We start from the raw sequence: 72,089 nt of genomic DNA, 5'->3' as shown, positions 1-72,089 counted from the left end.
AATATATAAAAAAGTTGATATTTCTTATATGTTTGACAGTGAAAAACAGCCTGGGGTCAAATTGACCCCAAAGAACACCGACGTTAAACATTGAATGGGGTCAAATTGACCCTAAAGGTAACAGGAGGGTTAAACACCCAGACAATGTCGGTGAGAACACACACATGGAAATATGACGATAGCAACATGTAGTGAACACCAGATTGTGCTGCAAATGTTAAAAAATACAACTTGGATATGTATTGACAACCCAAGTCAAGTGTTACAGAACAATGCCTTTATTTACGCTTTCACTTCCAGAAACTTCCACCCACGAACACTAACACACACACAATACAGTAGACAACGTCGTGTTTTTTTAACAGTTTTAATTGGGTTATGAATTATACATCTGATGTTTGTCATTTAAAAAAAAAAATTTTGCAAGTCAAGAAAGTTGCAGTTTGTCGTAAAATGTTAAAGTATAAGTAGACTACTGTGAAAATGCGCCGTTGGAAAGACTACGACTCTCTTAATCTACGATGCCTGTGTATTTCATGCCGGGATATAAACTCACAAACAACAGGTCTTGCTCAATCTTTTGCTTCCCGACGAACAATAAAACCCATTTGATAAAGTAGCGTTACATTTGAGCGTGGAACACATAAGTGACCGAGATAGCAAGTGTCAGTGACGTAGATTAAGCGTGACGATTGATGTCGTTTCTCCGAGTGGTCTCAGAACAAACGATATGATGCGACGATAAAGCAACTTTTTTGACTTGGAAATCTTTTGAATTGACAAATCGGTCACTTTTATTCCCAAATAAAGTCTAATTAGATTAGATTTAACTTTATTGTCATTACACATGTACAAGTACAGAGCAATGAAATGCAGTTTGGCATCTAACCAGAAGAGCAACAGAAAGTATCATAATAAATACAGGATATACAGATTATAGTAAATAAAGCGCTCTACAAGAGGGCGGCTTGAGGCTGACCTGCAACTATTGGTAATAAATTTAGACTAAACAGTAGACAGATGAAATTAACATTTAAATAATGCAGAGATATAAACATAAGCTATCTGGGGTTGCTAAACTAGTCCAAATATTCAGTGCATATGAACTTGAGAGTGCAACAAATGGGAGACACGGTAAGAGGAGGGACTGTGTCTCTCTATTCTTTGGGAGTTGGTTTTAACTGTGGTTGCACTCTGTTGTCTGTTGACACCGAGTCATCTCAAATTGCAAATTGTAGTTTACAGAGAAACCATCAAGATATTGAGAGCACTGCTCAACACAGAGCCACAGTTTACTGGTGGGCCTCTTCTAGCTTAAACAGCACCACTGTGCTGACCTCTCAGCTAATGATGCACCGCTTAATGTTTGGGCGCCTGGTACAGCGCATTGTGACGGTACATAAATGCCCATTTGACTCTCTCTTAATGATTACTAATTATCCCAAAGGAAGCAATTAAACCGGGGAAAAAAAATAGGTGCAAGGGCTTATCTCTACCAGAGTGGGTAATTGCCATACTTAATTCTTTTCCCCAATATCAGACACAGTTAGCAGCACAACCCCAAAGGCAGACTGGAGCGGTACTCCCACAATAAAATATCACAATGCCGAGCCTATCTATTTTGTGCTGAGCTATCATTTCATGAAAGAAGCATCTCCAGACACATTGAAGGCAATAAGGGGAACGGCTGTATTTTCTCCTTATTACCTTAATTTAGAACCTCTGCATTGTGCCTCGTTTTAGTTATCCCTCTCAGCATTGCCCATTTACAATGGAGGCAACTATGGAAAGAGATTTGATGAGCTCTGAGAAACCCTCTTGGACTACTACAATATATACCTCTGAATCTCAGATTACTTTACTTTTGCCTCCTCTCAATTCCTGAATTAAAGTAAAGTTCTTATTCATTTAGCCTACAGGATGATATGTATGTGATTCCAACCTGCTTAGGGACTTTAAAGGACACTTTTCATGCAAACAACTTACTCTTTTCGTTGTTCAAAGTGAGCATCACAACAGTGTCCATTAGGACCACCTATGAAGATTCAAAATTCACTGCCCCTTGTTCCTGAGCCTCCTGAGCTCTTGAGCTCAGCTCCTAGCCCTCTTTCCACTCCCTCTCTCTCAACAGCATCATGCAACCTTATAGTTATCCCTCTCCCTTGATCTCCAGCTCAACCCTACTAATGATAAATTATTTTACCTTTGCTATCTTTAGCGAGTCAAGGTGATGCATGTCAGGCGGGGTATGATAGTGACTTAGCCTCTTAGCATTAGTTTAGCCCGCCCTGTGGGCAGCTCCCAGCGCATATCAGTGTTAACGACAGCCCTAGGCCAAGGCGTGTTCGTGTGGGTCAGGGTAAGTTAGCTGAAGCCGTAGTCCCCGCCAGCGCAGCCCGCTGCTGGGCCATCAACTTTTCGCTTCAACGCTTTTCCAGCCAGCGACACACCCGCTGCACCAACCACTGCGTTATGCGGGCGACTAATAGTGTATGGCGTGAAAATAGGGCCAGACACACGTACAGTGTCGGGGCAGTGAAGCTGGCGAAAGCGGCTCCCTTAGACTGCTGGCTTAAGCGGGCGGAGATGGCCAATGTGTGCAGCCGCCAGTGGTAGTGGCTAATGGCGGCAGCGTCGGAATGCGTCGTGTGTGACCGTGTAATGGTGCTTGTGCTCCGCCATGGAATGGACAACTAATTGCGGTCGTATGCTTGTCAGCCCTCCAGTGACGGCGAGAGTTCCTGCGGTATGCGTGGTAGACTCTTCAATTTTGCTGGCTCTCCCTGGTGCAAGGGCGAATATGTGGCGGACAGACTGGACGAAGACTTTCTGACGGCGAAGTTTCTCTCTGACCAGGGCTGGAATATCCATCAAGAGACGCTTTCTACTGTCAGAGTTTAAGTTGGCGTTCAGATTTGGGAGAGGAATCTATGACAACCAGGGTTCTTAGATCAGAACCGGGAGCAGGAACCCAGTTTAACACTTCTCTCTGCTCTTCATTTCCCCTACCTTCCCACCGTTGAAACTTAGAGACTGTGTGACCATCCCACAGCCCAACCACCCAACAAATTAAAATCAAAAGTAAGTCAGAAATAACAATAACCTTTATAACCATTAACAAAGCAACATTACAAAAGCACAATAACCTTCAGTAATGTAAATACATTATATCTAATATCTGATCTCTGTCATCTAAAGCTAAGTTACTGAATGATTTAACGATCTCATGTTGCCAATATTATTTGTTATATTGATGAAACCTGGCATAACTCCATGCCTGAATGTAGCCACTCCGAAAGTCCCGCCTGATTAATAACACTCCCTCGAGCAGAATATCGACCTTGAATGAATCCTCAATAATCTTCAACTTCAGCCCATTAATTAATCCTCAACCATCTTATTTTTTCATCTCCCCTATTTGAAAGTTTTGTTCTTAGTCTTATCACATATCCTTCGGATTGGATCACATTCATGCGATTCTTAGTCCAATTTCAGGTTATATTTGGAATCCGATATATGATATTGTTGTTGATTATAATTTATTTTCTGTTTGCGTTTAATCATTTATTATTGTGGGATTTTCTAATTAATATCTTTGTTGGGTTTTCAAACCCTGTTGGAGATATTAATATCCATGTCTGACTCTTGTGGCTTCTGTCAGGCTTCTCAAGTTACCTTTACTGGCCTTGTTGGGTTCAGACTTCTTTGGTCAGTTTGGCGGAAGGGTGCTGAGGGCAGTGGGTGCAAGGGTGAGCCCTGCAACCTACTTGTGAGGGTGAAGTGCCCTACCGCATTACAGTGTGCCCTTCAAATTTCTCTTGTTGCACTGAACCCCCAGTTAGCTTAATTTCCTTGGGGACAGCCCACTGCACCTTAATAAAATTGAGGGACTAAAAGCAGAATAAATATTATTGGGTCCTTAAAAAGATGATCCTTGGCTTTTGCTGATTCCAATTGTGACATTGAGCATTCGCTTCTTCACACCTCAACCTTTTTGAATTTATACCCTATATGTCTACTCTTTTATATAGTAGCTAATAACTTTTATACTGAATGTTCAACTGATGATTGACATAATTAATAACTCTGATGTTTCACATAAGATTCGATTCTTCTGTATTTGATAAGATACGGTGACTCTCGGTCTTTAGTCCTGATGTCGTCTCTCTGAACGAGTGATTGATCAAAGAATTGACAGTGCCTGAATTTCTCTGGAGAATGACACTGGACTCAGACCTGAGGGAGGTTCTGAGCTCGAACTAAGTGAGGAAGCCAGGCAAGCTGACGAAGCGTCCTTGGCTTGAAGCTATTTCCAGCGCTAATGAAGATGAATCCTCAGCTAATCTGGAATAAGAGTCGCGTAAATAGGCGCATAGTATTTAAACATATAAGAGATAAAATCAAATAAATAAAACCCAGAGGCCATCATCAGTCCCAGAGCAACTAAAGAATAAGAACAACTTATAGAAAAAGATCAGCTTCGCAACAACAGACATCCTATAAACCTAGCTATCCGTGAATTACAACTAATCTTTTGAATGACTTTTGTAATAAGGATATTAATTTTTAACTTTTGGGACAAGATTAATAATCTCTGCCAGTCAAATAGTGCCAATCTGTTCTATGTGCCTGGTGTATATTTGGAGCTGTTTTCTCCTGTCAATATTTTTTATTTTTTTCTTTTATCAACCTCCTACCTTATTTGGTCTTTCTCCTATCACCGTCGGCCTACCTGTCTCTTGGACTTTTGTTTTTAATTGGCTGCTCTCTATTTTTAGTTCTATCAACTCCTCCTTAAGTGTGTCTCTCACACTCCTCCTTGTGTAACAACCTCCTTAAACTCCACTCTATTCCCCCTCTGGACTTTGAGTAATGGCTCTTCTAGAACTATCATCCTCTCCTCCCCCTCTTTATCCTCCCAGTGATTCAAATACCAATTCCTCTCCCCTCCTTCCAAGAAAGTATCTCTGATTGCCGTGCAAATTTCAAATCAAGTTTTCATAGAAACACCACTTATTTGAGAAAATCAAGTGAAGAAAACAAACACGCACGAACCTGGCTGCATAATGTGTCAAATGACCTCTTAATGGCAGCAGATGCTTGAACACCCTCTCTTACCACCTCTTGTTGGCAGTCGACATGCAGCATCGCATGGCATTGCAGAACATTGGTATTTCTTTAAGATTATCTCGATTGATCATTCTCAGTTATTTTGTGCATTGGTAATCCATCCTTTCCACCAATCGATCACCAGTTTGTACCAACCGGCGATGATAGCCACCATTTTTTTGTTCTTTAACTTTCTTCCTTTATTTTGTATTATCAGGCCTTTGGGCAATATATTTTGGAACCTTCCTTTGGCAATCATTGTTATTATAGCATTAACTCAGCATTTTAAGCAGACAAACCAAAATTCAAGCATGTCTTAAAAACCATGGCATAACTCTCAAAAAAAATCTTAATGGATTAAAACAACCAAAACAAAAATAACCTGAACTGCCCTGCCAAATCATCAAATCTGAGCACTGGAGAGATCAATGGCCCTTTGGGATGCCCTGGCATCCAACACATTCTGGCAGATGCTTGCCTATCTTTAAAGAACTGTAAATATCTTTTGATCCAATCTTCAAGGGACTTGTCCTTTAACTCTCACGTCGTCATAATCTCAAATCTCGGCTCATCTTGTCAAAAAAATTGCAATCAAATCTATCAAGAAAAAGCAGAACTTGGTTTGTTGTTAGACTGGATTACTGCAACTAGGCTGCTCTAATATTCTCATTATCTCCTCCAGTTCTCAGCTCTTCCATCCCTCTCAGAGAATGCTGCTGCTCGTGTTCTCACTAAAACACTATCACTCTGCAACATCCTCACTGCACAAACTGCTCTGGCTGAATCCAGTAAAAATCTCTTTAACTTTTAAAATTCTCTCTTAACATCAAATCTCTGATCTGGTGATGCTCCATCATATTGTAAGCTTGTGCTCAACTCTGCCCTATCTAGAGAACTACACCTATCACTAAAACTACTTCTTAAAATAGAATCCTAGAGTCTTAGTTTAGTTATCAAGCCTTTCTTTATCAGCTCAGCTTTCATTTTTATGGAGCCAGCTTCCAGTCCACGGCGAGGCACACAGTCTTTGAGAGACCTCTTAGAGAGAAGAGACCTTAGGGCTGGGCTGTTGACAGTTAGGTGCAGCCTGGTTTTTCCTATGCTGCCTTGATATGCTGCTAGGGGCTTATTATTTGTAATTGGACGTTTACCCTATCTCTCTTTTTCTCCCCTTTTTTTGAATCTCTCAATCTCAATCAATCGTTACTAACTCTGCTTTCTCCCCCGGAAGTCCTTTGAGTCCTTGGTCATGGGGTCATGGGGGTCATGGACCCGGCCTGCCTGATGGATGGATCCTGATGGATGGTTCCCCTGGGTGGATTTCGCCACTGTCCTGTTGAGACTCTGTCCTCGACCCCTCCCTCCTCCCCGCCCCCCTGATGATGGATCCTGATGGTCTCCATCGTGGAGGATATGAATGAACTATAATCATAACTCTGTCATCTGTCATATATATTATTTATTTTTAACTCTTAATCTGTCCTACATTACATCTATTGCATCTGTCCATCCTAGGAGAGGATCCTCCTCTCCTCTCTCCTCTCCTCTTCTTTTCCTTTCTTTTCCCCCTGAAGGGTTATTTGGGAGTTTTTCCGATGGTTTTTTTTGGGGCAGGATAGGATGTCTATGATTGTAAAGCACTCCGAGACAAATTTGTAATTTGTGAAATTGGGCTATACAAATAAACTGAATTGAATTGAATTGAAATATTAAATTTTTTTTTTTTTTTAAACACACGTTCACTTCATGTTCATTCGTGGAAAAATAAATACACATCATATATCATATTCATAAAATGAAAATGACAACATTTTGAAACTAGGTTCTTGTAGTGAAATGAGGAGGTGTCGTTAGATAAATCCTTGTTTTAAGAAATCTCACAAATCAGCCGTTCCTTTCCCACTGCAGCGCTTTCAAAGTGGGAACAGGGATGAAACAAAACAGACACGAGTGTATGTCATAGCTAGTTGGGACACTGTCGTGGACATTATGCGAATAAATTGATATTTGAATGGTTCAATCTTTAGATTTTTTGTGTGAATATTCCAAAGTCATTTTTGACCTATTTTGAGAGCCCTAGTGCACATTCATGTGTACATTGTACAGAAGTCAGGTTGAATAGTTGATATGTGAAAAGCAGTGTTGATGTAGTGTGAAACTACTGTGTGTTGTTTTCCATGAAAAACAAACACCATTCTGCCTGCCAGATATGCAGACGTGATGACAAAAGCTGTACTTGATAAATTAGTCAGGCGGAAAGAGGAAGACAAGATGAGTCGAGGCATAAAAGGTCGCGAGTAATAAATGTCAGATTAGAGAGAACAGAATGATCCCACCAATCCATTTATTTTTCTCCCTTTTTGCATGTTTACGGCGAGCCCTTTCATGAAATGGCTTTAAAATACCATCTACCACCCATCTGCTACATCAACATGCACAGGACAGTGCCAACATATCACAGGTACGTCCGCATTTCACAAAATAATGAACAACACAGTACTTCATGATAGTACTGCATGGAATGAGATCAGAGCTATCCACGAAAGACGAATAAGACGGACATGAAGACACAATCACGAAGGACAATGTGAAGTCTCAATTTTCAAAGAGTACATGTTCCTATTAAGCTCACCAAATATGCTTTTCAATAAATAGCACAATTTAAGTGGGAACATTTTAGGTCAAATTTAAGTTTCATATCAAATTTCAAGTGTCAGGAATTAATTAATACAAATTTCTTTGTTTAATTTGTCAAAACATATGAAAAGTTTGACATGCATTAACTCTCTTTGTTCTCAATAGATATTTTTTCTCCACTCCTATTTTCTGTAAGTGGCATGTCTTTCAGGAATGTAACCATAACTTTTGACAGACCAAATCAAAACTATTGTAGAAAATGTTCTTTAACTCGTAATTTTTAAATGTAATGTGTCCGTATCAGATATCTAAAGTTGCGCTGTTGGTATTCAGAATTAATTGGCAAAAACAGAGTCAGTTTCATGATTCCAAGTTCAACGATATCTTCATTTGATTTTCAACTGTTATTAACAGATACAATACATGAATACAAATATTAGGAAGTATCAATTCACTACTGTTGAAATAGAACAAGTGTATCCTAAATAAATGGACCTATGCATTGTCACTGATATTTAAATATGATTATTAATAATCTGAACTATGTAGCAGATTCATCAGGTGAGGATAACATAAAGGAGGCAAATGGTTCAAATGTCAAAAAGAAGAGAAAAAAGGAAATAGTCAATAAAACACAGACAAGTGGGTTTAATGGGAGCGGGGGGCCGTAATTAAAAGGAAAATCACTGGATTTATGGTTAAAAAAAGCAGAATATTTTATTCTACACTTAAAAAAAACAATTTATGAAAAATGTTGCATTTCCTTTAAACCCACCAGGTGAAATGGTAATTAAACAACGACGTAAAAATACACATTGTCTATTTAACAGTGTGTAACAAGGACGACAGTCTTTACACTCGTATTCATTCATAGTCTTTTTTGTCTTGTATCGATTACATCATCAGCTGAAGATGAATGAACCAATCGGAGTCAGCGCAGTTCTGTAAGCCAATCACAGCGTTGTTGGCAATCTTTTAAAACACGTTCTCCTCTCTGCTGCTGTCAGTTGTCGTTTCAGCTCAAACCGACGCGACCCTCCTCCACCCCAGGCTCCTCCAATCAGTGTTAGAGCAACTCTTCTTCTACACCACCACCAGGAATAGGGTTAGTGAAGCAAATTACTGAACAGCTGATTGGTGAAGTTGAGCGAGTTTGTTGTAATTGTAGTTCCAACAGCAGTATAAGCAGCTGTAGCAGCAGTAAAGGTAGCATACCATAAATAGAGGCAAAGTACTCAAAATTCTTTTGGAACTACCCAAAGCTGTCTCCCATTTTATCTAAAATCATGCTGTGCAGAACCAAAACCCATGAAAAACCCCCCAAAAATGATGAAAATGCCACACTACCCCCTGGAGGTGTCACATTTATGAAAAGTTGTTCCACTGTCCTATAATCCAGCTGCAGAGGAAGAGCACACAGAGATACACACACAAGGATACATTGTGAGTTTGGGTTCAGCAGCAAGAGAGGAGCATTAGAAATGAGAAATATTATTCAAAGTAAGAGCAATTCCCAGTAGTTTCATCTTCCAGTACCTTAACTAAGGCTTTGAAGTCACACAGAAAGGAACTAGTTTCAGAGGTTGCTAGTCTTCATGTAGGTCATTTCATGAAGAGGGTTACAAGCAGTGGCGGTGCGTCCATAGAGGGCGCTAGGGCGCCGCCTCTCTTAAAATTTTGAGATGAAAAGAAAAAAGAAGAAAAAGAAAAAAATACATCCTGTCAAAAAACATTAAATGCCAAATCATTTAAATAGTAAATATACCGTGTTGACGCGCTAAATGTGTGTGGGAGACCGTCAGCCTGTCAACAACCACTTAAGTTAATGTGAAAAAATATAATATATCGCCACTCATTATCACGGAGAGAAGCCCCGCCCCATTTTCGGGGCACTGGCCCAATGTGTGTATGGCATCGAGCAAACATTTCAGTCGTTTCGGCAAGGACGGCTTCTCTTTGGCGGATGAAACGTGAATCTTGGGGCGCAAAAATGTGCGCTCTGGCCAATGACATCGTTTTATTATTTCACGTGATGGACTATTCGGCAGATCAGAGACGGATCGTTCCCTCAGCCAGAGAGCTCCACGGAGCTACGGGAGCAGGTAGCTAACGGAGCTGTCAGCTGGAGGCTCAGTGAGTAATGCGCTGTTTAGTTTCCCCTGTCTGTTGTTCCAAAGGGACTGAAACTCTCTGGACTACAACGGGGGGAGGGATCTAAAGAGCTGCAGACAAGTGTAAAGCACGAATCTTGCCGCAGTTATCTAGCTAAGAGCATGGAGCTAACTCTCTAACAGCATGAAGCTAACCCTGTTTGCAGAGCAGAGCAGCAGAAGGAGACCGAACTGGCATCGCAAACACAACGAAGAAGTTCTGAAAAACACACACATTCCCTCCAGAATAATGGAAACAGGCTGGTTACAGACATGATTGACTTTAACCAGAGAGTTATTGAGAAGTTTGCCAACTTTAAAGAGAGGAGGCTACTTTTCTTTACACATAGTGGGTCAACTCTGTCACCCAATGTAACATGTGATCTCTTTCTGACTCTATTCTGCTCTGAACCTCTTTCATGTGAGGGTGAAACTCTTTTATTTTGTAAACCTCTGAAACCCAACCCATTGTTTCTTAAAGCTGCTCTGAACCTCTCATGCCCAAAGTCACAGTGTGTTGATAGTTGTTACTGGACAGTGTTGAGCACGCTGTGTTCTTGAAATAAAGCTTTGTGTTCTACTATATTCTACTCAAAACCTCTTTTCTTCTCATTGTTGAGTGCTATTTAAACCGCGTCGCCCAACTGCGCCCCCCCCCAAAATTCACCAGCCGCCACTGGTTACAAGAGATTACAAAGGCTTTCTTGTCAAAGCACAGCTGTGTGCCTGTTGTTAATTCTGGACTGAGATTTACAGTATATGGGCCTCCATGTGTGTGTGTGTGTTGAATCATGCATGAAGAAGAGAGAAGCTGTCCTTAAAAATCCATCCAGAGCCATGTGACTGCCGGTTCACTTCTTGAATTATGAAATATGAAACATAATTGTCTTTTAATTGGAGATTCATTTCCGTGAACAGACTCCGTTGTGTACTTCTACCTTTTTTTCCTCCTGGCTGATTATGATCTACTTGGAAAGAATCACAATCAATTATTTAGCGTGGTGGAAACGTCTCTGTGTTCTCAGGGGTGCCCTTTTGCCATTCTGGATATGTTTCATGCTGGCTTGTGATTGTTTATTGGGTCGGCACCACAGTGGTAACTGGCATCGTGAGCACTATCCTCAGATAAATGAAGCTATAGTGGTTTGTTCTCATTATGTATATGGCCAAATGCATTTGAATATGTTTTATGGCAGTTGGACCAAACTGCAGATCTTTAGCTAAATGACAGAGTGGAGTTGGTTTGGCTGCTGTTCAACCCAGATGTTAAACGGATATATTTTCTCCCAGGTGCAGTTGAAAGATGAACATTTTTGGGCATGGGAAATGGAAAGAGTCGGAAAATAAGTAGTTTTCTATCTCAAACCAGCTGCTGGTGGGGCGGGGCTTACAAAGAAAATTAAAGTACTGGACGGTATACTGCAAGTGCACAACTTTTACCCCGGGCATAATATTCAAGCTCCTTGCTCTGATGGCCAAAGTGACACATAGATTAGTCCAACCTGCATTCAACGAGCATTAAGGATGATGCATTTACTTTTACTATCATTCTTTTTGGTTTAAAAAACCTTCAATTCTATTGGTGTACTAATTATAAGCCACATGTGCAAATTGCAAATGTAAAAAAAAGCCAATAGTCAGTACAATCAAACCCAATCAAGAATGGGGTACAATGTCAATCACAATCAGCCTTTACTGTGAGAAAAGAAGCATTATTGCACTTTTCTCTCGGCAAACTGTGGAAGAAGGTCATAAAGATCTCCAGCTGGGATTGCAGATGTTGAAATCATGTTGATTGCATGATGTGTCAGGAGCCAGCTGCAGAACAGAAGAAGACAAGACGATGTCACATGCTAATCTCTGAATGCCATACTGCCTTTCCAGAAGAGAATACAATATCTATGCCCTGAACGTGCTTTAAGATTTAATTAGAATTGTTAGAGTATATTTTTAACTCATATTGCCCGACATATATGTGGACTATGCTGCATTATGCCCTATGCAATATAGGCCATTTGAGATTGTATTTGGGATTACATTCTATTCTCAATGAGGAAGACTGGAAGGCTATTGACGGTATGTTCCTGGATAGATTGAATTATGGGCTTAATAGATGGGATTGTCATCTGGGCCCCAGCATGATCATTGTTACCTTCGCATTGAAAATGCGGAAGGTTATGTTTTGATCGCCGTGTATTTATTTATTTATTTGTATGCATGTTATTCGCATAAGTAAAAAAGTATTAAACCGAATCGCATGAAATTTGGTGGGATGATTGGTTATTATCCGGGGACCATTTGATTAGATTTTGGGATCGATCGGGTCAAAGGTCAAGGTCAAGGTCATGAAAAGGTCAAAATCTTCTTCAATCGCATGAAATTTGGTGGGAAAAGAGGTTATTATCCGGGGACCATTTGATTAGATTTTGGGATCGATCGGGTCAAAAGTCATGGTCAAGGTCATGAAAAGGTCAACATCAATTTTTATCCAATTGGCATGCAACTAATGCCAACATGTTCATAACTCAATGCCCAATCTTGTGATATGCGAAGGTATGCGCTCTACCGAGTGCCCGTTCTAGTTTTCAACTGAAAAGGTCACTTTTCCATCATGCCCGTGGCTGGAGTGGATGTGAACTACTGCTTCAGTGTCACTAATGTCGGTACACGCTCTCGCACTTTGTGATGACCATGTGTTTCATCCTCACCAATCACTAGAGGACAGACCTATAGAGCCTCTTGGGCTGGGGAGGGTCTAGTGGTAACCTGTCCACTGCCACCAGCAAGGTGAGAACAAAAACAGACCAGGTGCCTCCCGTAGGAGGCAAGAGCAGAATGACACTTTCATCACGGTTGCTCCGGTCCAGACCTCCTAATATCAGTGTTTTATTGTAGAGAGCATTTTTCTTATTCTGTCACATTATTTTTTCTCTACTTGTTGTATTGTGTAGGACTCTACACAATACTCAGGCACAATGGAAACATGATTAATTAAAATCATATCTTTGTCTCTCTCATCCCCCACTAGTCTCAGCTCTTGGGTCTCCAGACCCAGAAAGAGTGCTCACAAAAAATAAAGAAGCTGTTGTGAGATAACAGACCATAACCACTTCTTATACAATACAGTGCCTCCGTGATATTACGCGAGTGCTTTTCATGCTTAACAGCTTAGCTCCAAACTACTATTCACTACAAATGATTTTAATCTATATGCATACATATACATCGAGTTTTCTGAGCAAGAGGCGTGAGATTACAAAGTATGACATATGTGTCACTAAAAGATTAATGACATAATAAATATGTCTTTTATAAGACCATTCACTCAAAAAATTTAATTCATGGATACAAAAGAGACAAGTGAAATCTTTACATTCACAAAGTTGATGGAAATATGAGCAAAAGGGAGAATATTGGACCTCAAGACAGAAACATTCAGAGCCGGGAATGTGACATTGTGCTGTGAGGTTACAAGGCTATCCACTTTAATAGGTACTATAATAGATATGGTGTGTTTGTTCATGTTGTCCACGCTCTGCACTATTCTCTTCCATTTTCATTTCCCAAAGCAAGATAAAAGATGAAAATATCACTTTTATTCTTGACAACTAACTTTTACAACTTGTGGTACACTTATTCTCTTCTCTCTGCCTTTTCTTCAGTGGTTTTTTTCTCAAGGTGAGGCCACTTAACCCTTGTGTTGCCTTAGGGTCAATTTGACCCTACAACATCCCACACTCCCTTTAGGGTCATTTTGACCCGATTTAATCCCAACCCTCTACTTTTTACTTTTATATTTTTTAATTTTACCTTTAAATTAAAAATTTCGCCAAAAATAAAAACTTAATAACTTATAGGATGGGGTTAAATTAGAGAGAAATTTCCCCTCATGGGGATTAATAATAATATATCTTATATTATCTTTTATCTAAAACCAAAAAATTATTAGAATTAATATTGTTTTTTTGTTTTTAAGTGTGAGCTTTTTGTGTTTTGTTTGTTGACTAAAGAGAACCGACATTAAACATTGAATTATAAACCTAGCGGCGGTGGAGGGTGTATATTGATTTGTCAAATTTTGACCTAAGGCAACACAAGGGTTAAACATGTAGAGGCCTTACAGACATGAGATAAAAGGATCATAGCATCAGTTAGAAGCAATCCCACATCAAATGGCATTTTATATATTAAACCATCTCAAAAATTTGCCAGATATTTCTCCAGTAACACACATTAGTTCCAGGTCAAGGTCAGGATTTCTGCACTTACAATGTGGCATTTTCCTCCGGCAACTTTTTGTTTTTGCCAGTTTAGTGTTTTGTTGACCTGCTGTGAACTTGACCGAGACTTAACGAGAGAAGAAGTGTGGCGTGGAATGTGTTAGTAGCAATCAAGTAGTGCAGAGCAGTTTTGTAGTGAAGAATAATTGGAATGTGTGGTTGTTTCACCCGCCTGCACAGACCACATCAAAGGTGCATTGCACACGACACACGAGGGAGCGGTTGTGCTGTGTGCATGAGAAGCTTTTATTCAGAAAACAGTTTGTTGGCTTATTTGACTTTGAAATAGGTCCCTTGTCATAAATCAAATCACATCTCCTTTTTAATGATACACCTGTGAAGGATTGTCATCTCAAACCCAGAGACCACAGGAGAAATCATCACCGGACCCTCTGGTTTTTGACAACCAGCCTCCATGCTCCAGAGAGCTCACTCGTGGATTGAACTAGGTGCACTGTGAGAGTCACATTGTTTAATGTCTCCTGTATGTTTATCAATATATCATATCATATACATATAAATATATATATATATATATATATATTGAAAGACGGACCTGCTACCCACTGACCCAGTCGCATATATATATTTATTTATTTATTTATATATATATATATTCATTTATTCATTTATATATATATATACATTTATTTATTTATATATATATATAAAATATATATATTCATTTATTTATTTATATATATATATATAATAGATTGACAGCTACTTAGAGAGGAGCAGCAATGAGGGGAGACAGGCATGTCCACCATCTCCCAGACTACCTGACAGACAGACTGCATTTTTGGTGCAAAATGTTGTGGGCCTGAAGAAATCCTCTGACTCAGTGCCAGGACGGGGGAGATAGTGCTCTATCGCAGAAGGAAGAGACGCCTTCACAACCTGTGTGTTGTCTGAGAGAGGATGTTGACAAAGAGTGATACATGGACCTGGGCATCCACAGAGAGAACAGACTGAACTGGAAGACCAATACTGAGGGTGTGTATAAGAAGGGATGAGGAGAATGTGTTTCCTCACAAGGCTGAGGTCCTTCAATGTACTTGGCAGCAAACTAACTTAATAAAGCCCACCGAGGCAAATTCGTAAATTATGATATTGGGCTGTATAAAATAAACTGAACTGAATTGAATAATATTTAAAAATCAACATGCCGAGTGGGCTGTCTCCAAAAAAAAAAAAAGATCATGATATTTTAAGAAATTTTAGTTGGTGTTTGAGTTGTGTTGAAATGGCTGACTAATTCTCGGAGCCTAGATTCTGTTGTTTAATTTAAATGATATATTTGCTTAGGATTATTTTAATGTTTTACACATGTGTCATAATGTGTCAATATAAACTGATGAAGAAGGCTGGCTGCGTAATTAAATGCAAACCGATGTGAATATGCACATTCCAATACTCTGACTCTACTGCATTTAATACAAACTACATTTTAAAAAATGAGTAGTTTGGTATTTTTACAGTGTATTCTAATTGATCTTTTTACTTTGTGTTTGCTAAAGATATTGATATATATATATAGTTTTATATATAGTTATATTTATATATATAGATATATATATAGTTATATATATAGATAGTCATATATATATATAGTAATATATTATATATATATATGTCTGCCAATCTATCAATCTATGAAGAAATAAGAAGTAAGAAGACAGCCACTGGTTCATGAAAATAAATCCCTATGTGTCAAGAATACGTATTACTATGTAACCTCCTCTTCCCATCCTCTGGGTAAAAATCAATGGTTGAGTCAATAATCTCCAAAGTCATTTTTAAGAAACATGTCTGTTCTCTACTTCCTCTTAACCAGCTGTAGGTACGTTGAGGAGGAAAGATCAAATCTCCAGAAGTCAAACTGACACATGGAACGACAGGCCTCCCCTAATAGCTCCAACTACCTGTGCAATTGCTCGGCTGTGATTGACAGGGAAAGTTTCCAACTTCTCCCGACTGTTCACTTTAATTTCACATGACAAAAGAGTCAATAAAACAGTTTGGAGTGACAGCTGTGTCTCAGATAGACCTTGGAGCTGTTAAAACTGGTGTTTATGTGTTTTATCATTGCCATCATGAACTCAAACCTGGAAACAGTTTTCCTTCGAGATAAACGTTGCTGTGTTGTGCATGTGTGTGGGGCGTCTTTTGTCCATTATCAATACAAACTGCGTGTACACTACCGTTCAAAAGTTTGGGGTCACTTAGAAATGTCTTTATTTTTCAAATAAAAGCACTGTTTTTTCAATAAAGATAAAATTAATCAAAAATACACACTATACATTGTTAATGTGGTAAATGACTATTCTAGGTGGAAACGTCTGGTTTCTAATGAAATATCTCCAGAGGTGTATAGAGGCCCATTTCCATCAACTATCACTCCAGTGTTCTAATGGTACATTGTGTTTGCTAATCGCCTTAGAAGACTAATGTCTGATTAGAAAACCCGTGCAATTATGTTAGCACAGCTGAAAACAGTTATGCTGGTGATATAAGCTATACAACTGGCCTTCCTTTGAGCTTGAAGTTTGTAGAACAAAATTAATGCTTCAAATATTAATCATTATTTCTAACCTTGTCAATGTCTTGACTGTATGTTCTATGAAATGTTCAATTCATTTGATAAATAAGAGTGTGAGTTTTCATGGAAGACACGAAATTGTCTGGGTGACCCCAAACTTTTGAACGGTAGTGTACATTTGAAAATAATTAAATCCAAAACGATGAGCACCAAAATATAACAAGTATACGCCCATAACGAGACCTCTTGCTATCGAACATATTGTGGATTTAAGACTAAGATGTAGATTTCCTGGACGTAAAGCTATAGGTTCTGTCTTCAGGTGGCACTGGAGGAAAGATTATCCCAAATCAATGGCAGCAAATACATTCAATGTATTGCCGGTGTTCACATTGTTTGTCAGTTCATTTTTCAGACTACTTCTGAGTGTATAATGCATATGTGTCACGTGGAAAAGAAAAAGAAAAGAGAGAACACATTTGACTGGTATATGGCCAGTGTGCCGTCTCAAGGTCAGTCAATTTAACTCACAAGGTGACTAATAAAAGTAACATTTTAGTGTTACCTTTCAAAGTGAACTTTCTTGTGCCATAAATACACATATTTCCTGACTTTCACATAACCGATTAGAAAATGAGTATGAAATGCAGATAATTTCCAGAGCAATGTTTAACACGAAGGTCTAATCTGCCCCGGAGATTTTAGCAAACAGTCATTTACCTCCATGGATCACACGATGTCATGCTAAGCAGCACCAAAACAACATAAAACATTTAAATCCACCATATATTTCCTTTCACTTCACTACTAAATCAGAATATGCTCACTGAGGAGATGGAGAGACGTTGAAGGCCACTTTTCATTATGTAATTTATGCAGATGAATTGGCTGATTAAATGATGTTATACTGCTGGATTTCCAGACAGACATGTTTTATGGGAAAAGCTGACATGAATATTTCCACTTGAAACAAATGAGTTGTGGTTTTAATATGAAATTAATTATTGTGTGACAGCCAGTGACTGGAGAGACAAGGTGAAGGGAGTGTTGCTCAGCATGTCGGTTGGACGATGACACCTTTGATGAAAACACAACTGGTGGTTGCTGGTGATCCAAAAATAAAATATGAAATACATATGAGGCATTTCCAGTTTATTTGCAACCATGGCATTGTGGTTTCAATATTCTACTGTCTAGTCTTACAGTATACTTTTAATTAAATCCAAATAAAATATAAATGTTGCACTAAGGAGCATGTGAATGTTTTCCAAAAGAAAAATCTATATTGATGTGTGTTTCTAGCCAAGCTAACCTTCTTTTTGTATATATATATATATATATATATATGTACATATATATATATACATATATATATATATGTATAGGTATGTATATATATATATATATATAGCACACAGCACAAATAGATATAGGTATATATATATATATATATATACAGTATATAGTTTGCCACAGTGATTTTGGTATAGCTTGTCAATTTAAGGTGAACTCATGAATTAAAAGCTGTCTCTGAGACCTGACAAATAAACTTGTTAAAACTAACCTTCACCAACAGTTGACCATCTTTCTTTTTTTCAATTATGTTTCCATGGCAACGGTCATTGAGTTGCTTCACTCGGAATAATTGGCTTAAAAAGATGACCTTAACATGTTCATGCTGTGAGCAGCGTGATGTCAGACACAAGACAGTTGACATTTTCTTTTATTGTCTCTTGTTTGTACCACAACCCCTGCACACCCAACACACACACACACACACACTCATGTACAGCACACACACGCTCATGTACAGCACTCACGTAAGCTGCCCAGTTTGACATAATGTCATTACGGAGAGAGTCAAGTGAACGTGGGAGGAGGGGGAGAGATAAACAGGACGGCACAAGTAAAATTGGACCTTTGTTTTTGAATAAGAAAGAAATCTTTCACGCCATTTATTTGTCGGGAAAACCAAGACAATAAAGATGATAGCAGAGAAACATACTGCTGGTGGCTGAAGCTGTACTGTCTTTAAATCCTTTAACCCTCATTACAAAACATATTTACATACAAGGACTACTGTTGTATATTTTATGTCCCTGTTCGGACATCAAGTGGGTTGTCTCTTCTTGTTGATCAGCAAACAGTGACGAGATGATGATGGAGAAGAAGTTTCGAGCGACTCAGTACTTGATAAGAATACAAAGTTTATTCTACAAGATATAAGTCAAAACAGACGCCTATAGAACGACTGGAGACTTTCAGGATCCGAATTGAGAAAGTCCAATGATCTAAGCATTTTGTTACGGGTTATATAGATTTATGAGAAAAGAGGAGGCGTTCATCTTATGGGCTGGCAATGGTTTTCGAGCGGGCCTCCTCCTAATGTAAACCATCTGGTCCAACTCTAAAAACCTTGTGGGCCTCTGGGCCCATAACTACATTTATGTCTTTATCTTTAATAGCTGTAATGCAAAATACACGACACTACCAACTGGAAGAATAAAATACTGGAACAATCAAGATATGAAACGGTTCAGATTATAATTTTTTTAGGAAAGTTACAGATAATTTGCCATATTTGCATGCTGGTTCTTTCAGGTGGGAGAAATGGGGAAACAACTTCTGTGCAATTCAAAACAGTAAGTTACAGAGATAACCCTAATGACGTGAGGGGGGATTTACCATCTGCCCTGAAGAGATCTGACAGCATTCCTGTTAAAGTTGCCTCCTATTGCAACAATTATTTTTTATAGAGTGAGGAGAGAGACACATTAATTGAAGGGCAGTTCCTCTTTTGCGAGCCAGTGCTCAATGTTCATTTAGATTTTTACTGCACTATAAGAACCATCAACAATCTGTCATCTGCCTGTTCACAGCAGCAGAGATGGCACCGGGCCTGCTGGGCCAAGTTTCATTGAACATGCATCTCTACATGTGGTGTGTCTGTTTGACATGCTATTCTTAGAAAGGCAATCTTGTTTTATAAAAGTGATTGTGTGTTCAGTAGGGAGCCCCTCAGCCAATGTTTCACATGTCATCGGACACAGCATGCTGAATATCATTGTCTGGGTCTGAAACAAGAAAAGGAAAGAGGCCGTTGCAGGTTAAACTAGTTTGATTTCATGCTGGGTGAGGATGCTGATTGGTCAGATGAATAAGCACAACTTGAATGTTGTGGCACGCAGAATGGTGTTAGAAGGTCTATAAATAGTCCTGTTGTTTGAGTTGGATGTGGTTGTTGGATGTTTCTGACAAATTAAATATATATTTTGCCGTGGTCAATGTAACCAGATGACCTAAGAATGTGCTTTCATATTATTATTTGATGATAACTATTATACATTCACATAGTATCTGCCTGATGGATCATCGAGGTCTGGATCGTGGAATATGACTACGACCAACTATGCCATGGCCCTGTTGAGACTCCGCCCACTGTTGAGACTCCGCCCACTCCTCCTCTCTACCTCCATCTGCCTGATGGATCGTGGAGGTCTCCATCGTGGAATATGCCGACGACCAACTATTCATACACTCCGTCATATTCATTGATTGTGTTGTTCCTGTGTTTTAATTAGTGTGTAATGATTCCTTCTGGTCACATGACATCTATTACACCTGTCCATCCTGGAGAGGGATCCTCCTCTGTTCTCTCCTGAAAGGTTCTTACCTTTTTCCCCCTGAAGGGTTGTTTGGGAGTTGTTCCTGATCCGATGTGAGGTCAAAGGTCAGGGATGTCTATGTGTACAGATTGTAAAGCACTCTGAGACAAATTTGTAATTTGTGAAAATGGGCTCTACAAATAAACTGAATCGAATTGAAAAGTAATTTTTAAGAGCAAATGCTAGCAATTACGACAGTGACCGCAAATGCCACTTTCATCACTAATTTGCGGCTCATGTTTCTCGTGTTTTGTCTCAGGTACGCCCCTTCTCATCACCTTTTTTAAGTGGCAATCCTCTTCGCAGAAGAGCACCGGCGTCACAACAGCCTGTTGAGACGTCTGTCATTCGGAGTCCAACGCTGTTATTGCCTCCACTGTTCCAGAGTAAGTCAGATTCACATTATACTGCCAAGTGACTCACCACCCTGTCAGAGCAACAGAAGTAATGACCCTCAACCCAGAGGAAAGTGTGAAGACGCGTGCCGGGAAATGCAGAGATGTGTGTTTAACGCCCGATGGAAAAGGGCCGTCCTTTAAATTTGCTCTTGTCCTTTTGATACAATGGAGAGTTTATGTTGCCAGAAATGTCACAACACCAGTGAACTTTATTTAAATGCATAGCGATATGTATCACCTCCAGTCTGTGTGTGAGCTCACTTGGCACAAACTCATTATAACCAGTGGGATGAAAAGAGAGCACTCATCATGTTGTCTATTTTCCATCCATCTATTAATTTTATAATTCGAATCATCATCAACAATATTCTGGTTTTGTTGGTTCTTTGTCGTGTGTTTCTTGTCTGTTGTGTCTATTTTTTGTCTCTATAACTTGTTGGTGACAAAATGAGTTTCCCCACTGGGGATTAATCATTTTTTTATAATCGTGGAACTTTGGTAAAGAACTAGTCCTCTATTTAGCTATTTTGTGTATTCAACAATAGAGAAAGCATTTCTGTTGAGGTCCGAAATATGAACTGATAATTCTGAATGATATTCATAGAATATTCCCTCTAATGTATTAGATTAAAAGCTTTACAAAGCCAGCCACTGGGAGGCAGACTGTTGGAGCTATTTAATTTGACATTTGTATTTAGGTTTTATTGTAAAGTAATATTGATTGTTTATTGCTTATTTAGGTTATATTTTGATATGTTGGTTGTTTCTTACAATAGTTGTTGTTTAGTTTAATATATTTAGTTTTAGGTTCACTGATTGGGTAACACTGGGCACCTGTGGTTATATGTAGAGGTGGATAGGCACAGGACCAGCATGCACCAGGGTGGCCAATGTTTTTTTACCACAGCACGGGGAGGAAATGTCAACATTTTGTTTGTTCTTTTTTGTTGGTTTAAGAAATAAGTTATCAGAATAATAACAGGCGGAAATGGACATTACTTTCTTTTGCATGCGTCAACACCGAAACCCACGGTGCATCAGTGGCGGTTTGATTTATAGTTTTGTTTGATTTCGAACGACAAATGGCCACTACACAGACCTTTGAGTCTCTGAACCAGAAGGAGATGTGGGCTGAAATGTAGACGTCTGGAATATAGGCTAACCTATCGATTTATTTTACAAGAACTCCTCACACTGTTAATGTTTACGGGAAATGCCACCGACTGTCAAAACACAGTATGCAATAGTAAAGATGTCAACTCGCCCCCCACAATTTAAAATCAATTCAATATTAATCTTTCATGTAATAGGGAGCTTCACAAAGTACACAAATAGAGATAAAGATTATGGTTTCATCTCATACCTTCCGAACTAAAAATGGCTTGTGTTTATTAACCAGGCTCTATAAGCAGTCGGCAGGCTTTGGCTTGGAGTTGTTCGTTAAGATCACACAAAGTACCCTGGATAATAGTCTTAAGCCCCTTGGAGAACAAAGTCAATCAACCTTGTAATGTGAATGGAAAGTATAGAAATGCAGAATAAATAGAGGGCAGAGTCATTTGACTTCTGGTCTCACAAAGCACTGACTATTGTCTGCAGGGCGAACCAGTGCATGTAGTCGTGGTGATTCATTGAGGTGTTGTGGGAAGCAGTTTGATATAACTATATAGTTAAAGTTATTGTTTGTCAATTGGCAACCAAAATAAAAAGGTTTTCTGTCATCAGGTGAGCTGTACAGGTCGAAATGATAAGAGACATTTTCAACATGGCAGTCAACGAATGTTTTTTTATGTACAAAACTACTATTGTGTTAAAAAATAAATGTCATTAAATAGAAAAATCTGCTTAAACTCAACACCAGATATTGATGAAATATACATGTATGTGTCAAAGGGGGGTGTTAAGGACTCAGATCCAGTACGACAGTATTCCAGACGAGTTTTAGTTGAATTTATTCCAGGCAGATTCAACAAAATAGAAACAGTCTTTGGACCTGCAGAAGAACTCCTTGACTGCCACTGTCAGTCAGTCTCTGTCTCAGTCAGTCAGTCTCTTCCTGTCAGTATCTGTCAGTTAGTCACTGTAAGTCAGTCAGTCAGTCTCTGTCTCAGTCAGTCAGTCTCTTCCTGTCAGTATCTGTCAGTTAGTCACTGTATGTCAGTCAGTCAGTCTCTGTCTCTGTCAGTCAGTCTCAGTCACTGTCAGACACTGTCAGTCCTGTTCTCCGTTAGTTAGTTAGTTAGTTAGTCATTCTCAGTCAGTCACTGCATCTGCAAGTCCGACCGACGTCAGAAAAAGAATGAAAATGTTGATCCCGTTGATTGGCGCTTATGTCAGCGAATTTTGTTGTTGTTGTTGTAAAAGTCCTTGCTTTCTTTGCCAATATGGTGTGACAAAGAAGGTGTTGATGCAGACAGCACTCGACTGGTTTTTAATGCATTTTCCTTGACAAAAATAGAACAAAATGCCAAGAGGCTGTTTCTGTCACAGGTTGTTCTCATTGGACCAGAGGCATAATGAAGAGACCCATCACGCTCATCTCCCTGCAGCCTCATGTTGATCTTCTTTCCGTTTTAACGAGTTGGGTTTTTTGCCCTCTTTTGTCTGAAATCAAATTTAAAAATCGATAATGAACATTTTGTTCCACACCTGAGTGCCTCTCATGTTCAGTTACATGTACTGTATATATGTCACATGCACACTGAGGGGAGGAGAGATAATTTTTTTTGTTGCAAAACCGTCAAGGTCACACAATGTCACTGGTTATGTCAATTAAAAAAATTAGATGAAAAATGTATCTTTAGCTCCTTCTTTACTTTAAACTATCCCATTATTTGTACAAAAAACGTTTGCATTACATATCTGTCAAATAAAGAACAATGACTAAAAGAGGTTAAAATGAAGAAACACATTGAGAAAATGGAGGCACTAGACGGGATAAGCAGGTGACTTGATTGATTGATTGATTGATTGATTGATTGATTGATATATCCCATCCATTGGGGCAGAAGGTAACCAGCACAGGCCACAACAGACAGAGTTCTCAGTCGGTGGAGAAAACAACCAAATTTGGTCTGCAACCAGCTGGAGTCTCAAGTATAAAACAAGACAAGACATGACGAGAGTAGCCAAGCAGGGAAGCGAAGATCATGGGCAGCAGGATGTTGGTTTAGCTATGACAAGCTTCACTATATCCCCCCAGCAGATGACATCGCTCCTATTTCACTGGAGTACTGACAAACCCAGGGGTTTGAAAGCTCACCTATCTCTGTCCTCAATGCTTAACGTCCCTTTGAAAATAGAAACACATAGAGGACAGCTATGATTTCATGTGCTATCACGTGGCTTGCCTGGACCGGGTGACTCATCGCAGCCTAAAGACCTCATTTCCTGTCATTAATCTTGAGGGGAAAGGTGATTACAAGGAGACGCAGCGTATGAAGATAATGTCCTCCTGTTTCCCAAATGCCACAGTGAGGAGAACTGGCAATAATCCCTCAAGCCTCTGGTTCATTGTTGCAAGAAATAGGCAGCTAACATTCTTGATTTCCCTTTCTGAATGTCCTAAAGTTCTACATTTACGTGGGCTCAGTTTGTGCATGAAGACTAGTTTTAGATAATGCCATGATGATAAGAGAAATGTATGCTTCATCTTATATACTATTTGGTCAAGAATACCAGCACTATATGGTCTGTAACAAATAGTATTCACCAAAAATGTTGATATTGCATTGCAATGTATTAAAAACCAGCCCTTCTTTTATCTTTTTAGATAAGAAATTGTGTGGATTGAGGCTTATTTAAGTTATTTAAATCGTACATTTACAATAAACAAAGTGTACTTTAATTGCCTTTAGTGAGGCAGCCATCTGAATTCAGTCCATAGTGTTCCTTTTTATAAATAAGAAATAAGATATGAAATTGTTTCGCATGCAGTTGATATTGGCAGCAACCAATTACATGCAGATGCACACGGATACGTTTGTTTATCTTAACTGCTGTGATTATGTTGTTATATGCAGAATTTTATGTTGTCTTTTATACACACACACACACACATGTGTATATCTATATCTATATCTGACATAATTATCACAATGAATTGTGGAACAGGCTATGTAAGATTGCTAAAATAACTATGATTTAAAAAATATATATAATTTAAAATAATATATATATATTGTTAATTGTTTAATTAATCATTCAAAACAAGTTGTATTGCAGTTTGATGGCATGAGTGGAAGGGGCAACATGTTACTTCATTGATCAAGAATAAACTAATTAAAGGAAACGATAGCTTTCATTTATTCATCTCAGGAAATGTAACTGGAAATTTAACTTGAAATGTAACTGGAAATTTAACTTGAAATGTAACTGGAAATTTAACTGGAAATGTAACTGGAAATGTAACTGGAAATGTAACTTGAAATGTAACTGGAAATGTAACTTGAAATTCAACTGGAAATGTAACTAGAAATTCTACTGGAAATGTAACTGGAAATTTAACTGACGTGGGCCCGAGTACGAGTTACGAAACTAACTCAATTATCACCAGCTACCATTAGCCTGTTAATTGCGTGTTTGTCTTCATATTATTTGCCATGTTCAGTTGCAATAGACCGTTGTTTCTACACTTTCCAGGGACGAGGAATGAACACCTCCCGACTGCTATGAGCACAACAGGCCGTAGAAGCTCCGTCCCTAACCTCACCCCGAAATCAGAGGCGTTTTCCTCACACAATATTTACTTTAATTCATCACCAGTTAATTTATTGACATATAAATGAAGGATTAACTTTTTCAGAAAACATTCATGACATAGGGAAAACATTGTTGCCATTAGAATAAACACATCTTCTTTATTGGTTGCCAATAAAAGGTCAATAAAATTGCCTGTCGGATACAGTAAAGACACTCAGCAGCATTACAGTGTGATTGTACTTGATGGAGCTCGATAGGCATGCAAGGTTGCCTTTGATGGAACCATATTGTTCTCCCTTTTCTTGTTTCTGAGGTAGTTTGTAGAGAGAAATGCATGGATGATAGAGTTTACGATACAATGGGAAATGATACATAATTCATTATCACTGGGAAACAACCAACATCTCTTTACTTTAGTCATGGAGAAAAGGGATTCTATCAAATTGCTGTTAGAATCAGACAAGGAAGGGGGGCATCAAAACGTAAACTCAAAACTCCCTAAAGTACAATTCACTCATCTTAATTTTTCAATAAGAAACAATGAATCTAAAGGCAAAGTAAATCAGACATATCTGAGTTTATTCACCGAAGGATTCCAGCATTAAAAACATCTTAAAAAATCATCCTGTGTTGACTGTAATGGAGTACATACTTGTGGATGATTAAATGAGCACTTTTCTAAGTACTTTCTTATTGGAGTACCTCTTCACTCAAGGTTTAGGCCTGTGTTCTTTGTCTTAGTTATTTGAATTACAGTTTTCAAATAATTTGTACCAAGGAACTAAATTAGCAATGACTTGAATGTCAAAGGAAGTAAATCAAACACAAGTTTTCTAATTGAACATTTTGTGAAAAATGCCATGAAAGATTTGTTCAGTAGACCCATAGCTTGCCTCAATAGTGAAGGAATTATCATTGTTATTTTCTCCCTTCAAAATCAATCTGCTACCAAGCGATTGGATTGCACAGTTAAGGTATATAGTGTGTCGCCTAACTGCCAACTGTAAATTAGGCTGTTGAAGAAAAACTGCTCTACTTTCTAATAGGAATGTTTCACAGTGCCTGAAATAAGGGGCTCAATTTCTCAGGGGACTGATTTTTCACTTTGAATTACTCCTCTGGTCCATTCATCTCCTGGCCAATAAAGTCTGAGATCTTGCCTCTGCCTTGTCATTTTGGAGATTTGCTGTCAGCCCTGACGAATGGCATTTCATCTCTCTGTTATCATGTTTCTAATGCCCGCAGCAGACTAAAGCTGCAGGCCCACGAAAATGACAAAGTCCCGCCGCACCGACTAATACATCTGGTTGATTGGTTCAACTCTAGAGCTGAACTCACATTAGAATATTTAAAATAGGACTCTTCCTCTTCGCGAAGTTAATCGATCTGAGGTGTTTTGGAGCAAATGCAAATAATTTGCTGACATAAGCGAATGCAAACTGCATTGAATATGTTGTTGATGTGCGGCTGTAGCAAGAAACCAGTCAAAATGAAAGTCCACTGTAAATATCAACATAAACCACAGGGCAGTCTTGAGATAACTACTTCGGTCGTCACCTCCAGAATACAATAGAAAGTAGATCCAGATAAGTCCACAACAGTTTATACAGTTTTAAAGTAAAGGAAAGAAATATAAGCTGTGCTCTGTGGAAATGTGGGCCGTCTACCTCCAGGATCAGTTTCTATCCCTCTTACCCAACAGAGCAGCGGCATCCCATCAGCACCAAACCCCGGAGACTATCTAACTTCCTCAAAGAGGAACAAAATTACACCATTTTTCTGTTTGTTTTTGTTTTCCCAAAGATGTTGGTTTCAGCCGGAGAAGCCAACCAAATAGACTTGGAGGGGAAAAAAAGTCAGCACCACGGACATCATGTAAAAGAAAACAGGAAAGGTTTGAATTTAATTTTATATTGCATAAAGATTTCAACCAATTAAACTATGGTATCTGTACTTTATACTGTTTAGCGCCTTTATTTACAATTGGATCATTATATATAATTTACCTCACAATAATAACTCAATCCAGCAAAGGCTCGATAAAAAATATTTTTTAAATGAATGCAATACATTCATATTTGTCGGAGATAGACTTTCTAAATGGACTCATGTTATTACAAGCAGTTGCATTTGTTGTGAGTTATTGCTCCACTTTCCCCTCCACAACATCTGTCCGTAGATGACAGTGAAGATAATAATCCGACTGAATAAGCAGAGGCCAACAGAGACTGATTGCTTATGGATTTCCCAACCAAGGTAATAGTTACTGATGCAGCACTATGTGTTGGTTTTAATATTATACAAGACAAACGTTGTCCTCTTACTTGTGTTCCCTCCTCCTCATAATGCTTCTCCGGTTGATTTTCCCATACAGAATGGCTTCTGTATGAATAAGCACCAAAGCGTCTTAATAAAGACCCCGCTAAATATGAAAGATGAGGCAAACCGAAGAAGAGGCATCATGACAATGTGTTAATATTACAGCTTTTTCTGCCAGGGACCGGAAAGTGTGACTTTACGGGTCTGTACTCCTGAATATATTGTAATAATATATAAGTTACTCTTTTATTTATTGACTAGACCTCAAAAGAGCTTCAGTTTTGATGTTCAGGTTGTCGATAAAAAGGCCACAGTTTGGTACAGTAAAGGCTTGTATCCCTCAGGGCGGTGTGCGCTCACTGCTGCGCTGGTTTTGTTTATTTGTCCCTCTCAAGTTCTGCTGCACAGTCCCCGGAGTTATCAGCATTAAATTGCTTTTTGGTTCAGAAGCTTCTCAGATGCATTAGGACTTGTAATGGTCTTTGCCTTGGTGAAGGTGACAGACGGCGTATTGATTGTGCCCACTGGGTACAGCTGAAACTGCTTCACGCCTTTGAATAATTCATGTCTCTATCACAATTATTGTCCTAATTGTAACAATGTTTGGATGGCAGACCGCAAGGAAGGAAAGGGAACTTATGTTCTCTCCCTCTGTCTTTTATTATTTGGAAGCAGGAATTGTAATGCGATCATTTTTCATGCAGCATTCTAATCGTATCCATTACGAAGATGATAACTTGTGTTGCCTGAAAGGCAAACAAAGTTGGAGACGGATCACGCCTCTTAGTTTTAATTAAAAATCACAGACAGCTTAATTGCGAGACAGTTGTGCTCTGCTGGCCTGTCATTGCTTCAGAAACTGAAACGGAGATTGTAAGAAGGACTGCAGCGGATATATCGTTTCAGAGTTCTTGCCCCATGCCCCCCCCCCCCCCCCCCATCGAATCTGGACTTTGCAAACTGTCTTGCAGGTTTCTTATCATGGCGTAATGAAGTCTCCTTGGAAGAGGATTCTTGAAATTGTACTTTGATAGGTGGAAATTACTGGGACAAAATGTCACTTGAACTCATTCGACATGCACCTGAAAGTCAAGCGAGGTACTTCAAGTTCTTCTCCTCTTCGAGACTACTTTGTCATATTTGCATCTCATGAGGAAAGCCGCTTTGAAAATGTACCTCGGCCGAATTATGTATTTCTGAATTGATAATGCTGATCTGTAATTCATTGCGGACTCTTACCAATATGTAAGATGCCATACATATTTATGAAAATCTCAGCCTCCGGCTTACGTTTAGCTGATTGTGCACTTCCAAACGCAGACTGGTCTGGTCATAATCCATCATTATGTCTTGAAGTAGTGGCTACCCCAACCCCTCAACCCTCTCCTCCCTCCCCATTCTGAGTGCATTGAATCATTGCTGAAGCAATAGAAGTAGAACGGGCCTTGATGACGTGAGCTTATCAGTTCAACTTTCCTGAATGGCTTCAATATGCCGTTGGTGTTTTGAACATGTTGCTACTATCACTGTGTCTTGACCACAGACACAACCCCATCACAACTGTTTGTGAACTCGTATCTGTTTAAAGAGCATTCTGATTATTGATGTTATCAATAGTATCTACATAAGGCCCCTTGATTCTCGTTTCTTTGGCAGAATGGTTCTGTTTTCTTCTGTTGTTCTTTTAAATTCCTTGCATCCCTTTCCCAACAGCGTATGTTTGTTCCAATACAGATTTGATCTTTAGAAATGGTGCTTTGATGCAATATGTAAATCCTCCTGTAATGACAATTCTCTTTTTTTGGACTTTTCCAAAACAATCAAATATGACTGACAAGTGTTTGATTTGTACATCTGAAGCTGTCAGTAACTTCACAACTTCAAGTAGTAAATGGGGATATTATTTTTTTAAAGGCTGGAAAAAGTCCAAACAAAAGTAGCATGAGACATTAAACAAAGCATTGTCTGATGTGTAATCACTGGACATGGCTGTTTCAAGTAAAGATGAACAAGGAGTATTGATTTCATATTAATAACAACACTATCTAGTGGTCTATTGTTCCCTCGGCACAACTCAAGACCAAAATTAGCTTCAGTCCTAATGTTCTATCAGCCAATGGTACGACCACACAGTCACACAACTGGCTCACTGCCAACACTGCATTTCAGATTTCTTTCAAGAAATATTTTTGTATTACTTTGCTATATTTTGAGTGTAATAGAAAACAGATGCAGTTTGTTTCTGTTCATTTGTTTCTCTTACTGTAAAACTGGGAATGCTATATGTTTTGTGATTATACTATTACACACTTCATTTAAGGAGACAGGGTTGCATTGTGTTATCAGAGTATTACTGTAATATTACATGTATGAGAACACAGGGCTATGGGAAAGGGCCATCAGATTAAACAAATGATGTCTGACTCTCTCACAACATAAACTCTTATCACTGTTGCAATATTGTTTGTTTGTTTGTTTGTGTATTTTATTCAGTCAATCAAATCAAATACAATACAATATTATCCTATATAATATACAAAAGAGAAAGACTGAAAAGGTATAGGTAGAAGCAAAAAATGCTTATAAATTCCTATCCTAAATTGAAATCAAAATAAATCAGAAAATTAATATAAAATAAAGAAGAAAAAAAAAGAAAAAAACACACAAATAAACAAAATAAAAAAATATATATATTTATATATACTACCACATACATCTTCTATATTAATTGATTTTGAATCATTGAATCTACAATTCCAACATCAATTGTCAAATATCTGAATATGGCTTTAAGTCTAATCAAATGAATGTCAGACAACTCAGTCGATTTTGGCCCCGAGCACATCTGTGATTTCTGCCATGTCTGCTGATTGCTACTCAGCACAGATGTTGAACTGTAAAACTGAGCCGCGAGCAGCTTCAAAATGCAACGTGACTAAATTAATGTCGGATCAGCAGTTTGCCTTTAGGTAGAATGCTGCTAAAAATGCCCAAAAACTTTGGTCAGTCTGCTTTTAATAGTTTTCATATTTATGATTTTGTATGAACATACTTTAACTCTTTATGTACAGTAATTCTACTTATATGTCCCGTTTGACTAAATGAAAAGCCTGAATGGTTTTAAACTTTCCATACATCAACAACAAAGGGATGTTTCAAAAAAATAATGATCGTAACCTGGTGTCTTAAAGTAGAAAGTACAAGCACTTACAGTATAGCCGGTGTGTCGGAAGCTCAGAATTGTCATTGTGAGGATTAATAATGAATGAGCTTCTTCAATGTTATGCCTGAGTGAGCTCATAAAAGCTGACATTTAGTGAAGGAGGAGATGGAATACAAATAAACCAAGGCCCAATAAATGTCACTACTTTCCTTTTCTGTTTTCAGGGCATGCAGGAAATGGGAGACTTGGGCTTCCACGATAGGGACACAGGAAAAAGAGGCAGGGAAACACATTTTGCGCAAGCTAGGCAGAGGGCATTGCAAAACACACTCAATTTGTCATATGCAATTGGCTGCATGCTTTCAAAGAGCAGAGGAAAAAGGTTGTTTTCATGTGAGGCCTGTGCTTTATCTGATTCCACCTCCTCATCACTGAAGACTCAAGAGAAAATCTGATCGTGGAATTGCGACAATGAGCTTTTGTCAATGTGCAAAACCTCCTTTTGTCTGTGTTCTTTTTGCTCGCCACCGTCACAACCATCCTATTGACATACTATGATTCACTTCCCTGCACGCTTTGCTGATTCAATCCCATCTTTAGGTGGGTCTTCTACTGTTGTGTGTCAACGCTGAATGACATTCGAATAACAAACGTGTTTTCTTTCGGATACAAGGATTCTTTAACTGACTTCTTCGCTTCCTCAAGAGCTGCTGAAAGAGTTGTCAGAAAATGCGATGTGTGTGAATGCAACCTGCTACCTCGTTATGTGTTGGCATATTGCAGTGTTGCAATCAACTGAACTTCAGTGCTTGATGGTTAAACTTTGCTCTCGCACCGTTTCCTTCCACAGTTCTGCAAAGCTAAGAATGCAACATAATCAATATCCTGGCCCTGATCTTTGCTCGCAGCCCTGAAAGAACCCTCATCATCAGTTTCGTCTCTCTCAGCTCCATCTTGTTTGTTTTTTCATCAAAAATTAAATAAGCACTTTGTGACATGATCTTATCCTGTCAAATTGTTAACTAGGCCAACACTTTGTTTTTATTACTTAATACCTGTACAACTAATTACATTCCCATCAGCCTCAGGTTCGTGGCTGCCACCGGTAGCTTTCTTCCCCAAGCACCCAAGGAGGATCATACAGGAAGGATATTTAGTAATATCTTTTACTTAACCCTCCTGTTACCTTCGGGTCAATTTGACCCCATTCAATGTTTAACCCTCCTGTTACCTTTATATTTACTGACATATTTTACCCTCTGGGTCAATTTGACCCCAGCAATTAAAACCTCCAGAACATTATTAGAATTAATATTGTTTCCCAAGTTTAAGTGTGAGGTACTTTATGTTTGTTTGTTGACTACCTAAATAGCCCTTTAAATATAGAAACAAGTTGATATTTCTTATATGTTTGACACAGTGAAAAACAGCCTGGGGTCAAATTGACCCGAAAGAACACCGACATTAAACATTGAATGGGGTCAAATTGACCCTAAGGTAACAGGAGGGTAAAAGCTGTGCCTCTGCTCTCCACCACCTCACTCTCCAGTCCCTACTGCTCCTTTATGGAGACAAACACACACACACACACACAGATTGGCCTCAGCTGGTGACTAATTAACAATCGGCCACCATCTGAGACCAATTAAACCTGGTCCCGACACCGTAACATGAACCACACCTCCGCTCCACCCACCCTGTAGCCGAGCCTAAACCCACCCCGCTGCCACAACACGAAAGGCTACTAAATGAGCACGGTCAAAATGATATCTGTTTAGCATCAGCATGCTAGCATTGTCATTGTGGGCATGTCAGTATGCTGATGTCAGCCTTTATATCAAACACAACTGTTTACAAGTAGAGCCTCACAGACGCTGGCATTGTTGTCTCCTTTCTTCTCGGATTGCCTTAGTATTGAGATTCTACACACATAGATGTTGATCTGCATCGAGCTTGCGCTCCATCTCTGTCGTGTCCGAGGGCTGCACATCTCTTTCCACCACTGGGCCAACATACCTCCCAGCATCCACACACACAGTTTGTACACAACTCATTGTGTCGACACCAACTGCACACTGAACATCACGACAAAGAAATAGCATGCAGGTACCCACATGTTCCTCAGTCTATTAAGTCTGTTCCCCAAAAGCCACGGACCATCAGAGAAAGTGAAGACGCCAGCTACTGGAACGGCCCTGGGCTAAAAAGCTACTTAAATCAATTCCAATTGATTAGGTGCACTACATCTTCTAATTCCATTAACACAGGGAGAGATTTCCATTGAATTTAACTGCAGGCAAATAGTAAGGCGTCATTTTGTGAAATGAAATAGGTCCCAGGTTCGGAAAAAGGTTGTGAATTTCTTCTTTTACTCTTTTTTCGCCTCCCCGTTTGCTGATGAGTTTTGATTGGCTCCTTTTTGCAAAGCAGCTCCCCTCCCCCAACAGCATCTTAAAATGCTTTTAGTATAGTCTACATTTGTTCACGCTTTATGAAAGCAGCCGTGGCTCAGTAGGATGTCGTAAGACCACCATGCAAGTGTCTGATTTAACCCTACCGATAAATAAATACTGCATATATGCCATTTGTTACAGCACAAGGAGGTTGAGCATTTGAATAAGGTCCATTGTTATTGTTCTTCTTTATCTTTTTACTCGACTGTACCAAACACATTACAGCCGATTCTGACAGACAATGAATGTGATTACGCAAGTCGCTGGTCCTCAGCGAACATCTGAGAGTGATTGGAGCTATAATTTCATTTTAAAGACCCTGAGTAAAATATCTATCAGTAAGCCGTTGAAGACAGCTAGATTTACCACCGCATGACAGCCGCAATTTTATTTCTATTGAAGTTTCCGCCGCTTATCTTTCAGGCCGTGTTCAGCGGCCTTAAACGTTCCTGGCCGTGGAGTTCAAATTATTTCCATAAATTCTTAGCCCGCTCCCGTTTTTATTTTTGACACCACTGATCACAGTCGATTCAGAGTCAACTGGTCCTTAAGCTGCTGCAGAGCTTGTATCTGACACGCTGCTGCATCTTTAATGCAGTGCTAGCTGGGGGACTCATCAAATATGTGTGTTTTTCCCCAGTCAAGCAACACAGTGCTCACTCTGGCTGAATGACTCGGTGCCACTTCTACGGCGACAGAAAGTCACTGATGAAGGTCAACAATCCATCAGGTCCTGAGGATGGAGACAAGCCTGGGCGACTGAATGAACATTTAACATGATGAATGTCTGTGGCAGATGGACATAAATCCCTTTTTCTTTTCTTTGTAACAACACTTTGCTTTTATAGAAAATAGATGTACTAGCACCGCACACTTGGTTGGACTAAAATAGCATGACAGATCATTTTGTGAACAAGAATGTTTCACAAGGGCAACAGGGCCCACTTGTATGAATATCCATATTAGTCAAGTCATTAGCATCACAATAACAGATGAGCAACACTTTACCGTAGCTGCGCCATGGTTCGATATGTAACTACAAGCCAGCAGCGCTGTGCCAGTAAGAGAACGGAGCAACAACTGTGCCAGTTTATGTTGAGCAATGGGAAATCGAGAGGAGATTTATGAGCATAATAATGAATCTTATGCCTGCTATAATTACAACACTCCTGGCCTCTTTGAAGTACGCTGTTGTCCTTTACACGGAACAAATAAACATAGATCAAGTATTACATTTTCAGTTTGATGAGAATTTTGTATTATTTTCTCATGTTTGTCAGTATTGCTGTTAACAAATTGCAGCAAAGGGACTTTAATTGCCACCTCTGCTTAGATATGTGTTACATAAAAAATGGAGCATTCACTTTGACTTCCGCTGTCCATCAGTGGAATCTAAACTGATCAGGGAGCTTGACTAGGTTTGTGAGATACCTGTGCAGCTCATGAGTCATTAGCGCTGATGATGCTAATGTATTTCATGGATGAATTTTGAATTTCAACCAAACATCGTAAGAGGGCCAAAGACGCGCCCCGCGCAGCTGCTTTCCTCTCTCGTCGTCTCTGAAGCACCTGTCCCCGCCGTATGTCAAGTGCTCAGACCTTTCCAAACCGAGATAAACAAGACTAACGGATCAGAATCAGTGCCAAAGCAGGTGTGCGACAGTTCCACCTGTGTTTTCATGAAGCGCCACTTCCCTTTCTCATGCCCAGATAAAGAGTCTCGTCTCTGGCAGGATACTAAAAAAAAAGGATCTGTCCGGCCAGAAAATCAAAACTTCTGCAACACCCACCTGCTCTCCCCAGGTTCTGGTAAAGGGACCTGGACTTGTGGAGCTACGGTTCCACCTGCCCATGAGGACTAACTAACGTTCACACCGGAGACACGGCTGCAGGAGCCATTTTGGGGACATTTTTAATTGCCCAGGGAGAGATCGACATATCGGCATGGGCTAGCAGAGCCAGGGAATCGAACCGCCAATCCTTTGATTAAAGATGGACCCTGCTCACCACTGAGCCACAGGTGATGCTGAAAGGGATTTAGTTTTGTTTGGGAGTTCATTCAGTCTGTGGACGACAATAGTTTGGTGTTTTGTTGTGTTATGTTTATCTAGGAATTCTATATTTTCACTTTCAGCTTACCTCATGGACTCGTAATCATTTGAGATTATTCAAAACAATTCAGAAACCAAAAACTCCAATCTGCAGACACATGTTTTCATCTATCCATTATTGTTTTGTTACATGCAAATGCTGGAGTTCGCTGTATTTCTTGTTTTAATTGTTGTATAAGTTGATATTCAGTCGTCCTTGGAGCGTGCACTCATTACCATTATCATGCAGATCTTTTCATTTCCTTCTGCATTATGTTACCATTATCACATTGTGTATGATCCTTTATACACTAAGGGAACTTGGCCATCCTCAAAGGAATAACATGAATAATGTGAAAAGTGTGATCTACAAAGATGTACATAAAAGGAGAATGACATTCGCATCAAGCTGTGGTCCAAAGTTTACGATCAGTGTGAGAAGTCAGGAGGAGGAACTGCTGTGTGCATTAAAGACTTATATACATACTTTACTTTACGATGTGCAGAAGAGAAATCCACAACTGAATTTCAAAGGGGCGTATGACCTTCCATGACCTTGACTGTGATGGGAAGCAACTTTCTGAGTGAATTAATCCTTTAGGCACATCAAATCAAACAGTTTAATTAATATAATGAATCTCTAAAATATGCTCTCTGAGCTCTATGCTTTTCAAACCACTCCAAAATATATCTGGGGTTTTTATTTATGTATCTAAGACATGATACATATATGATGACAATTTTAAAAGATGTTTGCACAAAGACAAAGTTTTAAAAAAATTAATCCCGTGCAGTTTTATTGTATCTGTATTTAACTCATCTGAAAAACAACCACAATCTTGCAACCCTGCCACACACAATACACATAAAAAACACACAAACATGCATGCAAATAATGGCAATAAACTATTCTAAAAATGCACAACTCCTGCATGCCTACCACTATTTAAACATGTGCATTATTTGGGAGAATTTAAATGCTTGAATTATGCGGTCCTTATGTGCACATCACTTCTGCACATACATTATGCATGTGATTCCTCATCACTGGCTGACATGCAGGAATGCTGATGAACATACAGTGTGACTCACACTATAAAATCTTGGCGCACAGTGAAATCTCGAAAGAATCATGTGACTTGCAGCCTCTGCATTCTGCTATGTTTATACCTACACAGGGACATCTTTAAGTTTAGTTCATCACATGTGTAATCTACATTTAAGCGTGTTTCATTCTACATTATGCTACGTGGAACCACAATTCACAGCAGTTTGACATCTATCTCTACTGTCCTCTTTACATGCATCATCATAATGTTACTTTCATATTTTGTCTTCGCTGGCAATGCATGGGAGAATGGCTTTGGCTCAGAATTAAAGTAAAAAACAATAACTTTTCAAGTCAACAATATGACATTTTTCGCTTCTGACGAGTTTCCTTTATGTCCCTCATTATTGTGAGTTTTCCATCAAAGGTAAGACCCATAAATGGAGAGACTGACATACATTGTTTCCTTTGTATACAAATACTTTCTATGCAAAGTGGCTCTGAACTGTGTTAAAACAATTAGTAGGCAAGCTCATTTGCATGTAATTGTACTCTTCTAATATATTGTTTCTAAGGTGAAAAGCACTAGTATAGTTCCATCGCGTTTACTGAGAGCGTAGAGAACATTTTAGCCAAAGCAAAAACCTCTGTTTTTCCAATCAATTACTATTTTCTTTTTTGTTTGCTTTGTTTGTATTATTTATAATATTATCTGGTCCGGAAGATTCTGTTGAGATGGAACAATGTCAAAGCCCAGAATGCTGCAGCAGGAGGCTTGTTAAGTGAGCTGAGAGGAGGCAGAGTGGGTTTGATGGATGCTTGGCAAGTTGAGGGTGACGCGCCGTAAGACCTCTCACACACACTCTGTCTGCCATTGACTTACGTGCACTGCTCTTTGTATGAGGTGGTGCAGGGTTGCTCTGCCCAGCACAGAGCGTCAATCAACAACGCTCATGGGAGTTTAGTGAAACAGCTGGGGATGAATACTTCTTTCTTCAGGCTTTTGCTCTTGGACAAATGTGTCGTTGAGTCTTTCCAGGCGGGTTTAATGAAGCTTAAGTAGAGGGTCACTACGATCACAGTGGCTGAACAACACTGGCCTCTATAGGCAGCCGGAGGAATAGGAGTAACACGAGGAACCGAAGGCACCGAAGGCGGACACCCCGTCATTAGAAATAACACATCTCACTGTGTCGCCCTCTCTTTATCTCTTTGTGTGTTTAAGGCTGTATCTGTGAGTGTTGTTGTTGTTGTATTTGTTTGTGAACATGTCACTTGTCTGTTCTCTTTGTGGCTGTGTTTGTTAATGTCACTCACAACAGCCAAATAGAAGGTGCCGTTGTTAGTGTCGGAGGGCACCGGGAGTGAATTCGACAGCTTGACAGCTCTCATTAGCGTATTAGACACAAACAGTGGCACAGATGCTCCCGGTCAGTGCTTGGTCAGCCCCGAGCTTCGCTTAACGGCCTGCTGACAGGTGGCTGTGTGGCACTCTGTCTCACGGTTGACAGGGTGGCAAAGCAGGAGCTCATCTTCAGAGGACTGCTGGGATTTCCAAGGACGTTAGATATTTCACAGGCAGGAATACTGGTGAAGCATAAAGAAATGAATCGTGAAGATGTATACCACCAATGATGCAGTATGCAGTAAAGCTTAGAGAAATAAATGAATGAGAAAGACGGGAGGGAGGCACACAATCACATGAACTTTGCAATGGGTCGTCTGAAATATTTGCATGATTTAAAAAAAAATCATACAGGAAATATTTATACCACAATGTCTGTTTGATCAGATGAGGCTCATCTATTTTGTGTTTATCATTATCATGAAGCAATTCTCGTGAACAATGGAGAGTTTTAAGAAACACGTGAATTCCCACAGTCAGTCAGTTCCGGTCCAGTGGTTGGCTTTGGAGACAGATTTTGCTTTTTACTCCATCTATTGTCCTTTTTTTTTGGCACAAAGCTCAAAAGTTGGGCTCTTACTTTTATTTCACATGCACCAGCTAAAAGAGAAATCAATGCTAGAGGCACAAAAGTTCTGTTTGGAAGTTAAATGATTTTCCAACATACCTTTTGAAGTTTTTGCAATGCCTCACAGGTAAAATAGAGAGGGCTGTGCATGTAATACAGTCAACGACGAAACTGTGGAGACAAATCATTTGAGAAAAAAAGTAGAAGTGAACCAAATGAAAAAAGAGTGAATGTAGGCAAGCAGGGGAAAAGACTGACGTTGTACAGAAAGTTGTTTTTCTTTTTTCTACTTTCACTGTGCTTGGAGTTTATATGTTATATAATTATCTTTTGTATGTATTCATGGGTGAATTTTAAAGCTCCAAGGTGAGCACTGAGCACAAAGGGGTGCAGGTGGAAAGCTTTGGGTTCTCTCCTTGAACAATGTTGTAACAGGGTGACACATTATTTGTGATATATCTGCCAAATTACATTAGAATTATAGTTTATAAGTGGAATCTGTTTTCGGTACAGTATGTCACTCTCTGTGATACAAATAATTTCAGGGACAACAGCAGTCAATCATTTTAAACGCGTGTCATTGATAAGGAGGATGAGGGAGGAGTCCTGGTGGCTGAGGTCAAAAAACAGCTTGTGAAGCATTTAGTCAGGACAATTCAACACTTTAAATTAAATTTACTCAGCTGAATATATTTTATAAAAAAATGATGAAAGTCACATTGTCATTTTATCACATTATCACACTAAATGCCCTGCCATTATTAATACATACGCTCTAATTCCACCTACTTAAGCATTTTGTTAAGTCAACAGTGAACGGTACAATGTGAAGCAGTTTCTTTTTAAATAGTAAATCAATTACTGATGTGTAAAATATGGGGGGTGCCACGAATACAGGAGGGTGTTTCACACCTCACATAACCCTCACGAATGAACCTCATAAAGAGCTAGCTACGACCCGACTGGTGGATGCTGGGGTAAGGAAAAAAACAGGAATGATTCAAATGTGTCATGTACACCTCTGGTTTCGAGAATAATTCTCTATCTAATTCTCTTTCCAGCCCAGCAGGTTTAATGTAGAATCCAATCATCGGCGTACATTTTATTTCAGAGGAACGGCAATGTTGAAGAGAGAGGGAGAGGCAGTGAGAGGCTGTTCTCAACACTGGAGTGTATTAAAACAACAGTGTGCTTTGGAGGAACGCAGTCGTTGCATGAACACGAATCCCGGTAAGGATGCTTGTTATTTAATAGACCTTACCGTAAATGTACAAGGGTATAGGTTATTCATCCCAAGAGGGCTGGGTCAGCTGCAAGTCCATGCAATTTCCCCTTAATCCACTTGAAAGATTAATGTCAAATCATGCCACTGCGTGCATGTTATGAACTCCCACAGTGATTTAGCTGGAGGCCGCACGTGTGTCTGTGTGTATTGGTGCACTGGCGGCGCACCTGTGTGTCGCTGTGCATTTCCTGAATGACCTTTAGGAATCCCATTTACACTCAATCACAGGATTTATTCTGATTCTAAAACAGACCGAAAGAGGTCGCACCGCAATGGGTGATCAGTCCGAGAAGAGATGAAGCCATCCAGACCAAACTGAGAAAGACTTACACCTGATGTGGCCCCCTCTTTTGTCAGCCCCCCCCCCCCCACCCACCCACCCTTGTCTCAGCCAAAATAGGATTTTCACTATCCTCTCCCACATTCCCCCAAAAACTGTAATTGTGCAAATCAGTTCTTGACAGCGGCAATGATGCAACCCGCCTTAAACTCGAGAGCCAAAATGCTCTGCTGCCAAAATGAACTGTCCTCATTGGTTAACATTATCCATTATCTCTCCAGCTCTGTGAGGAATATTATTGCAAATCTAGACAGGGAGAGAGATCCTGTGTACCTTGGCAGTCTAGCTTGCTACTCATCATATGCTATACGGCTTGCTTGATATATGCAAAGACCGTAGAAATAAAAAAAACATATTCAAATATTTATTACATGTAAACCTTTTGTTTGTAATAATCAAGCAAGTGATTACCATGTCGTGTTATGATGCACACAGCCTCTCACGAATACTGATAGTCTAATCACTTACACCTCACAACTCACATACTATATTGAATAAAGTCTTGCTAATACTACTTATACATATTGATATAACTGCTGCTACTATATCCTTTTATAATATAAAATACTTATATAATTAAATATATATAATGCATATATTATTTTTAAAAAAAATATATAACTAATTAATTTTGCTTTGAATATATATATTTATATACAAAGCTCAGTGACTACCCTATTTTGACTTACCAGCAGTTGCCAGCTAGCACGCAGTGTCAAAATAACTGCTAAAGCACAAAAGTGCCTTGCTACGGTGCCAGCAGGTCATTCGAGCGGAGGAAGTGCTGTCTGCGTCTTAAAAAGTCCTGCACGACTGCGGGTCTGCTTGCAAAAAGTTGCCGGCTCGCACAAAGCGCCGGAAGTCGGAACAAAAGTGCCAGCAGACGGGCTGCTGGAGGAGTACATGAATAGATATAGCCCTAAGCTACAAATAGAAAGAGATAGCTGGATAATATAGAACTGCCATGAATATTTATGTATTATGTCACTGAGTGATATAAATATGCCAAACTGTATATTATATATATAAAATATTATTTGTTGTTTAGCTATTTTATGTTTTGTATATTTCGTATATTTTGATTCGGTTGTTTTTGTTTTATATCATTGTTTATTTATAAATGTGTGGTATCATTTAGTATAGTTTTGTTTGATTATATGGGGAGTGTTATTGAAAGTGCAATAGAGAAAGTTAAGTGCAAGTAAGTGAAGCTAGGAATGGAAGTAAGTAAGCTTAAGTGGAAGTAAAAGTGGTGTATGCAAGAAGTTTGAAGTAATGAATGTTGGAGTGTAAAGTTTTTGAAGCTAAATTTAGTATAAGTATCCCTCTCAGTTTATGTTTTTTACGAAATAAATGTCGCATTTATATGAATGTATTTTGTACAGAATGTGTGTGAAGATTTAAGGTGTTTTAGTGTAATACATTTGTCAACGTATTTAATGTCAGTAAAGAAAAAATTCAAAGAGGATTTTTAATGTAATGAGGTCGTCATATATAGGTGTCTGACATAATTGTCAAAACAATATGCATAAAGAAATCTTGAAATGTCATTTAATACATGTTGCTGTGTAGTTTTGCTTTACCTGTTACTACTGTATTATGCTGTACATTACTGCTGTACAATGTGATCATTTGTAATGTAGATACATTAATATAACATATATAGGAACAAATGTATGCATTACATTCTAATAAATTAAACTTTTTATTTTAAATGTATAAATTATATATGGCATATTATTGAGTATAGTTACAGTGGTATTATTGTGTTCATAAAGGTTTATATCTGTGTATTATAAATATGGTAAATTTAGGTCCTGCCACTATGGTTTGTTCCACCAAATTGTTTATTAAAGAGGCCACACAGGGCATGCTGTCCTTCAGGCAAAACTCAGCAGGAATGTACAACAATTTGTACACACACTGTGATTCAAGATGTGGAAATATTTATTTATACCTTACACAGTGGGCAAAATTGTGTACACACTATTTACAAATAAGTGTGTGTGTGTGTGTGTGTGTGTGTGTGTGTGGAAATATGTATGTGTTGTAAGAAGTGGGAGGGTGTGTGTGTGTGTGTGTGTGTTCCTGACTGCCTCAGAAACATGTGGTGTGTTGGGTGGTGAGCGGTGTCGTTGGGTCTCTGCCTGGTTCTCATGATCTGTTGAAGTGCCAAGTCAACTCTCTGTTCTGGTGCTGGGGTGGTCCTGGTGGGGCCTGTACCTAGCCCCCTGCTACTAAGGTCTGTTCAGTGGGAGTGGTCCTCAATAGTCTGCTCGGCCTGGAGATGCCCTCTGGAGCCCTTCCTCTCTACGCACCCACTGTAAGATGCTCCCAGGAAGTCAGAAACTTCCTCAGCTCTCTCAGCTTTCTGTCCTGGAGCACTGGCTGAACTCTCCCCAGTGCCTGCCCTTTCAGACCATTCCTGCTGCTCAGTCCTCGGTGATCTGGAGAATCCTCTGTGAACACTCGCTCTGTCAGTGGTCTGGTGGTCCCCCAGTACAGATCTGCCTTTTCACCAGAGTGTGCTGTTTCCTCCCCATGTCAGCTCCTTAGTTGTCCCTCAGGTCCTTAGTCCCGCTGATCCTCTCCACTGGGGCCAGAGTAACAGCAGCAAGTCTCCTGGTGAGTTCCTGTTACCAGGAGGCAGCCTAATTGCAGGTGCACCTGGTCGTTCCCTAAGATGTTGTTGCCTGGGACCCACCTGAACCTGGCCGGCAGAGCATGCCAGGTATTTCTTCCTGGCCCTGTCGATGTGCATGTGGGGCCACTGTGTCATACTGAGGGGTGAGGGACAACCTATGGTGCTGACAGGGCTACTCTGTCCTGGAAGTCAGGAGGCCATGGGAGGGCACACAGCAGGGACCAGTCTCACCACCTGTGTCAGCCCGGCTGGAGTCCAGGGACTGCAGGGGGTGCTTCTCCTCAGCTGAAATCCAGGATTCTCCATAGCCCCAGCTGAAGTGTAATCAATGAAGCTGTACAGTAGGTAGTGCAGTCCCAGCAGCATCCAGATAGAGATTGAGGGTGTTTAGTGTGCGCCAGGCATCATGGATCAGGAGGGGATCCTGGGGGGCAGTATCTGGTCCTTTATCAGCCTGAGGAAAGCAAGATGTAGTCCTTTAGGTGAGGGCCTGTCCAGGTCAACCCAATTCATAGATGTGTCCTTTGCGGCGCTCTCGTCAGTAATGACCCCAGTGGTCATGGCCTGAGTACGAGCACATTCGCGTCTGCTTGTTCTGTGTTCGGCAGTTGTGAGCGACAAACAATAAATGACCAGTCGGTGTTTATAAACAAAAACTACTCCTTAAATCTGCTTAATATTGCAGTCCTTAAATAAATTTGTAAAAGTTTTAGAGTAATGTTTCTGTATACATGGATAGTTTCTAATTTTCACATTTAATGTTATGTCACTTAAATGACATGAAATTCAGAAAATTGATCTACCTTTAAGTTTGTCAAATTTCAAAAATAAATAATCCAAATCTTCAATAATTCTTTAAATATGTTCTTTTACATTTATAAATAAACATTTTGCTGGACTTTGTGAACATTTTTGGATATTGCACATTTATGGATGAAACAACATATTGTTCAAAGGTTTCTGTTAATACGAATTTATCTGTATCTATATTTTTTAGAGATGTGTTTCATTGTGAAAGCATGACTTTTTCAAAAAAAAGCAGAAAAAAAGTCTGAAAGCAAAAAATCATGGCTAACAATCATTTTTTATAAAAAGTTCATTGTTTCAAGTGATCAACAGCAACTGAAGACATCTGTGCTGTCACGGGCAAGAAGCAGAACAACAAGGGCAGAAGAACATCCTGCCTGTCACCTGGAGACGTATCTTAGAAAGAGTAGATGTACCTCACAGATTAAAATAAATATGATATACAATATGATAAACATAATTATAAAAAATTGTGATAATAATAATTGAAAATTAAAACTATATGTGATATTTTATGGTGACCCATTTGTTACTGTTTATTGTTTTTTATATAAAATTTTTTTACTGTTATCCAGTGAATGTGTGCTATTTTTTAAATAATAACAAACATCTAATAAGCATAAAATAAATGTACAATCAATGAACATAAGATTTTAATAATGTTTTAACACCATATAAGTGCATGTAAAAATTTGGTTTTGCTTTGACATTTTAAACTCAAATTCACATTGCTTCATGTATACAAGCCTATTTGATAGTTGTATGCCCAAATAAGCTATTAGTTTAGTTTTTAACTTATTTTAAGTTTTGATTTGTTTGATTACCAGCAAACTGTATCAAGGTCACTTGAAAACAATTCAGTGTTGTAAAAAATTTACACAACAGTGCAAACACGAAAGAATGAAAAAAACAAAAAATTGGAGGCAGAAAGCCAGAAAGCCTCCTCTTGGAGAAGAGATAAGATGTCAACTTTTCTTTATGAGATCTAAGTAATTCTTTTGCTTTTGTGTTAAAAAATGTTTTTTTTATGCATTTTTAGTAATTTAACAGGTTTAGTGATGAAATAAATTTTATTATAATTGTGTTTAAATTGTGTTTCTACTGCTAACAAGCTACCTATAATCTAATTACCATAACAATCATTTCCAAGTAATAATGAAAGTAAAAAGTCAATTAATAATAATTAAATCTCTCAAGAGAAATTTAATAATAAGAAAGGAAGAACCTGAAAGAAACAACAGGTAGATGTTAAAGTCCTGATATATCATGTCTGAACAAATATATATGATAAGACAAACACAAGGATAACTAAAAATTAATAAAGTCCTCCTTAAATATTGTACATAGGAACTTATATGATTGACTTTTTTGGACCACCAATTTATAGTACCACATATTATAAAATAGCTAAGAAATCCTGTACCACATTTATCCATTCCATCCCAAATTACTTAACACACAATTATCCATCCAACTCCAGCCACAGTACACTAGCATACATAGACATTGTGGAACATTGCAGACATACATTTTTTAGTGGCCATTTAGACAAGTAAATCAAGTATAATACCCCAATATTCATAAACAAAGACTAAGTATACATAGACAACAACAACATGGCTTAATTTAATTTAAATAAATATATGTAATAGGCGAAAATAAAGAACATAATTAAGAATAATTAATAAAAGAAAAACTAATAAACTAAACTAGAATAAATAGAATAAATAAATACTGTACAGCTATTACAGAATTCAATTCAAATGTATTTTCTTTTTTTCTTATTTAATAAATTTGTTTATTTCTTTCATATTGTATAGTCAAAGTGACTTAAAAACGAAATGTACTAAAAAGTGAAAAATTTTGTGTGTGTTTGTAAATTTCAGAATTCTATCAATTTCTTCAAAATTCAATCAACTGTTGATCTTTGTGCAGCCCAGTGGTGCTGTTGGCAGCAAAGTGGTTGGAAGGTGACATTTGAAGGGAACACAATCTACCGCACTGGCGGGCAGGGGCCTGGCAGACGGAAAAGAAAAAGAAGGAGAGCAAGAAGAAAGAAGAAAGAACTGAACATTTGAGAATTTCAAATGATTATATCTGATAATTTTCTGAAATTAGGGTTACAAAATTTCACAAGGTGGATGGGTCATTCAAGCACAATGATAGTTTGTGTAATGAGAGTTTGTTTTGTTTTGTTTTGTGTTTGTTTTGTTAAATGTGTTTGTTAAATGTACAAAATATTTTTCAAAACTTTACTGTTTCTCATTTCCTTCCTCTCGTTCTTTTCATTTTCCCACACCAACCATGAGCTTTTGATTCAGCAAATATATGTATTTTGATGTGTAATTTAATGTATGCCTAGTATATTCAATTAATATGCATATTAATCATGCATTTATAAACCTAACCAAAAATCACAGCACCTTACAATATATGAAGCAAAATAATATTATATAGTAATAGCATAATAGTAAACAGAACCATCTTATTGCATATTAAGTGTAAGACTACAAAAAAAAGACTCTCTATATATATATATATATATATATATATATATCCATCTATGTATCTATCTAGCTAAACAGCCACTCCTCCATTTTTTTGTGATCATGTGAGATATTCCGCTGTCCGGGCACTTCAGTCTTCCACTAAACACGTCGCAGACTCGTCTGCGCCAGACGCAGCGCAGACGCGCCCTAGCCCTCCTCCGTCTGCTGGCACTTTTTGACTAGTAGTAGCGGCACTTAGTAGTGGCAGTTTTTGACTGAGTATGGCATGCTGGCTGCTGCCGCTGCCAGCACACTGGTAATGATATGGCAACTACTGGCAGTGCACTGAGTGCGTGCCAGCGGGGGATCTCGCCCCTACTGCTCACGTCAGTATGCACGGTCATGTACATGGACGATTAAAGGCTTGTTTACAGATATGACCGAGGCTTGGCTTCACTGAAGGCTAATTGGCAGACTTAAATGAGAATGGGGTTATTATTTAAGATGACAGCGTTGTGTATTTGTGTACCCAGCGTGTTTGCACTTCTCTTTTTCAGCTCACATGGATATTGACAGAGCACTCTGAACAGATTTGCTCATGAGCTATAGGGAAAGTCAATAGCTCGGAATTAAGACCGTCGACATAAATAACAAACAGTGGAGGTTCAGGACGCATGCGTCTCAGAACTCAGGCCTGTGCTGCAAACCTTCCATGACAATTAATGACATCAATATTTATCAATCCGTCAACCCTTTTTAACGGATTGCGCTGGCAACCAGAGCGCAGACACACGTGGCAGCCGGCCAGGTGATGACCCTGCATTGATAGATGTGGCAGCCCTGGCGAGAGGTAACTCGCTCGCCATGGCTATATCCGCATCGCAGCAGATAATGTCTACTTCTCAGGATAACGGCATTTTGAAAGCTGACAACACTGACAAAACATGCACTTTGTGCTGGAACATGATCGAGTGCTAGCACTGTGTGTGGTACTAATATTACAGGTTTAGACCTGCGACTCGTGTAAAGTGGTTAGCAGGGTCGTCCTTCAATCAGAGGATCGGTGGTTTGATCCCCAGTTCCTGTAGCCCACGTCCATGTGTCCTTGGGCAAGACACTTAACCCTAAATTGCTCCCGTAGCTGTGCTTACGGTGTTATTGTAAGTCGCTTTGGCTAAACGCGTCAGCTAAAATGAAATGTACACGCCTTTTAAGGTGGGCTTCATAGAAGTGTGTGAAGGATTTAATTTGGCAAAGAACTATTATAAGATGCTCCACAATGAATCATGTAATTTGCGGCTCATTGATAACAGCTCATTCGGTTTCCCTGTCTACAATATATTGCATTCAACAAATGTTTTCAGGCCATTTGATGTGGAAAATATCAAAATTATTCAAAGATGAAATTCATTAAAATAGTCTGTGGCTCGTTGTAAGATAATTAGTTGAAGGAAAGTTTCTGTTTTGTTACATCCCTTTAAGCCCAAGCTGCTTCCAGACTTTGGAAGTCATTTCTTGTTAATTTCATTATCTTTTCATTTTTTTATAAACATATCCTGTCCCACTCTGTGTGTGCCATAAGTGTGTTGATATAAGTAAATAATGTTTTGCTGTAAAACTGCAACATGTCAAAGAAAACCATGAAGACAACAATCTTGAACATTGAGAACATGTGAGGTGGACTTGTAAAATGGATTTATACCTGATGATTATTTGATGAGAAAGTCTTAATCTCAATCTAAAATGGTCTTGCTGTTGGTGGTGCTAATAAAGATCTAATGCTTGTAAATATAAAGATAAAGTTAGATAAACACAAGAAACGTATGTACAATGACATCACAAGATATCATAAAATATTGCATAACTTCGGGGAGCCATTTAGCATGCTCATGTTGTCGATGTCAATATCCTTTTCAAAATCATCACTCTTTCTTTAAGTTCTATTAATGTGTGGCCTATTGTGTGTACACATCCATACTGCCAGTGAAACAATTTGGATAAAATCAATATGTTGTTTTATGATGACGCCTTTGCAAATGCTTCAAATTACTAGTCTCTGAAATCAGTTATAAAAACAAAAGCAACCTACGATAAATGTCAAACCATTGTTCACGATTAGGATTTGATGAGTGACAGCGCATAACACATCTAAATAGTTTGATGACATTTTTTATTGACCCAGAGAATACAAATATGTGTACTCCATTCTTTTCTTGAGAATACAGAGCAAGAATATCTGTGGATGCATACAGACACAAGGAGGACATCAAATTAATTGAAATGAATGTTGTTGTTTTTTATGACAGATGAGAAACAAGTCAGGTTAAGATTAGCATGATTGATTGACATATTGACACATAGACACCTAATAAGGAAATTGCAACATAAATTGTCTATTTGTAGTTCCTTATAGGCTCCTTTGGAAAAACGTCATGACATTGGAACCAATAAAGGTATTCATCTAAACAAATTCTGAATATAGTGTGCATCATAAATAAATAAACCAACCATCATCTCAAGTAACATGGTATAAATCTCAGTTTGCACACATCAATTAAAAGAAGGCAGCAGTGATTAGTAAGAGCTACTCCATAAGTCATTAAGTCTGCTCCAGGTGTTACGTTTGACAAGTGCAGATAGCTTATCAAACAATATTATTATTATTTATTTGAAGCCCAAGGATACACATATACACACACTTACATATTTGCGTGAACATAGAAGATGTAATTTCAGATCACAGTTTAGCAGTATTTTTACAGATTTTTGCATTTGAATACAGAAATTGGCTGGGGGCAAAACTTTGTTCGCAAAAGCCAAATAAGGCATACCACATGGAGATTAAAGTCTTACTTCTATGTCAAAATGAAACTGCAATCACAACATAGCAATCCTTTTTCAAAATGGCATTTTGGTAACGAAATGATACACACATTTGATTCACTTGAACAACTCTTTCAAAGCAGGTGACGTATGTTACACCAAACACTGCTGTCTTATAGTACTTTATACACTTTGTGTATTATTTCATAGAGGAATGTGTAAGAGATTGTTCCATTTTAGTATATGTAATTACATGTTGCAAACTAGAATGGGCACTCGGTACAGCGCATACCTTCGCATATCACAAAATTGGGCATTGAATTATGAAAATGTTGGCATTAGTTGCATGCCAATTGGATAAAAATTGACCGTGCTATGGTAAAAAGAAGATGTTGACATTTTCATGACCTTGACCGTGACCTTTGACCCGATCGATCCCAAAATATAATCAAATGGTCCCCGGATAATAACCAATCATCCCACCAAATTTCATGCGATTCAGTTAAATACTTTTTGTGTTATGCGAGTAACACACATACAAATAATTAAATAAATAAATAAATACACGGCGATCAAAACATAACCTTCCGCATTTTCAATGCGAAGCTAATGAACACAACAATAGAACATAACCTCAGTCCCCACATGAAGATAAAGCCAAACATATACGTAGGAGGAGACTTTGAGGTATGGAACTACAACTCCCACACACCACAGCCTCGTTGTCATTACCCATAATGCTTCGCGCCCCTCTACCGCTCACAGGAACAAGAAGGTCGCTTTTGACAACATTGTACCGGAGCAGAGACGAAACAAGGCTCTAATCATGCTGGGACAAGCTGTGAGGCGATTCACAACGTCTGCTGTTCGTTCGTCACAATACGGTGAAGGACCAGGGAAGGTAAAGTCATCTTATCAAATCAGCATTGTTGTTATAAATGGGATATTGTCTGCATTCGGCCTTGTCTGTATCCACAGCTAGCGAGCCTCACTTGGAGGTCACGCCTGTCATTGGACAAGAGCGTCATTGCAAAGTTAGCAAAGCTAGCTGCATGCATCGGCATTTTCTCCTTTACAATATCAGAAAAATAAATACATAAATACACGAACTGCCTTTTGACAGCAAGGGTAGATTTGTTGAGGGATACCTGGGATGATTAGCAACATTAGCTGTGTGGCTACGAGGTAAACTAGTTAGTTTACTAACTCAGCAAACCAGAATAAGATCTTACAAGATAAGATACATGCCTCCGACATTTGATTATTAACTCCACAACAAAAGTTGCTCATTATAATCTCTTTCGGCTCATTGACTGTTAAGGTCACAGCTAACTAGATGCTAACAACACACTAGCTCGTCATTGTGTAAGTTTTCTTCCTCTCGAATTAAGTACAGAATAATAAAGGACATCACGAATAGTGTTCAGATAAACTTGACAGTGTTTCCTGTTTTAATGTGTATTATAGTACTCTACTTTGATAAATAAAATGAAGGGGTGTAGTGTTTATACTGTATATTTGGGGTTGAATGATATAAGGTCAGTTTTAAATAACAAATAAAGAAAATGTAAATGGTGCATTCTAGACACTTCTACCTAAATATTATATATTTCACAGGCGATCTCTGAAGTTGCAGTTTTTTTTTTTTTACCTTGAGTCATTTCTGAACCTTGGCTTGTAATACTTGGATGTATTCTGAAATGTGTTGCTGTTATTCTCCTTATAGTAGAACGGTTATTTTAGAACTATTTAAACTATAAAATAACTTTTTCAGGCAGAGGGGAAAAAAGGTGGATTAAATGTCGAGGATGAGTGCTTTCAGGGTTCGTACGGTCATGGAAAACCTGGAAAAGTCATGGAAATTTCAAAATGGTCATTTCCAGGCCTGGTAAAGTCATGGAAAATACTTAAATCATAAAAGTTTTGGAGAAGTCATGGAAATGTGTTATAATCACGTGTTCATTTAAGCCGAGTTTGAAATAATTAATATGTTTTTTAACCCTCCTGTTACCTTCACATTTACTAACATATTTTACCCTTGGGGTCAATTTGACCCCAGCAATTAAAACCTCCAGAAAGTTATTAGAATTAATATTGTTTCCCAAGTTTAAGTGTGAGGTACTTTATGTTTGTTTGTTGACTACCTAAATAGCCCTTTAAATATATAAAAAAGTTGATATTTCTTATATGTTTGACACAGTGAAAAACAGCCTGGGGTCAAATTGACCCCAAAGAACACCGACGTTAAACATTGAATGGGGTCAAATTGACCCGAAAGGTAACAGGAGGGTTAAAGAAAGACGCTTAAAATATAAGCCGGCGTACGCTCTCAATACGCACAATTTTTTAAATTGTTCATGTTTATACTGAGATTTCAGTTTGGTCATGGACATTTGGTTTAAAGTCATGGAAAAGTCCTGGAAATCCATCGGTCAAAATGTGTAAGAACCCTGTGCTTTCTTATAACAGTGCAGTCAAACATGGCGAGTTTAAATAGTTGCGTAAGCAGTAAGGTAATCAAACAAGTTAAATTCATAATACTCTCTTTTTACAGAACCTGCCATTTTCCGTGGAGAACAAGTGGCGTCTCCTCGGCATGATGGGGTTGTTCTTCGGCAGCGGCTTTACTTTCCCCTTCTTAGTCGTCAGACATCAGATCCTGAAGAAGTAAAATGGACCGTTCCTCCCACCAGCCTTCACGGTAATTATGCCATCGTTATCTAAATATTTGCCGTCATTAAAATGCCTAGGAGGATGTGGCGTTCAGTTCAGCCTCGGTTTGAACGGTGACCCGAGACGATGGCGGCCTCCTCCTCTGAGCGACGGCAACGAATGCCGCGTGGGTTGATATCGACGCCGTGTTGAGATAAGCTCGCGCTTTAGAAAATTAATGTGACAGTTTATCGCAGACATTGATGTGTATCGGGTAGGAACCGGTTAGAGTCGTTGTCACATTTATCTTGACTGGCGTTTACTCAGAAATTGCTTTTCTATCATCGGTGTATGCAAATCATCTAATTTGTCCCTTTTTTCTTGTTTTCCTGCAGGTTGTCAGCTGGAACATACGTTACCCATCAGGGTGCTATCCATGTCGATGAATGGGAATCTCCTAATTTTCTTTGTAAATAAAGTATCCTAAAATTTATCAAATTAGTCTCTTTATTTTTGCCACACCAGAGTATGTTTTCTATTGTAAAAGCCGTTATATGTACATTATAAAACAGAGTGAATGTATTCTATATAGGGCTGCAACAACGAATCGATAAAAATCGATTATTAAAATAGTTGGCAACGAATTTCATTATCGATTCGTTGTGTCGCGCGATTATTACGGTGCTCAATAAATCACGGAGTATAAAAAAAGTTGAGTTGAGCGCAGAGCGGCGCAGGGGAAACCAGAGCGGAGCGGAGGGGGAGCAGAGAGCATAATGCTGCGTTGTTAGAGCCAATCAGCGCTGAGCTGCTCCTCTGTTGATGAATCTAATTGGCTGCTGCTGCTCACGTGGCGCTGGAAGCGGAAGTCATTCACGTAGTCGGAGACATTCACGGAGCTGAGTGCGCCTCCGGTTGACGTTATGACCCCAGACACCAGGTCGCTACATGTCACGACGTGTGTGGCATTTCCACAAGAGAAAACGTGGTTATTTATTCCGTGGCGGATAGCGGAAAATATTTTTCCATGGAGAAAGGCAACGGAGATAAGCCACGACTCGCCGTGTGCGCTGCGCTGCGTGCAGACAACATTTGACGGAGCGGAACAGCGCGTGCGCTCTGATCGCTCTTTTAATGAAGTATCGAGACTAAAAATATGCTAAATCACATCGTTTTTAACGTACTGGTACTTTGTTAGTATCGATACACCGTGCAACGTGACGGCAGCAGATGTAGCGGACTAACATTCAAGCTAACCTAACTTCCCAAACGCTGTGGACATCTGAAGGCTGATTGGCCGAGACGCGACACGTCCCATCAAAGATGTTTTATTGCGAGGAGCACCACTTCACATTTTTTCCGCGTCTCACTGCAATCTCAACGGCAGCGGGCCAGGCGAAAAAATAATAAATCGGAACGCGTCTCTGATATTGTTCAGGGGGCCACATGGGGACCACTGCTCAGGAGAGGAAAGCTGTCAGTCTGTTTGTGACGGTTCATCACCATGGTGACCAGTGAACAGGTTCATCACCATGGTGACCAGTGGATCGCCAGGACCTTTCCATGACTTTAAACCAAATTTCCATGATTAAACAGTTTGTGAAAACTCTGTCTACGTGACAAAGTGAGAAGATGTAGTATAACAATGACAATGGTAAATTTGTAAATTAATATTGAATAAAACACATTTGCATTATTTTCCAAATATTTTGGGATTTTATTTACAATTACTATTTTTTCTAGCCATTTAAAAATTCCATGACTTTTCCAGGTTTTCATGACCATACGGGACCCTGTTTTGAATAAAGGGTTGAAAATAATCAATAAAGTTAATAATCGTTAGTTGCAGCCCTAATTCTATACATGACATGCTGTGGACATGAATGGCAATCATGATTTCATCAATTTATTAAATTACGAAGCCTTTTCTTTTAAAACTTTGGCTAAACAACAAGCTTAATTTTATACTAACATTTTAAAGAACACTTTTTTACCTTCGCATTGAAAATGCGGAAGGTTATGTTTTGATCGCCATTTATTTGTATGCGTGTTACTCTGATAACTCAAAAAGTATTAAACCGAATCGCATGAAATTTGGTGGGATGATTGGTTATTATCCGGGGACCATTTGATTAGATTTTGGGATTGATCGGGTCAAAGATCGGTGTCAAGGTCAATGTCAATCAAAAAATATTCTAATGAATCCCAATTTGGGTATTATTGGGTGGTTTATCCGGGGACCATTTGATTATATTTTGGGATCGATCGGTGTCAAGGACATGAAAAGGTCAAAATCTTCTTTTTACCGGCCAATTTGTATCCAATTTGCATGCAACTAATGCCAAAATGTTCATAATTCAATGCCCAATCTTGTGATATGCGAAGTTATGCGCTCTACCGAGTGCCCGTTCTAGTTTAATATATATAATGGCGATCGAATCTCGAAAGTAAAACCTGATTTCAAGTTACTACCTTTTTGATAAGAGAAATTCACATGGCAGGAAGTAAGTAGTATCCTATTCAGGTGGTTGCTTTCTTCTTGTGTGCTGAAGCCGATCCTAGAGAACATGGATGGGCCTGAGACCAGATCCACCCTGAGCAGGTCACCCGGCTATCATAGGACAGACAGACATTCACCCTCACATTCATACCTACGGGCAATTTTAAGTCATCAATTAACCTCCGCGATCTGTCTTTGAACTGTGGGAACTGGATAACCCGGAAAACACGTGGAAATGATATAAAAACAGTTGACTGCAACGTTATTCAAGTGCCTTGTAGATTATTGTGATGTAGCCTGTTGGCATACAAAGAAAATGTGATAAAAGTTACCAGATGACCCATAACTTTATTAGTTTTAACCTTTTGTCACCCGCAACCCCAAATTAATGAAATGTAAATTAAAATTCAGTGTGAGGGGGCTTGTATTAAAGAATCCAGTCCTGTCCTTACAGCTCTTCTGCGATTGTTCCCTCGCTCTATAGCTCAGCTATTCAGCTGTAATCTACCGAATTAACGCTATGCTTAGAATTATCCAAGGAAAAAGTATGAAAAGGGTGAGCTTAAATGTAAAAGCTGGAACTTTTTCAGTGCACCTGTATTCCGGTCTATACCTCACGCCTGAAGTAATTCACAAAAGCCGGCTGGTTAGTTTCCCCATTTCCTTAAGCTGTGCAGGAAAGACGTGCGGGTTTGGGCACCCTCAACCCGTAACCAGACGAGCTGTGAGCGCGAGACAACCTGGCATGTTCCCTCTGCCACTCTAATTCTCTCTCTCTCTTCGCGATGTGTTGACCTGTCAGGTGGGTTTGTGTTCCTCAGTGTTGCCAGGTCCGCGGTTTTCCCGCGGATTTGGCCTACTTTCGAAGTGTTGCCGCGGGTTGAATTTGTTGTCCGCTGGTTCGGGTAGACCTATTTTGCATGCAAATTACATGAATATCTTTAAATAAAAATCCATATTTTAAATGAAATAATGTATTTATACCCAAATCCTACCAAACTGACTCCAGATCAGCACGTACACACATGGACATGGGACACGCCCACATACACACACTTTAAAAGCAGTGTACATGGTTTGGCACGGGCATATTTTGAGTTCTGATATTGGGCTTGTTTTGGGCTGGTTTTATTGGCCATTGGGCTGGTTTTGTCACACAGACCTGGCAACCCTGGTGTTCCCTTGCATTCGTAATGGTGTTACTCCGCCGGTGCCTTTGGGCTTCCTGGATGGAAGAGCATTCAGGTCGTGCAGCTCTCGCCTCGGCGGTGATAAAGTCATCAGACGTTTAATGGGGTCAACGAGTGTGAGCCGAGTGTCGCATTGTCCTCACTTAGAATAGGTTGACTTTTGTTCCCTCGCTCAAGGGTAGGAAGAGAGATTTTTCTGGTAAAAAAACAACCCCTGCTCGACACAAACATGACACCTTGCGTTATCGCAGGAGACCAAATGTTTGTTACCAAAGCACATAATTAACACCCGCATAGACGCATCAGACTAATATAGAAGTCTGATAAGCACATTTTTCTTTTTGCATGCACCTCAAGGTAATCATGCGTCTCTGGACGGGAGGTCAGGTGTCAAGTTTCTTTTTTAAAAGAGGTAATAAATGGGAAAATGTCAGTGTTGCATAATGCATGTAATTGTCATTCTGCTCAGTGATTTAATCTCAGTAGCTTTTGTGTTTACCGAGGAAACCGCTCAGCCTTAAGCAGCAACCCTTTCTCAGAATGGTCTTTCTCAGTATGGAACGAACAACGAGGATTAAGTGAGTAGCCTAAGTCCGCCAGAGGATGTCCTTCAGCTCCTCGTACGAGAAATACTTCACCGTTCCTCTTTTTGAGTGCATCTCGAGATTCTCAACACAAAGGGAGCACTCGAGAAATACGTCTCATTGAATTGATGGCCTATTTAAAATCTATCATTTATCCCAAAAAAATCAAATCGATCAAACGCTCGCCCACATGGTTGACAGCTATGCTCCTCCCATTCAGCATGGCAGTTATTTTATTGTTTCCAAGTTATCTTTTTCATCCAGAAAGAAGTTTGCTTCCATGTTGTTGGAGAAATAAACACGTGAAAGCTTTTCTCGTCTCCTCTTGACAGTATTTTCTCAGCAGCTGCTTTACATTCTTCAAATGGTTTCGCCGCTCCGCTACGCCTCAGTGCTCCGAGTGCTACTTTAGGCATGTCCTCAACATTTGAACCCTTTTGCAGAAAAAGAGAGCTTATATATAGAGACACGCTTTTTCTCACCCTGAGAGTACAAATTTAAACTGGCATTGACACTTTGAGAGATCGGGTCACATTATCTACAGAGTAATAAAAAAAACATGCACTAAGCAGAAGGGTTTTTTTGGTCATGAATGTTTGATCTATTCTCTGCCATTTGACTGCTAACTGCAGCTTGTGAGACTCCAAGTTGATGCCAGACCCCGGCAGTGAAGTCGAATTAGACACAAGTACTAAGCTGCAGTGCAGTGCTGGCAATCTGAAGATGATGATGTCACCGGGCAGGTAGCGGGAGGTCCTATGGTGCCCACAATAGTCTACAGCACACGTTTGGGGATGGGCTCGCTATAAACACCGTGTTGCACTTTGATGAGCGGCTGCAGGAAGGAAGCAGGGGTGAGATAAAAAATAATAATACATTACACGCACCCAGGATGCTAAGTGTCTTGCAGAGTTTCTCACGCTGCTTTTAGGATGTATGTGTGGGGGGAAATGAAAGAGAAAGTGTATGTGTGTGTGTGTGCAGAGTGTTCACCTTCTTTATACCCAATATGTGGTAAATTCTTTGTAATTGTCATTCCAGATGTATTACATTCCCTTTCACTCGGGCACGAATTAAAACAAAGTATTGTCATTAAAGATCAATTCCAGAACAGCTTATCAACTTTATGTGAATGTTTAACACCATGAAGGCTGATAATATGAATAGCTTACCATCAATTACTACATTGAATATGTACTTTACTGTACATATAGTAATGCCTCAGTTGCAGCATCACGTTTTTCTATTTTCCCTTGTATCCAACTAACTAACTAACTAACTAACCTAATTTGATATGTTTGTGCAGTTATCTTAATCACCTTATTTTCAGTATTTGTGGCCATTCCTTGAATCCTCGCAGCCTCTGAAGATGGTTTAATAATAGACTTTTCTGCATCTCACGTGTGGAATCTAATTATAGACTCATTTGCACTTCAGAGGAGAAGATAGTTGGCTGAGCTCGGTGTAAAGCATGCACAGCCGTCTAATAAAAAGACTGAACCTTTTATTAAATCACTTCAGTTCAAGGCACGTTTCACATTTAACAACAGTATTATCGTCAAACAATTCCATACAGTCGGGCGCTGTCAGAGGACTCATTCGTGATAGACGGTTGTATCAACATTGACTTGCTCTGAATGAGAGTGGGTGCCTGACAAATAAATTACCCTTCTGGGGGAGTCGAGTGAGCTCTAATCGGCTCTGTTGTAAACATCTTGAAAGGCAGCGTTTCATTGTACCAGCCAATCAATGCGTTAGATTCAAAAGCAGGGGATGCGGCCCACCCATCATCTCAACGGGACGACAATAAGAGGCGAAGAAACTGCATTTTGGCTCTGCAGTCTCTGTGGATAAAGTTTCACGGACACACTGAACTCCCAAGTTTTCCGCTAAGCCCTATACCACCGTCTCTGTTTACCACACTCTGCCTCAAAGATGCTGACTTGAAGAAGTGCAGAAGTGTCAGTGCAGGAAGATGAAGTGTACATGCACCTCCCACTTCGTCAGAGTGCCTCAGCCAGGAACTCTACACAATTAGTCCAGAGCCTCCAGGGGACGACTGTTCGTGGGAGATGAATGCACCTCGCGGGGTACCACGTCGACTCGTATGTGCGGGTGTGTGCGTTGTATGTTGCAGAGAAAAAGAAATGCGAGGGAGACTTTAATGTTTAATGGCATTTAACAAACAGTCTGCGATAAGGAGAGCCGAGAAAAACCATCTCACCAATTCTTACAGCCACAGCGTCAGAATCGCACATGATTATACAATATAGGCAATTGCGCCCTCTCAGGTTGCACTCAGCAGCCATTGACATCCATTCATGAGAAAGATACTTGCTTTCAACCACCTCAAGGAGACCGACTCCCTTTTTCCTTTCCTTTTTTTTCTTCCGGCGGCAGATCAAAAGGACAGCGTAAATCCAAAGGAGGAAAATGTGTCATTTGTCACTTTAGGATTTTTTTTTTCACATTCAGGTTTAAATGAAAATAACGGGTTCAGAGACCTGGCAGGGAACCCAGGTGGAGATCTGAAAGGAGCATAATCTCAACATCCCCTCCAGCGCTATTCAGTTCAATAATGCAACATTCACACACTGCCTGAGTTAATAGCAGCAAGTTTCAGGGTGAAAAAGTTTCCCTTTGAAATAATCATGCACACTTTAGTCCGCGTTCTGCCACGTCGAGCTTTATGTTAATGCCTTTGAAGGGTTGGATGTGGATGAATGTGCATTTTTCTATCTTGTTCAATGAACAGTGACATTTTTAAATGAGCTCTGTTCCTGCTCAATGACACGCACATGTTTCTATCTTGTGTTTGTGATGATGTACTTGTTGGCGTATAAAATGGCCAGCAAAATCAACCATTTCGAGATCTTTTGTCTGACGCTGGTAGTTTCCCCACAGGCGCCTGTGGCTGAACATCAAGGGATTTCAATTTAATTGTAATAAAAGTCCCTCAGTTTTGTATTTTTGCGGAAGTGGCATGTCTTATTTCATTCATCGTAACATCTGACTCATCTAAAGCCAGCAGTTTAAATCAGCCACACATCATCTTTTACTTTCTGCTTCACAAAAACATAATCATTTGGATTTCTTTGTATTGCTTTAAAGCTGCGCCGCTCATCCACATAGATGCTCCGGATAAATGTCAGCGGGCGTGTTCACTGCAACAACCCCCTCTCCGACTGGGTTGGTTGGGGTTCCATGTGATCTACATAGAAAAAGAAAAAAACTACCAGAGAAAGATTTATTTTCCTCTAATGAAGCATCTCTAGAGATCCTCTCTGTTGCCACGGAGCAGCACGACGAGTGGAGTGTGGGAATAAGGTCTGACAATGTGAGAGACGACTGGAGATGGAAAGAAAAAAAAGGAGGGCGCAGTTGATCATTTGTTGTTGTTTTTCTCTGACATACAGTTTCTTTTCCTCCCCACAGAAAGAGTTGAAATGGTGTAACCTCTTTTTTTCTCTCGTCCGGAAGCTGCTCCTCTCCGGTGCTCTCCGTCCCTCGGTGCTCCCGTGGAAACCCACGGCTTGTCGCACACCGAGAGGCGTTCGCCACAAACCTTCTTATTTACATGCACATTTGCACACAAGTATACACCCTGAAGCAGATGAACAAACATTGTGCAGGTACATCCACGGGAGCACTACTCAACTATGCATACAGTATTAACATATACGCAAGAACATCTGCGAGTCCAAAAACACAATATCTGTCATATTTCTGTTGAAGCTATACAGCCAAACTCCATTTTAAAAAGGACATCTATCTCGTCTTTATTCACTAAAAAGACCGTAAAGACTAAGTTAAGACTACATGCAGCACTTATCCCTTATATTTGTGCCAAATATGCAGGCTAGCAATATCTTTAAAGTCTTCACTTAACAGTATTCATCGGGCAGAGTTGAACGTTGCTTATGCTATTTTTACTTACAGGCAGCTGGATTGGAGACGCACAACAGAGACATACTGATGCAGTACAGAAATGGATAACCATGTCTCCACAATGTTTCACCATTGGGAACAGTGTCCTGAAGTTTCAGAGTCAGCACTTTTGTTTTGTTTTTGCAACTTATTTTACCATATTTGTGATATTTAATGTGTGTTTTTGCAGAAGTCTCCCAGGACAAAGATGCAGAGGTAGCAAGGTCCCACAATGGTGCACTCGTGTACATTTGGTGGGAAGCATAATAGCTCCCCCATCTGGACAAAATAAACTATCAGGCTGCAAAATGCAATGAGTTTCTGGGAGACTTCAAATATTTGCAGTGGCGAGGTTACAGCTGCCGCATGATGAGACAATTACTCTGCTGGAATCAACACGTTATAGTTTAAACAACTTTTCACTTTTATTTCTCATAGTCCTGTCCTTTGATTGTCCCCACATTCATATTCATGACACATAACTCAGGACAGGTCAAACTGATTTGCAGCAGGACTCCATACAAACACAGTTTGACGGAGCTTAGTTTTTGTGAGTGTTTATTCAGACGCCGGGATGCAACAATAAATGTTTCCTTTGATGGTGGGAACAGAGCGCCAACAGAGCTCTGTTCCCACAAAGAGCCACAAAGGCAGAACTGACGACAGGGGGAAATAAATGAAAGACTTGTACATCGCAGAGACATGCAGGGTGTGTGGGGTATGTGTGTGTGTGGGGGGGGAGGTGGCAGAGGAAGGCACGGGGTGGTTGTATTGGTTTGTTTCTCTGCAGACCACTCTCTTCCAGGATGTTCTGTGGAAGCCACAGATGTTTGAATATAACAAACAGGCACCGTTTGGATTGGCTTGGGTTCAGCTGGGTCTGTGGACGGTGCCGCTTTAAAGCCCGGCTGAACCATATGGCGCCAGGACCTCAGCCACACTCGACAAACTCAATATTGCAATGATAAAAGGATCAAAGACCTCTTTTATTCTCTTTTATTTTTCGGATCCAAAAGAGGCATACATGTTTCCTGTGGAATTTAGATTGTATTTTGAATGTGTTCCTGCATGAAATGTAACGCCTATGGTACTTTCAGCATGAAATAATAACTGCAGATGGACATTTTTCTAAACATCCTTCAGATCTGCTGTCGATGATGAGCCGTTTTAAAGTTCAGTTTGGTGGAAAGCAGAACTTTTACAACAATTACTCAAAGTTAGACACACTTAATTACCTCTCCCTCTTCAGAAGGATTAAAAAAAACTCAGAAGTGTCACAATAATTGTATCTTGTTAGATTTCTCGATGTTTACAATGCAGGCTAAGCCAGGCTAATGCAGGCTGAGTGTGTGGGGGTGCGGGTGTGTGTGTGCGCGTGTGCGTTCCTGTGTGCGTGTGCAAGTCTTAACAAACAAAACTATCCCACTGGTCCAAAACCTCTTCACTCTGGTAGGAGAGACCACTATATCCAATTAATAAGAGAGGCTAAAGTTGACTTTCCACTGGCTGGTCCAATCACAGCAGGTCCCTCGGTTAATTCGGTGAACAAAGTCATGGCAGGGTCGGGTTGCAATTTAGGGAAAGCGAGGCAAAGGAGAAGACACGGATGAGAGGAGGCGCGATAAGGACCGAGGCAAAGATTGCGGCCTCCTGACGGCTCTTGCATGGCAAATGAGAAAGCTGAGTGAACAAAAACTTTTGCTGAATCTGTAATGAGGACGATACGACCACTTCAGGAGAAACCAAAACAACAAGAGATAGATAAGTCCACTGCAGGGTTTCATGCCTCGGTGGAATGACTATTTGTGCATAAAGTCTTCGAATAAATGTCATTCCACAGTTCCAGTTGAGTCGAGACTCCGAGTTCCGCCCACAACTAAATTCCTTATGCAACATTATTACCTTCGCATTGAAAATGCGGAAGGTTATGTTTTGATCGCCGTGTATTTTTTTAATTCTTTTTTATTTTTTTTGTATGCGTGTTATTCGCATAAGTAAAAAAGTATTAAACCGAATCGCATGAAATTTGGTGGGATGATTGGTTATTATCCGGGGACCATTTGATTAGATTTTGGGATCGATCGGGTCAAAGGTCATGGTCAAGGTCATGAAAAAGGTCAAAATCTTCTTGAATCGCATGAAATTTGGTGGGATGATTGGTTATTATCCGGGGACCATTTGATTAGATTTTGGGATCGATCGGGTCAAAGGTCATGGTCAAGGTCATGAAAAGGTCAATTTTTATCCAAATGGCATGCAACTAATGCCAAAATGTTCATAATTCAATGCCCAATCTTGTAATATGCGAAGGTATGCGCTCTACCGAGTGCCCATTCTAGTTATTTTTGTTTCAGTCCAGAGCAGTCGGACATGAAGGGAATGGCTTTCAGATGTGACATGTGGCTCTTTCTATTTCTGAGTACCCACATGCTACACAATCGCATCACTCACTTGACTCTACCCAGGAAGCCCGTGACTCTTCACTCCGCAATGGAAACGTCTGAGCTTGCAAAAAACATTGATAGATGTCGCCAAAATATAGTACATAATACACACCTCATTGGGACTGAGAACCAGTTTCAACTCTGACAGGCAGCCGAGGACGACGCTCCGGCGCATCCACTGTTCATAAATTCATACGCAGACACTGATGGCAGTTTTGCCTCAGGAAGCTGAGAAATATTCTCTTCTGTTGACTTTCTCTCTCTCTCTCTCTCTCTCTCTGTCTCTCTCTCTTTCTCTCCCCCTGCATCCGCTCTCTCCGTCACATCTCTCACACTTTGGTTTATGAATCCAAAGTGACGGCAGGCAGACTTCTTTTCGAACTTTGAAGAAAGTGACTGAATAGAACATGTAGCCCTTCGGCTCCTGGGGGCTCTGAGACTCCGGAGCTTTCTTGAGTGGTGCGTTTCAAAAGTTTGAAGAAAGATGGAGAAGAAACAATGTATATATATTCCAGGAATTCAAATAACAATAAGCTTAGAAAGCAAAGGGAATAAAGTGATGTATGCAAGTTGGATTGGAGGTATAGTTTTTGTTTAATAAAAATAAATCCCTCGCAGAACTTGAGCCTCCCATTACCAACATTTCACAGTTGTTTCATCATTGCCAGTGAAGATCCACACTCGCTAATATAATAGTAATAAGCTCTTAAAGAAGGCATTCTCAGCAGAATTATCTTGATGCAACATCATCATATCATAGAGTGCCCTTATTCTGAATACATCTCTACTCGAAAAGCTTCCCCTATGGCTATATCATAATATTTTATAACTTCGAGGTAATCTTCTCAGAAAAAAATTGAACGATGTATGTAAACTTAATTCGATGCAGCTATGGTCTTTTAGAGTTTGAAATTGAATTCCACCTGCCTTCAAAGTCTGGTAACACAATTAAGCTTTGTTCCTTTACTTTAAATGTGATTTTGTTCTTAAGTGTCTTTGTTCTGAACGTCTTTTCTTCCAAGTTAATTGCATTTCCAGCGAGTGTTGTTCAGAAGTGTAAAATGGGCATTCATGACACCGATCTTAGGCTGCTCTGTCGTCAAATACCTCATAGCAAAGTGAAATGAGTGCCTTTGTATTTTCAGCTGAATGGAATGTGGGTTATAGCAGACGTGTGTACGCTAGCAGAGGAAATGGGGGGGGGGGGGTTCTTTCGATGCTTTGTTCCTGAATTGTTTTTTGCGTTCTCGGCACACTTGTAATGCTTGATATATTCTATGGTTCATTAATTTCGCTTTTCCAAGTAAGATGCCAAAAAGGTCTCCTTAAGTAAGGGTGAATTGCCTGCTTTACAGAGCAAGAAAAGATGGTCTAATGGTCTAATTAAACTATGCCCTCCGTCACTCTATTTAACCTCTGACTGATTTTTAATGAGTTCCTCAAATGGAACAGGTTTGATTTATATTCCATTTATTCACAGACACATGAATTGGAGAAATATAGGTTGGCTCTCCACAGTCTCGACTTATCGCATTCAGGGAATTAAAGTCTTTAAAGTGAGAGTTGACATTTGTTAAACGCTTCCTCCTTAGTATAAGAGCTACAGTATAACTCGTAATCCTTTACAGTCACGCTCACAACCAATACATACATGTTTCTGCACATCTTCTGGTCGTGAATGACTCATGATTTAAGGTGAGGATGGGGACAGACACAAGAAAAGTACATGCAAAACAATAAGGGTTCTGTTGGGTTTTGTAAATACATATCATAGCTGAGCATCCGGCTAATCAGTCTGTGCAAGCCCGGTGTCCCTGGAGACTCCTCAGCAGCCATCTGTGAATGAAGCAGAGGGAATGAGCAACAGGGAGTTCGTGGAGGATGGAAATGCTGATTTAAATCGGCACTAGCAGCTGCAAGAGGAGAAAAGTAAAACGTGGTGACCAGGAAGCAAAATCAACCAAATTTAAAAAACAGCTTTTGTGAAGAAAAACAAACAAATAATGCATAAATGTTTTCATGCCAAGGTTTCTCAGTGGAGGAGAAACGCTCATTAGACTTGCAAAAAAATGTTAACGCCTGAACTTTATTTCTCATTTCCATCTCAAGGCTATTTACTCGTTTATGAAACACGTATGAGCGGATAGCCAGGACAGATTTATCACGAGAGAAATGCAAAAACTGAAACTTTATGGAATAATGGCACACGATGCATTCAGCGGCAACTGCGACCTCTTGGACGTAAGGCGACTGAGTGACTGTGTGAGTGACTCAGTGAGGAAATGACAGATTGAGGGAGAAATGGCGGTGGGCAGTTTTTTTTTGCGCCCCCATCTATATCTCCAACCAATATTTTGACATTTAAAAAATAAATCAAACATTAGGGTAAAATGAGCCAAAAATCGAAAACGGAAGGAAACAGAAAACAAAAAAAACATTATTTGCAGGCGACGAGGGAGTGAATGTGCACCGTTGATCAGGGGGGCGTGGCCGGAGCGTAGTTCAGCACAGACGTTACATTTTCTCAGGGATTTTGTTCTTTATTTAATGTTTGTTCATTGTTGCGATCAAAATTGTTGCAGGGCAAAATAGCGTTTGAAAGTGCAAAATCGTTTTTAATTTTTGGGGGGGGGGGGGGGGGCGCCACGAGTGAAGCTCGCCTAGAGCGCCAAATGTGCTAGGGCCGCCCCTGGTGGGGGGAGTCATGAAGGAGGGTCAGTGAGTTTGGGAGGGAAGGAACCGACTGCTCTATCATCTCCTCCCAGACACCAGTGGGATTTAGAGTGAGAGACGGCGTGGAGTGGTGGAGAGATGAACCGCTTCTCTTGACCTTTGAGAGAATAGGCCACATTGTAATAATCTACAGAGGGGAGGTTAACCATAATATTGGGGTTTTCACTTTAGCTCCAGAAGGGTACTCCTCCAACATATGGCTGGGGAAGATAAGAAAGGAATCACGGAGCTCTGTACTTGACTATGTTTGTTCATGTTTGATCCGGTAGAGCTCTGCTGGTTATGGGTGAATGTCATTTATCACACAATTTAAAATAAACCCGAATGTACTGTACATACCAGTTTCGAGATGTGTTCCAGTTGGATCACAACCATCTTCTTTTCACTGCTTTGAGCTGCAGCTTTCTCGCAGTTCATTGAGATCCTGAATACTGAGATTTCCACTTTTATGTGCCTTCATTACATTTTAACTGGTGCTGTAATTCTTCTCCCTTTCATTCAAAAGCTATTCTCTGCACTTTTTATTTTCACCCGACAGTGCTGCAGTCTTATGGGTCCTTAACTTTGTCATCGTCTACAGTAAGGAGGTGAGCGTTAAGTACTCGTTACTGCTGGTGCCTGTCACTGTGGTGTGCACTGCACTCTGATCGACATCGTTCTGGGCTGTAAGTACCTCGTGCCCTGAGCCACTCCACTTTGGTCTGCTGCATCGAAGGCTGAAGATCTATTAGTGGGAACAGTTCGGTTTCTGATCGTGAATAATTAATCTGGTGCATTACTGTAGAAATGATTTCGATATTTCTGTGGTCTGCTTGATTCACTTTCACCTGTGATTTCAAATAAGCCAGCTCTGTCACATAAGCGTTTAACAGAGCTTTTTCTTCTCGGTAGAGCAGCATGTTTAAAACATTGTTTTGCTGTATACCCTTAATAAACAACAGTATTTTCATGTGACACTTTCCTATTTGTCCTTTCTCATTTTTCTGCAGCACTGGCATATTCTTTGGATTTTCATTACTTTAATCCCCCTCTTGTTCCCTCTCCTCCCCACTAATATATGCTTGATGAATGGATGCAGTCTGGTGGAATCAGTTCATATATTTCTCGCCGACACTGCAGCCCCTCACCTATTTGCCCCCCATGCATCATATCTATAGTCATCATCCCTGCCATGCACACTCATTCAATGTGTGGGAAAACCCCTATCAGTTAGGCACTGCATCTGGGTCTAAGAGGCAGCATGCTATTACTGCACATACAGTGGGATCATGTCTTACTGCATGTTCCACCGAACCCAGTAGGCCCAGTTGATTCAGTGGGCACCACATCACCCAGACACATTAATAACTGCCATAAAGATTTAAATGACTTATGAGGTGGTAAAAAAGCATCATCTTCCACGAATGGTGTGCTGTACAACATAATCAATTACAGGAGAGCACAAATACATGCCACTTTATTATTACAAATAATAAATGAGCATTAGGCAGCTGGTAATGCAACCAATTTGTCTTTCTGAGGGCCGCTAATGGCCCAAAACTCTCTGCTTGAACTCGCCCGAAAGAACTTTGGATATTCCGGCACTTTCCATTAAAAATTGAAACACAATCAGTGTTGTAATCTTCAGCTACAACTCTTGCTCAAGTCAATGGTGCTGAAACAACAGCCAGCCAATTCAATCTAATATCAATCAATCATAAGATGTTGCTCGTTGGATAAAAACCGCTGAGACTGAGAGATGGAGGCGAGTTCTGCTCGGGGTGCGTACACAGCCACACATATTCTGAGGCGAAGGTGAACTGATTGAGGTGCTAAGTACCAACCAGAGCCTGCTACGGCACGATGGGTTTTACATCACGCGTGAGCACAACCCCCTGTACGCTATGTGACCTTCGGCAAACATGTTTGCTCATTCTTTAAACTCGGGATGTCCTTGTCTGTGTGCTCCGTTCGCTTCCTACGCTCATTAAACCCGGTATAAAAAATACTCAGACTCCCACCACCCTCCACACACACACACACACACACACACATACTCACACTCAGCTCGAATGAAAGAGATGAATTGTTGCTCTGCTTGTCCAGAGTTTCACAGAAAGTGACGTTAGCAAGAGCCACAATGAAGCTGTATCTCATATAGATAGATAGAGATAGATAGATATATACTTTATTAATCCCCAAGGGGAAATTTGTCGTAACAGTAGCAGCACCAATAAACTAAACACACAAGAATAACAAATACAATATAAAATATAAAAAACAGGGATGAAAGATATAGATGTATACAAGTGAAAGATATAGATGTATACAAGAAGTATACAAAGTAAAATATAAAATAATATATATATGTATATATACAACATATATGCATACACAATACACAATACTAATGACAAATTAAATTAAATATTAAAATATTAAATATAGACAGTGTGCAAAATGCAAAGTGTGTGTATGTGTGTAGTGTAAATAAATGAAATGTGTGAAGTGCAGATCAACAGATCATATGCACAATGCGGGGAAGTTTGTGTTCCGCATACACCGTGCGGTTTAGTTTGTGTGTCTGAAAAAGCCGAGGAAGGCGGCAAGCACTCAGACGGAGGGGGTGGTGGGGAAGGGAGAGAGTACACAACATGTACACACACACACACACACACACACACGCTGCCCTCCTTACCCCTACAATTCAGTGGCTCAGTAAAGCCCAGGCATCGTAAACAGGATTTATGTCATTTAATTAAGCTTTTGTACAATTACCTTTATTTACAGCTGCATGAAGCAGGCGATGGGGAACTCATGGGAGTGTGAGCCAGACGGAGAGGTCGTAACTCCTCTCCTTTTCTTCTCATTGTTCCCAAGATATGAAAACACTCCTGTAGGCTTTGCGCAGTGTAGCTGCATATTTACATGTTACACACATCTGTTTTGGTCCGAAGTAATTCATTATTATGTTTAATTGATAACTTAGTGTTCATCGTACATCATTTGTTTCAGGTCACGGATGACCAATGTGTTTATTTTAATTGCATATTTCTGTTTAAACTGTAGCACACATGTACAATTGACGCTTACACCTTAATTCCTCAGTATACATTCATCCTGAAATTCTGCGTTTTTTATTTCATCTTCATTGTTCCTTAATTTGTGAGAGAAAGCGTAGCTGACATATCTCCTAATGGTGATGTACTGGATGTTCCCGCTTCTTTAATAAGGACACTTGTTTTAGCTTTGATGTTACAGCGCCATCTATCGGCCAGTCTGAAAGGTCCACGCTTCGGCTTGTGGCTGATACAGAAAATAAATCAAACCATGTGTCTTCTGCCATGCCTGATTGCTTTCACATCATCAGAGGCTCTCTCTGACAACTGTTCCCATCTCTGTGTCAAACCTCCAGAACACATGGTCGTGTCTGTGCTGGTTCTCTGCCACGTGGCAGACTCACACAGACGCACTGTAACTGTCACTCTAGGAGTGAGCGTGCCATCAGCCATCAGCCATCAGCATGGGCATTGTGAAGCGTCAAACAACATTGTCCTTCATTAAAACATTATGCATTGCATCTGATGTAAGATATATAATAAAATGTACACTACCGTTCAAAAGTTTGGGGTCACTTAGAAATGTCTTTATTTTTCAAAGAAAAGCACTGTTTTTTCAATAAAGATAACATTAATCAAAAATACACACTATACATTATTAATGTGGTAAATGACTATTCTAGGTGGAAACGTCTGGTTTCTAATGAAATATCTCCAGAGGTGTATAGAGGCCCATTTCCATCAACTATCACTCCAGTGTTCTAATGGTACATTGTGTTTGCTAATCGCCTTAGAAGACTAATATCTGATTAGAAAACCATTGTGCAATTATGTTAGCACAGCTGAAAACAGTTATGCCGGTGATATAAGCTATACAACTGGCCTTCCTTTGAGCTTGAAGTTTGAAGAACAAAATTAATACTTCAAATATGAATCATTATTTCTAACCTTGTCAATGTCTTGACTATATTTTCAATTCCATTTTCAATTCATTTGATAAATAAAAGTGAGTTTTCATGGAAGACACGAAATTGTCTGGATGACCCCAAACTTTTGAACGGTAGTGTATATAACAACGTTTTAAATATATGATTTGCCACTAATCACAATTACCTGTTGAGCATGCCCTATTAGGATTCAGCAACTAAATGGTGTTTTGTGTTATTATCTCCCCAGTTTCATTTAGACAGAACACCTCTTGTTTTCGGGTAGCAGGATCTGGCCAGGAGAGGGGGCTTTACCCACACGTTTGCTCTGACTGGTGTGAGAAACAGGGAAGAACAAGACCATGTCCATGCCCCCTTGGCAGTTTTCTTTAATTGATTAGCTTTCAGTCTGTAACAAACTATACATAAACTATGAAAACTGTTCAATTAAATGAGAAGAATCTTTTTGACGTATTTTTGTCATATGCAATGATGATTGCTGGATAATAAGTAGCTCTATGTCAATGCTGTCCAATAAAGTCTCTATTTGATCGTTTGATGAGACAATAGCGTGATATATGGTACGCTTGCATTATGAATTCATAAGCTGCCCTTATTGTTGTGGGAAAGGAGACGGACGGCAAAACACAGCTTCTCTCATCGCTGCAGTTACTGTGCCGAACTTTGGACAGTGAAGGAAAGTACGGATAGAAATAGTTCCTTGAATCCTTGAATCCTTGGGTACTGCTTATCAGGGTGTTAACCATCATCCCCTTTTCAAGACAATAAGTCAAGAGGAACATCAGGAACTCTTAGCATATTCAATCAAGCACCACACTGAGGAGTGATCATTTATATCTGGAACCAGTATCTCGTATCTCTAATCTCAATGTGTGCCAGTAGAACAAGTATAATTTCAATATTAACGACAAGACTTCCAGCAAAGATGCCGAAACACACGTTTTGATGCTGCTTTCTGTAAACCGGCTGAGGCAGAGCAGCTCTGCAGCTGGAGTTCAGAGGCTGTGAGTGAGTGTTTGAAGTGTGTGCATGTCTTTGTGAAGGGTATGTAGAACATAGTCTTGTAAAAGCGGATACGCTTTAATTAATTGCAGTGGCAAGTTTCCCCCTCAAGCGAGCAACCATGCCTGTGATGGGGAGGCCGGGGGAGACGGCAGAGCGCCGGGGCTCCATAATGAAACGCACATGTTGCCACCGGATTGCCGCAGGTAAAAGAACGCGTGCTTCTCGCTGCAGGCCTTTCCAGTTAAATTGAGACATGTCTAAACAGCAGCATCAGGATCATTATATTAAGTGTCAGGGAGGCTCCTAGCCTTGGGTTTTTCTTGAGAAAAAGAAAAAGAAAAACTTGAGTTTTTTTTGCACTCACATTTGAGATTGTAAACCCATTTCATATCACATCTGGTATGTTTCCATCTTGGATTCAAATAAGTAATGTTGTACTATTTTGTTGTACTATTTTTGAAGGCTGGCTCCATCATCGGCTGCAAGCTGGAGCACCTGGAACAGGTGGTGGAGAGGAGGACGTTGAAGAAACTTTTGTCCATATTGGACAACCCGGACCACCCTCTCCACCTCCTACAGGGACAGAGGAGGACTTTCTCCAGACGTCTCCTCACGCTCCGCTGCCACAAGGACAGATACAGGAGAACATTCCTGCCGACGGCTATGAGGCTCTATAACAGATCACCTCTTGCCAGATCCTAGTGCAATAACTGTCATAATAACATAATTATTATTATCACTGTACACATTCATATTTACATTCATATTTACACGATGTTGATCTGCACTTCACACATTTCATTTACACTACACACATACACACACTCTGCATTTTGCACACTGTCTATATTTAATTTAATTTTACACTGCAGTCATTAGTATTATATTTGTGTATGCATATATGTTGTGTATATATATATACACATATATTTTATTTTGTATTTTATATTTTACTTTGTATACTTTGCACAGTCATTGTATTATATTTGTTTGTGTGTGTGTATATATATACATATATGTTTCATTTTATATACATATATATACTTCATTTTGTATTTTATATTTTACTTGTATACATCTATATCTTTCATCCCTGTTTTTTATATTTTATATTTTATTCTTGTGTGTTTAGTTTATTGGTGCTGCTACTGTGATGACAAATTTCCCCTTGGGGATTAATAAAGTATATATCTATCTATCTATCTAATATTAGCACTTAAATAAATAGAATTGCTGAAGAAAGAAAGAAAGATGATATTTCCAGCTTCTTTCTGCTGGAAGTGCTGAAGATGAATATCCTTCCTCTTCTAATGGCTTGCCCTAGATTTACCCACCTGCAGTGCCCTTATTTTTCAGTGTCGTGTCTAATCCACCATCGCTCCTCCACTTAACACAAAACAAAGCCTCCTGCAGTGTTACTCTATAGGCAGCTGGGGAGCTGCTCTGTTGAGACCCAACGTGTGTGCTGCCTTCAATTCATCACATCGTAGTTAGCACACTTTTCTATGACATTCCTTTCATGGAGCGGATTATGCCAAATAGATAGCAGGCTCTCACCTCTTGCCTCCAAGCACTGTGCTGATTTATAATACAATCTATTCCATAATCAACATTTGTTTTCGCATTATTCGTGCTTGAATGTACCTTTTTATGCAGCAGGATATTTTGCTTGTTATTTAACGACTTGATGATATAAAGAGCTTCACAAGGAAAATGAAGTTATGCATTTTGTTTTTTGATATAGCCCCCAGAACTGATGGAATCAAACACAATGTTGCCGTAAGATTGAAAAGTTTATTGACAGCTACTATCATAATTTCACAACCAGCTATAAATGCATATATTGGCTTCCACAGGTCTCTTGATATTGACGTTCCCTCCTCCTCTTTTGAAAAAGTCATGAAGTATACAGTTGATAAAACAACTCTAAGTATGTTATTTTAGCTGTTACATTAAAGAAGGCTCCAGGACCCCAAACAGAACATTTAAATGCTTTTAGTTTAGTCTCGTTGTCTCTGTTCCATCCGTCTGTGATCTACACCCACTTAGAAGTGAGAGGCAGGGTAGGCTGCACATAGTAGCCTACATGTCAAGACAATAAGATGGTATTGTTTGCAGCTTTCTGAAGTACATTAATAGCCACAAGCAGCCAG

At 39.6% G+C, this 72,089-nt stretch overlaps 1 protein-coding gene across 1 annotated transcript; it reads left to right on the top strand.

Moving 5' to 3' along the window:
- Positions 1 to 49,667: 49,667 nt before the first annotated feature.
- LOC130197329 (cytochrome c oxidase subunit 7C, mitochondrial) lies at positions 49,668 to 52,061 on the top strand. The gene is made up of 3 exons (XM_056419956.1): positions 49,668 to 49,817; positions 51,471 to 51,617; positions 51,964 to 52,061. Exons 1-2 carry the CDS (start codon positions 49,743 to 49,745, stop codon positions 51,585 to 51,587), a joined length of 192 nt encoding a protein of 63 aa, XP_056275931.1. The 5' UTR covers positions 49,668 to 49,742; the 3' UTR covers positions 51,588 to 51,617; positions 51,964 to 52,061.
- The last annotated feature ends 20,028 nt before the right edge of the window (positions 52,062 to 72,089 follow it).

Source organism: Pseudoliparis swirei, chromosome 7 (assembly GCF_029220125.1).
Source record: "Pseudoliparis swirei isolate HS2019 ecotype Mariana Trench chromosome 7, NWPU_hadal_v1, whole genome shotgun sequence".
Taxonomy (NCBI): Eukaryota; Metazoa; Chordata; class Actinopteri; order Perciformes; family Liparidae; genus Pseudoliparis; species Pseudoliparis swirei.
This window is presented reverse-complemented; position numbering and strand designations above follow the sequence as displayed.

Bases quoted from the DNA above. Each gene is read 5' to 3' on its own strand.
- LOC130197329 (XM_056419956.1), top strand. From the start codon at position 49,743: ATGCTGGGACAAGCTGTGAGGCGATTCACAACGTCTGCTGTTCGTTCG. The intron at 49,818-51,470 runs GTAAAGTCATCT...CTCTTTTTACAG, and splicing joins ACGGTGAAGGACCAGGGAAG to AACCTGCCATTTTCCGTGGA.